Genomic DNA, 72089 nt, shown 5'->3' with positions numbered 1-72089 from the left:
TGGAAGGAGAAGGTAAACTTAGAGTGACTTCAAGAGACTAATGAATAATCATTCTCATCTGTGGACAAGATGAATTATTCAACCAATAGTGCTGGCACAACAGATAAAGCTTGGAAATACGTAGATTATTGCCTCATCATAAACTCAAGAAAGTTTCAAAAGGATATTTAAACATCAAAAAAGAGTAACGAACCAAGACAAATAAAAATAATATTCAAGCAAACATTTAAGATGGAAAATTCATTCTAAGAATATCTCTTATTAACAAATGAGGGAGGAAAAATAGTTGGCACTATCCAAAATATTCAGTCTTGCTATACTTAGATATAGGTGGATGTACAAAATTTTGTATAAATATCTACATATAGATATCTTATATGGATATATAAACACTATAAAATAAAAAACACACTCTGAAAAATAAGTTATAAAATATCAGACCAATGACTAATATTTCTATTATGAAATCAGTTCTTCTAGAAAGATAAAGGAAATGTGATATACAAATTTTAAAATGAGAAAAACATATAAGACAACCAACACATAAGAAGTCCCAATAGTTGATAGTCAAATGAAAGTAAAAGTCTCACTAGTAATCAAAGAAATGTAGATAAGATTGCTCTGGGTGCTATTCTGTACTAAAATTTCAAAGGTTCAAAAAATTGATGACATCATGGATGAGGCTGTGAGGAGAAAGTCATACTCATACACTGGTAAAAAGAATGAAAACTAATGCAGTTTCTTTAGAAGGCACATGAGAAATAGATACCCAAACTTCAAAATTTTCCTTTCATATGACTAAGAATCTCAATCAAGAAAAAATAACATATACATAATTAGTTCAGTTCAGTTCAGTTCAGTTCAGTTGCTCAGTCGTGTCCGACTCTTTGCAACCCCATGAATCGCAGCACGCCAGGCCTCCCTGTCCATCACCAACTCCCAGAGTTCACTCAGACTCACGTCCATCGAGTCAGTGATGCCATCCAGCCATCTCATCCTCTGTTGTCCCCTTCTCCTCCTGCCCCCAATACCTCCCACCATCAGAGTCTTCTCCAATGAGTCAACTTTTCGCATGAGGTGGCCAGAGTACTGGAGTTTTCAGCTTTAGCATCATTCCTTCCAAAGAAATCCCAGGGCTGATTTCCTTCAGAATGGACTGGTTGGATCTCCTTGCAGTCCAAGGGACTCTCAAGAGTCTTCTCCAACACCACAGTTCAAAAGCATCAATTCTTCGGCGCTCAGCCTTCTTCACAGTCCAACTCTCACATCCATACATGACCACAGGACACACCATAGCCTTGACTAGATGGACCATAGTCGGCAAAGTAATGTCTCTGCTTTTGAATATGCTATTTAGGTTGATCATAACTTTTCTTCCAAGGAGTAAGTGTCTTTTAATTTCATGGCTGCAATCACCATCTGCAGTGATTTTGGAGCCCCAAAAATACAGTCTGACACTGTTTCCACTGTTTCCCCATCTATTTCCCATGAAGTGATGGGACCAGATGCCATGATCTTTGTTAACATATGCATATTACTATATATAAAATAGATAAACAGCAAGGAACTAGTCTATAGCAAAGGCAACTATATTTAATATCTTGTAATAATTTTTAAAGCAAAATAATCTGAAAAAGAATATATATATAAATACGTATACATAGATATGTGCTTCCCTTGTGGCTCAGCTGGTAAAGAATATGCCTGCAATGCAGGAGACGTGGGTTGGGAGGATCCCCTGGAGAAGGGAAAGGCTACCCACTCCAGTATTCTTGCCTGGAGAATTCCATGGACTATATAGTCCATGGGATCACAAAGAATCAGACACAACTGAGCAACTTTCACTTACTTACTTATATACAGATATATACAAACATATATGAGTGAATCACTTTGCTGTATACCTAAAACTAACAAAACAGTGTAAATTAACTATACTTCAATAAAAGAAGAAAATTTGCCTAGTGTATTGAAACTAGATAAGTTAAAACAAACTACAAGGGGCACTCATGATAAAAATTACAGAAAGAAAAATAACATAATTATCAGCAGCAGAGAATATTCATAGTAAATGAATGTGAATTAAATATTCATAGTTCTTCCATCTGGAGAAAAGCATTATTACTCATATACAGAACAAAGTTCAATCTATGAACAGATGCATAACTGACATTTTAATAAATGAGGAATCTACAAGAAGGGTATATAGGAAACTTATTTTCCTACAAAGTCCAGGGAAAAATAGAAAAATGTTTATCTTTAGTTCTTATCAGTAAATTGTTCACCTCCAGGCTTATATGCATCTATCAGTTTGAGTCACAAGAAATTGTTCTTTCAGTTAGTTCACATTTGGTCAAATATCAGTTTCATAGAATTCAATCTAATATATAAGCTATTTATTCATACCTAATCTTTTAAACAACTTTAAACAAACAAAATTAGTGATGCTTGTTCCACATTTGAATTAAATACCAGGAGTCCCCCACTTGCACTGCCCCCACTAAACTTTCCTCCAGGCCCCACACCACTAACAACCACGCTTTCTCTTGGCACTCCTCTCTTGGCACTCCACACCATGCCTGGGCTCTCCTGTGGGCACAACTCTGCACTGCCTCAGAGAGAAAGCAGCATAAGCTGGTTGAAGCCCCTTGAAACTGTTATAGTCAAGAACAGACATGCAGGCAGCCAGGCCAGTCAGGAAGGACATTGTGAGGGTAATGGATATAAAGTGGGTCTTGTAGACAAAAGGAAATACTGCAGGGGTGCTGCCAGGATGCCCTGATACAGGGGCAGGAAATGGAGGATTTTATAGCCAATAACAGAAAAAAATAGAATTGGACTGAGCAAGAGAGAATGAATGGGACAATCATCAGAATTAACTGCAGTGGGTGTGACATTTCAAAGGAGCAGATATCTATCTGAAGGCTTTGATCATGCAATATGTAGATTTTAAAATATATGTTGTCTGGTATACAAAACAATGTACATTCACTTTGTTTCCAAATGTAAAAAATAAATTAAAATGTCTCAAAGACCAAAAGAAAGTTCAATTTAAAAAAAATACTGATAAATTTTATATTAGTATTAGGAAAACTAGATGATTATTTTTGTCCTGGTTTTCTCTTTTCTAAACTTTCTAAGCATTAAAAATCCATTAATAATACACTCCTCATTTGTTATAGTTCAGTAAGAAAGGCAAAATATTGGCAATGGCAACCCACTCCAGTACTCTTGCCTGGAAAATCCCATGGATGGATGGAGGAGCCTGGTAGGCTGCAGTCCATGGAGTCGCTAAGAGACACGACTGAGCAACTTCACTTTACTTTTCACTTTCATGCATTGGAGAAGGAAATGGCAACCCACTCCAGCATTCTTGCCTGGAGAATCTCAGGGACTGGGGAGCCTGGTGGGCTGCCGTCTATGAGGTTGCACAGAGTTGGACACGACTGAAGTGACTTAGCAGCAGCAAGAAAGGCAACATATTGGCATTAATCAGAGAAAGATTATATTTGATGCAAAGGTCAATATAGTAACTCTCAAGGAGATTAAACTTGAAAAAGTGGAGACACGTGCACAGGCACTGACGGTCGGAACAATAACAACAACAGGTACAAGTGACCAATGAGCATATTGATAGACGCCTAGCCTTATCTGCAGCAGTGAGTAGGAGACTCACAATTTTCTGTTTCACCAACTGACAGCAAAATAAGAAAAAGAGACAGATGAAAATGAAAAAGAATTTCCAATATTATGAAGCTATAAAAATTAAATAAATAGTTCTTTCTATATATATATACAGATCTGGAAAGATTTTCAATTTAGGGGACAACAAGAAAGTACATAAAAATAACACTATTCCTTCCATTTTGGAAAAAGGATTGAGGTTCTTAAAGCATTAAAATTAGAACTATCTTTTCATGTAACAATTTCACTTCTTATATATGCAAAGGAAATGGAATCAGTATCTTGAGAGATATTGACAGTTCTATGTTCATTGCAGCATTACTCACATTAACCAAATTATGGAAACAAACTAAATTTCTGGTGATGAATGACCAGTTAAAGCAAATGTGATACACATAACACAACAAAATACACACATACCAAAATACAATTCATTCTAAAAAAAAAGAAAATCCGGCCATTTGCAACAAGGTGATTAAAAGCGGAGAAAAGTGTAATAAGCCAGTCATAGAAAGCAAAACACTGCATCGTATCACATATGAGACATCTAAAAGAGTCAAATTAATGGAAGCAAAGAGTGAAATTGTGGTTTTGGGGGTCTGAGGGGAGGGTGCATGGGGAGATGGTCAAAAGAGACAAAATTTCACATATCAAGGTGAATAAGTTCTGGAGACCTAATGCACAAGCAAGCTGTGCTTTATACTTGAAATTTGCTGAGAGGTAAATCTGCAGTGTTTTCACACACGAAACAATGGTAATTGTGCCAAGTGGTGGATACATTCATTAGCTTGATTGTGGTGATCATTTGATAATTATTGGTAATTGTTTGTCATATATAATATAGACATATAACAAAAAGTATTTGATATACATAATGTATAATAGACCTATATCAAAGCATCAAGTTGTACACCTTAAATATACACAATATTTGTGACAATTATACCTCAATTTTTCTGAAAAAATAAAAACTTGTTATAAGCCACTTGCATTAAGGTTTGTTACTGCATAAAAACATTGTAAACTATCCGAAAAAGCCTATATTAATCATCATTTGTTGGGGCTTGTGTAGTCCTAGAAAAAAGAGCTTTCTACCCATAGCAATTCAGGAACTAATCTAGTTAAATTTGATGTTACATGAAAATTGAGGTCCTGTTCTTATGAGTAATAATATTACCATCACCTATGTGCAAAGTCAAAAGTATTAAATATATCTGTGTATGTATATTCATAGCTGGTATTGATTCCTGCAAAAATTGTTACATGATGACCCGTACTATGTCTTAAATTGATATAACATTGATATCAGTTTATTATATTTATTTAAGTACCTGGAAACAACCATCCAAATACTGAATTAAAGCGAGAACCTCTAATGGCAAAAAATTATTTTTATGAAAATATGTTTGTGCTCAAAAAAATGTTCTAGGACTGTACATTAAATATTACCAATAGTGAATCCTGAAAAATAGGACTACATATGGCTTTTATTTCCTGAGGCCTATATTTCTGTATTATTTAAATGCTCTAAAACAACCCGATATTGGCTTATGACTTAAAAATAAAATTTATTGGGAGAGGGAAAGATGGCGGAGGAATAGGACGGGAAGATCACTTTCTCCCTCACAAATTCCTCAAAAGAACATTTCAACGCCGAGAAAACTCCACAAAACAACTTCTGTAGGCTGACAGAGGACATCAGGCAACCAGAAAAGCAGACCATTGTCTTCAAAAACAGGTAGGGAAAAATATAAAAGACGAAAAAGGAGACAAAGGAGGTGGGGAGGGAGCTCCGTCCCGGGAAGGGAAGCCCGTCCCGGGAAGGGAATTTTAAGAAGAGAGGTTTCCAAACACCAGGAAACACTCTCCCTGCCAAGTCTGTGGCGAGCCTTGGAAACACAGAGGGCAACAGGAAGGAAAAATAGATAAATAATTAAAACCAACAGATTACAAGCCCAACAGTAACTCCCCCAGTGGAAAAGCAGCACAGACGCCTGCATCCGCCACTGGGAAGTGGGGGCAGGGCAGGGACGCGCGGGAGGCGCGGGCTGCAGAGCTTTGTAAGAATTGGGCAGGAACGCCCCACGCGCAACCAGAACGATCTAACTTGGGCTAGCAAACCAGACTGTGGGATAGCTACCACGCGAAAAACTCGAACATAAGACACCGCCAGGACCGAGCACAGAACAAAGGACAGAACGGAAAAAGCCGGCTGCAGACCATCCCCTGCCGGGGACAGGCAGCCAGAGCCGTAAGGACTGGAAAGGGGCAATTGCAGACCCGGAGAGACTTTACTTACTTAACTGCAAGCAGGCTCCTTTGCTAAGACTTCTGGGGGTGCTGGACAGTCACAGTCTGCCTCACGGGGTGCACCAGCGGTCCACCCAGAGAGCTGAGCGGCAGCGGCGGAAGAGGTGACAAGCCGCAGCGAGCGTTCTCGCCAAACTCCTGAGCTACTCGGACCTGGGAAGGGCACAAAGCGCAGTCCCAGCTGAATCTGTGCCTCTGAGGGCTGCCTGAGCGCCAAACCTGAGCGGCTTGGACCGGAGAAGAGCACGCAGCCTAGGGCCGGCCTCAGACGGTTCCCGGCTGAGCATCCTAGAGCCGGAGCGGTTTGTGCGCTGCGAGAAAGGACAGGTCAAGTGGGGCTGAGATGCGGTGTGCACACGACAGTGCTGTTTGTTTGCAGCATCCCCCCTCCCCACAGTGCGACTGAACTAGTGAGCCTAAAAAACCAGCAAACAGAAGAAGTTAAACAGAGGGAACCACCTTGGAAGTGAGCCCACACGGCCCATAACATCAGAGAAGGGCTAGATATATTTTTAATATTTTTATAATCATTCCTTTTTTTTTTTTTGCTTTTTGCTTTTTTGTTTTTTTTTCTTTTTTTTCTAGCTTTTTTTTAATTGTTAAGTCTTCTATTTCTCCTCTAATTTTTATTTCTATAACCTATTATTACTTTTTTTTTTTTTTTTAAGGCAAACACCATATATACTCTTTGGATGGTTGTTGGTGTGTTTTTTTTTTTTCTTTTGTTTGTTTGTTTGTTTTTTAATAATTTTTTTTCTTTCTTCCTTTTTCCTTCTGCTTTTCTTTAATATTGTATCTTTGATAATCCAACCTCTACTCTAGATTTTTAATCTTTGCTCTTAGGTTTTTGTGGTCAATTTTGTACGTTTTAAAAACCCAAACTTCACTACCCAAGTTTACCTGAGAGCGAGATTACTGGCTTGACCACTCTCTCCTCCTCTGGACTCTCCTTTTTCTCCACCAGGTGGCCTCTGTCTCTTTTCTCCCCCATCTCTTCTCTATCCAACTCTGTGAATCTCTGTGTGTTCCAGACGGTAGAGAACACCTAAGGAACTGGTTACTGGCAGGATTTGTCTCTCTCCTACTCATTCCTCTCTCTTATCCTCCTGGTCACCTCTGTCTACTTCCTCCCTCTCCTCTTCCCCGTATAACTCTGTAAATACCTCTGAGTGGTCCAGACTATAGAGCGCACATAAGGAAGTGACTACTGACTAGCTTGCTCTCTCCTCTCTTGATCTCACCGCATCTCATTCCAGTTACCTCTAACTACCCCCTCCATCTTCTCTTCTCCTTGTAACTCAGTGAACCTCTCTGAGTGTCCCTCAATGTGGAGAAACTTTTCATCTTTAACCTAGATGTTTTATCATCGGTGCTGTATAGATGGAGAAGTCTAGAGGCTACTGTAAAAATAAAACTGAAAACCAGAAGCAGGAAGCTTAAATCCAAAGCCTGAAAACATTAGAGAACTCTTGAATTCAGGGAACATTAAGCAATAGGAGCTCATCAAACGCCTTCATACCTACACCGAAACCAAGCTCCACCCAAGGGCCAACAAGTTCCAAAACAAGACATACCACGCAAATTCTCCAGCAACACAGGAACACTCCCCTGAGCTTCGATATACAGGCAGCTCAAAATTATCCCAAAACTTTTGATGTCTCATAACCCATTACGGGTCACTCCACTGCACTCCAGAGAGAAGAAACCCAGCTCCACCCACCAAAACTCCAACACAAGCCTCCCTAACCAGGAAACCTTGACAAGCCACTGATAGAACCCCACCCAAAGTGAGGAAGCTCCATAATAAAGAGAACTCCACAAATTACCAGAATATAAAAAGGCCACCCCAAACGCAGCAATATAACCAAGATGAAGAGACAGAGGAATACTCAGCAGGTAAAGGAACAGGAGAGTTGCCCACCAAACCAAACAAAAGAGGAAGAAGTAGGGAATCTACCGGAGAAGGAATTCCGAATATTGATAGTGAAAATGATCCAAAATCTTGAAATCAAAATGGAAACACAGATAAATAGCCTAGAGACAAGGATTGAGAAGATGAAAGAAAGGTTTAACAAGGACCTAGAAGAAATAAAAAAGAGTCAAAATATAATGAATAATGCAATAAATGAGATCAGAAACACTCTGGAGGCAACAAATAGTAGAATAACGGAGGCAGAAGATAGGATTAGTGAAATAGAACATAGAATGGTAGAAATAAATGAATCAGAGAGGAAACAAGAACAACGAATTAAAAGAAATGAGGACAATCTCAGAGACCTCCAGGACAATATGAAACGCTCCAACATTCGAATTATAGGAGTCCCAGAAGAAGAAGACAGAAAGAAAGATCATGAGAAAATCCTTGAGGAGATAATAGTTGAAAACTTCCCTAAAATGGGGAAGGAAATAATCACCCAAGTCCAAGAAACACAGAGAGTTCCAAATAGGATAAACCCGAGGCGAAACACCCCAAGACACATATTAATCAAATTAACAAAGATCAAACACAAAGAACAAATATTAAAAGCAGCAAGGGAAAAACAACAAATAACACACAAGGGGATTCCCATAAGGATAACAGCTGATCTTTCAATAGAAACTCTTCAGGCCAGGAGGGAATGGCAAGACATACTTAAAGTGATGAAAGACAATAACCTACAGCCCAGATTACTGTATCCAGCAAGGATCTCATTCAAATACGAAGGAGAAATCAAAAGCTTTACAGACAAGCAAAAGCTGAGAGAATTCAGCACCACCAAACCAGCTCTCCAACAAATTCTAAAGGATATCCTCTAGACAGGAAACATGAAAAGGGTGTATAAACCCGAACCCAAAACAATAAAGTAAATGGTAACGGGATCATACTTATCAATAATCACCTTAAACGTAAATGGGTTGAACGCCCCAACCAAAAGACAAAGACTGGCCGAATGGATACAAAAACAAGACCCCTCTATATGCTGCTTGCAAGAGATCCACCTCAAAACAAGGGACACATACAGACTGAAAGTGAAGGGCTGGAAAAAGATATACCACGCAAACAGAGACCAAAAGAAAGCAGGAGTGGCAATACTCATATCCGATAAAATAGACTTTAAAACAAAGGCTGTGAAAAGAGACAAAGAAGGCCACTACATAATGATCAAAGGAACAATCCAAGAAGAAGATATAACAATTATAAATATATATGCACCCAATATAGGAGCCCCGCAATATGTAAGAGAAATGCTAACAAGTATGAAAGGGGAAATCAACAATAACACAATAATAGTGGGAGACTTTAATACCCCACTCACACCTATGGACAGATCAACTAAACAGAAAATTAACAAAGAAACGCAAACTTTAAATGATACATTAGATCAGTTAGACCTAATTGATATCTATAGGACATTTCACCCCAAAACAATGAATTTCACCTTTTTTTCAAGTGCTCATGGAATCTTCTCCAGGATAGATCACATCCTGGGCCATAAATCTAAACTTGATAAATTCAAAAAAATCGAAATCATTCCAAGCATCTTTTCTGACCATAATGCATTAAGATTAGATCTCAATTACAGGAGAAAAACTATTAAAAATTCCAACATATGGAGGTTGAACAACACACTTCTGAATAACCAACAAATCACAGAAGAAATCAAAAAAGAAATCAAAATATGCATAGAAACTAATGAAAATGAAAACACAACAACCCAAAACCTGTGGGACACTATAAAAGCAGTGCTAAGAGGAAAGTTCATAGCAATACAGGCATACCTCAAGAAACAAGAAAAAAGTCAAATAAATAACCTAACTCTACAACTAAAGCAACTAGAAAAGGAAGAGTTGGAGAACCCCAGAGTTAGCAGAAGGAAAGAAATCTTAAAAATTAGGGCAGAAATAAATGCAAAAGAAACAAAAGAGACCATAGCAAAAATCAACAAAGCCAAAAGCTGGTTCTTTGAAAGGATAAATAAAATTGACAAACCATTAGCCAGACTCATCAAGAAGCAAAGAGAGAAAAATCAAATCAATAAAATTAGAAATGAAAATGGAGAGATCACAACAGACAACACAGAAATACAAAGGATCATAAGAGACTACTATCAGCAATTGTATGCCAATAAAATGGACAACGTAGAAGAAATGGACAAATTCTTAGAAAAGTACAATTTTCCAAAACTGAACCAGGAAGAAATAGAAAATCTTAACAGACCCATCACAAGCACGGAAATTGAAACTGTAATCAGAAATCTTCCAGCACACAACAGCCCAGGTCCAGACGGCTTCACAGCTGAATTCTACCAAAAATTTCGAGAGGAGCTAACACCTATCCTCCTCAAACTCTTCCAGAAAATTGCAGAGGAAGGTAAACTTCCAAACTCATTCTATGAGGCCACCATCACCCTAATACCAAAACATGACAAAGATGTCACAAAAAAAGAAAACTACAGGCCAATATCACTGATGAACATAGATGCAAAAATCCTCAATAAAATTCTAGCAATCAGAATCCAACAACACATTAAAAAGATCATACACCATGACCAAGTGGGCTTTATCCCAGGGATGCAAGGATTCTTCAATATCCGCAAATCAATCAATGTAATTCACCACATTAACAAACTGAAAAATAAAAACCATATGATTATCTCAAAAGATGCAGAGAAGGCCTTTGACAAAATTCAACATCCATTTATGATAAAAACTCTCCAGAAAGCAGGAATAGAAGGAACATACCTCAACATAATAAAAGCTATCTATGACAAACCCACAGCAAACATTATCCTCAATGGTGAAAAATTGAAAGCATTTCCGCTAAAGTCAGGAACAAGACAAGGGTGTCCACTTTCACCGCTACTATTCAACATAGTTCTGGAAGTTTTGGCCACAGCAATTAGAGCAGAAAAAGAAATAAAAGGAATCCAAATTGGAAAAGAAGAAGTAAAACTCTCACTGTTTGCAGATGACATGATCCTCTACATGGAAAACCCTAAAGACTCCACCAGAAAATTACTAGAGCTCATCAATGAATATAGTAAAGTTGCAGGATATAAAATCAACACACAGAAATCCCTTGCATTCCTATACACGAATAATGAGAAAATAGAAAAAGAAATTCAGGAAACAATTCCATTCACCATTGCAACGAAAAGAATAAAATACTTAGGAATATATCTACCTAAAGAAACTAAAGACCTATATATAGAAAACTATAAAACACTGATGAAAGAAATCAAAGAGGACACTAATAGATGGAGAAATATACCATGTTCATGGATCAGAAGAATCAATATAGTGAAAATGAGTATACTACCCAAAGCAATTTACAAATTCAATGCAATCCCTATCAAGCTACCAGCAACATTTTTCACAGAACTAGAACAAATAATTTCAAGATTTGTATGGAAATACAAAAAACCTCGAATAGCCAAAGCAATCTTGAGAAAGAAGAATGGAACTGGAGGAATCAACTTGCCTGACTTCAGGCTCTACTACAAAGCCACAGTCATCAAGACAGTATGGTACTGGCACAAAGACAGACATATAGATCAAAGGAACAAAATAGAAAGCCCAGAGATAAATCCACACACATATGGACACCTTATCTTTGACAAAGGAGGCAAGAATATACAATGGAGTAAAGACAATCTCTTTAACAAGTGGTGCTGGGAAAACTGGTCAACCACTTGTAAAAGAATGAAACTAGATCACTTTCTAACACCGCACACAAAAATAAACTCAAAATGGATTAAAGATCTAAATGTAAGACCAGAAACTATAAAACTCCTAGAGGAGAACATAGGCAAAACACTCTCAGACATAAATCACAGCAGGATCCTCTATGATCCACCTCCCAGAATTCTGGAAATAAAAGCAAAAATAAACAAATGGGATCTAATTAAACTTAAAAGCTTCTGCACAACAAAGGAAACTATAAGCAAGGTGAAAAGACAGCCTTCTGAATGGGAGAAAATAATAGCAAATGAAGCAACTGACAAACAACTAATCTCAAAAATATACAAACAACTTCTGCAGCTCAATTCCAGAAAAATAAACGACCCAATCAAAAAATGGGCCAAAGAACTAAATAGACATTTCTCCAAAGAAGACATACGGATGGCTAACAAACACATGAAAAGATGCTCAACATCACTCATTATTAGAGAAATGCAAATCAAAACCACAATGAGGTACCACTTCACACCAGTCAGAATGGCTGTGATCCAAAAATCTGCAAGCAATAAATGCTGGAGAGGGTGTGGAGAAAAGGGAACCCTCCTACACTGTTGGTGGGAATGCAAACTAGTACAGCCACTATGGAGAACAGTGTGGAGATTCCTTAAAAAATTGCAAATAGAACTACCTTATGACCCAGCAATCCCACTGGTGGGCATACACACCGAGGAAACCAGAATTGAAAGAGACACATGTACCCCAATGTTCATCGCAGCACTGTTGATAATAGCCAGGACATGGAAACAACCTAGATGTCCATCAGCAGATGAATGGATAAGAAAGCTGTGGTACATATACACAATGGAGTATTACTCAGCCGTTAAAAAGAATTCATTTGAATCAGTTCTGATGAGATGGATGAAACTGGAGCCGATTATACAGAATGAAGTAAGCCAGAAAGAAAAATACCAATACAGTATACTAACACATATATATGGAATTTAGGAAGATGGCAATGAAGACCCTGTATGCAAGACAGGGAAAGAGACATAGATGTGTATAATGGACTTTTGGACTCAGAGGGAGAGGGAGAGGGAGAGGGTGGGATGATTTGGGAGAATGACATTCTAACATGTATACTATCATGTAAGAATTGAATCGCCAGTCTATGTCTGATGCAGGATACAGCATGCTTGGAGCTGGTGCATGGGGATGACCCAGAGAGATGTTATGGGGAGGGAGGTGGGAGGGGGGGTTCATGTTTGGGAACGCATGTAGGAATTAAAGATTTTAAAATTTAAAAAAAATAAAAAATAAAAAAAAAAAAACAGAAAAAAAAATTAAAAAAAAATAAAATTTATTGATAAAGCACAGAATAAAAGGCTCAGATGAACATACAACCCTTCAAATTCAGACTGTAGTGATGGCAGTACCATTTGGTCAAACATTTAAAAATTAGTTTTCAAGTGTGTAAACGACTGCTTACTCATTAAAAAATCACAATAGCTCCTTAACAGAAAATGTTCTCTATAAGAAATTAATGACCGAGTTAAAACCTTCTATTTGTGACAGTATACCGTTAATTTCTTTTTTTTTTTAAACATGTTTCAATGCTATTCTCTCAAATCATCCCACCCTCACCTTTTCCCACAGAGTCCAACAGTCTGATCTTTACATGTGTGTCTCTTTTGCTGTCTCGCATATAGGGTCATCGTTACCATCTTTCTAAATTTCATATATATGTGTTAATATACTGTATTGGTATTTTTCTTTCTGACTTACTTCGCTCTGTATAATAGGCTCCAGTTTCATCCACCTCATTAGAACTGATTCAAATGCATTCTTTTTAATAGCTGAGTAAAGAAACTGCTAGGTTCTTTAAAGCATATCTATCGTTTAGCTGATTGATACTAATAAGGAAGAAGATGAAAGGAAAAGGAAAGGAAAAAGAGGAGACAGAAAAGACAAGGACAACCAGAGGAAAGAAATAGGAGAGAATAGAAGCAAGCAAGAAGGAATATCAGGACAGCTGAAAGGGAAGCAGCAGCTGGAACAACGCTCTAGGGAATCGTTCCCGAGTCTTTTTTGCCTGCTCACTGCTTACAGACCCTCAGTAACTGCCGTCTTCACAACGTCTCAGCAAGGCACATAATGGGACTGTCTACAGTTCATTTTCCCAGCCCCTTATCTCACCTCTCTGCCTCACAAACCTGAACTACAAGGACACTTGTTCTTTCATTAATATCAAGGTTACCCATATTTTTGTTCTGCACTCTAGCTTTCCTTTCTCACGTGGTGGATTACTTTTTGTTCTAGAAATTGTCGATTGTTACTCAGCAATGTCCCCCTCTCTCCTCCAGTCTCCCTGAGATATTCCTCCATTTCGCTATCACATTTTACTAGTGAGAGTCTCATATTCCTTTTCATGATGTTATAATTTACAATTGGCTAGTCGCTCTGTGGGCTTCCTGGATAGCTCAGCTGGTAAAGAATCTGCCTGCAAGGCAGGAGACCTCTGATCGATTCCTGGGTTGGGAAGTTCCCCTGGAGAAGGTATAGGCTCCCCACTCCAGTGCTCTTGCCTGGAGAATCCCCATGGACAGAGGAGACTGGTGGGCTTCAGTCCATGGGGTCGCAAAGAGTCAGTAACAACTGAGTGACTAACCACAGTTGCTCTGTCTTCACTGCTAGGAGTATGAGCTTCTTAAGAGCAGAAACTATGTCTTAAAGATAAATCCTGACCAGATGCAGTTTTGTGGATTTAGGAGAGAAGACAAGGGTTTGGATGGCTGTGGGTGTGTATATACATATGTCTCAAAAATTGACAATAATAGTTTCTCATTAAACACACTGATTTTTTTAATATTATTCCAAAGAAAACTAATGCTAGTAGAATTTTTTTAAAAAGCAATTGTCATTCTAGAAATTTCCATGAACAACAGGTCAAAGATGATTCACATCAAAATCAATTCCCAAGGCCCTTTCTAGTACTTGGTGAAATATAATCCATGTCCAAAAATTTCCCTGTAAATTAAAATACAATTTAGGTGTATGAAGAGCTGCACAACTTGACAATTTGAATTTACCCTTGGAAAGACTGGCACTTGTGTATACAACAAGGTTCAACAAATGAATATTGAATTGAAAAACAGAGATAAGAAAGAGCTAGAGGCAAGGTGGTACATGGGGAGAAGTTTTGTAATGTTGTAGTAGAGTTGCTGTATTTTGCCCATATAGGGGAAAGAGCTGGTAATTTTAACAGGTTATTCACTTAAATTATACTCTCTCCACTTACCTGACCTCCCCAAAAAACAAATCCCAAGAAACAATATTTTCACTATAATAGAATCTCTTAAGAACTGTTTCCCTCTTTGATCTCTGTGGTTAGTTCTCCCTACAGTTACTCCAGCTTTAACAATACCTTTGGATGACATTTTGATGACTCAGTGACCTGAATTCCCAGGCTGTTAACTATGAGATCTCTACTGAATTCCCATAGCATTAAGAGAAGAAAAAAAATATTAGAAGTTTGATTGAAAAAGTAAATGGGAAACAAAGGAAGCTATGATTAATAAATTATGACAACAGTATCTTCAAGGAAACTCAGCATCTCCTAACATTTGAATATCTATTGATAAATTAAATATCACTTAGACCAATACCTGGAGAAGGAAATGGCAACCCACTCCAGTATTCTTGCCTAGAGAATCTCATGGACAGAGGAGCCTGGTGGGCTACAGTCCACAGGGTCACAAAGAGCCAGACGTGACTGAGCAACTTCACTTCACTTCTTCACTTCAGACCAATACCAGTGAAAAAGGAATGCCTATTAAGACCCTCATTAGTAAAAATTATTTACTATTCTATTGTAAGCATATTCATGGAATATTCCTAGAAACCCTATACCTGCTTTTACCTCATTTATATAATTATCAAACACATTTTAGCCATAATAATATCTAAAAAATAGAAATTAAATATGTTGGCAGAGGTCAATATGCTACAGTCAAAACTAATATTCAAAAGAAATAATATTCTGAATCAGGAATGTAATCCCTATACTGATGCTGCCTCTTTTTTAAATCAATGCTATAACATACTAAAAAAAAAGAGCTCTTATGTCTATTAAGCTTTTTGCTTTTCTTAGTATTATACCTATACTATCTCATTTATTATTTCCAACAAAATGGTGAGATGGAAATATAATATTCTTCCCCATCAGATGAAGAAATAAGATTGTGATTTACCAGTTAATAGTAGAAAAGGGACAGAATGTATGTCTTGGCATTCAGCCCTGGGTATTCTTTATTCATGAACTAAATCTAGACATGCTGAATATATCTGACTCTATAACGCTGCTCAGAAAAGTAATGTGTACACACAGAAGACCAAATATCACAATTCTTATATCATTTAACATTATTATAAGAGCTCCATTTCAACAGATTGTTTTAAAAAAATTGATTTTTGCTAAACTATTATTCTCATTTTTAAAAATTTAGACTAATTTCTACATAACATCTAGCCTAGAGAGAAATAAGCAAAAACTTTGTGTTGGAACAGTAACATTCTCTTTTACATAAGTACACATTAGCCTAGCATGATTAAAAAAAATCATGATTAAAAAAAGGTGGATAACTAAAATCTTAATTCATAATTGGAAAATAATATTTACTCATTTATCTTTTTAGCATTGCATTTTATATATGGAGAAAAAAATGGCAACCCACTCCAATATTCTTACCTGGAAAATCCCATGGACAGAGGAGCCTGACAGGCTATAGTTCATGGGGTCGCAGAGTCGGACACAACTGAACAACTTCACTTCACTTCATTTTTATCTTATCAAGGTAAAATTAACATAAGGTAAAATCAATCATTTGAAAGCTACAAACCGATAGCATTTAAGCGTTCATTATATTGTGGAATCATCACTTCTACCCAGTTCCAAGATGTTTTCATACATAATGAAATGTGTATCCTTACATCAATCCTTTTTGTGGCTGAATATTATTGTTCTGTATGGATTAACACATCCATTCATCAGCAGATTAACATTTAGAATGTTCTGTAATATTCACGTACAAGATTTTGTTTTTGTACTTGTTTTTAATTCTTTGGGGTTATAGACTAGGAGAAGAATTGATGAGTTTTATGCGTCCACGGGATTCTCCAGCGCTCTTGGCCTGGAGAATCCCGTGGACGCAGGAGCCTGGTGGGCTGCAGTCCATGGGGTCGCTAAGGGTCGGACACGACTGAAGCAACTTCACTTTCACTTTTCACTTTCGTGCATTGGAGAAGGAAACGGCAACCCACTCCAGTGTTCTTGCCTGGAGAATCCCAGGGACGGGGGAGCCTGGTGGGCTGCCGTCTATGGGGTCGCACAGAGTCGGACACAACTGAAGCGACTTAGCAGCAGCAGCAGCATGGTAATTCAATTTTTTGAGCAACTGCAAATTAGGAAGGGTATCACCCCACTGAAATGTATTTGACATTTTTCTCATGAGAACACCAGAGTTATGGGTTCAGGGGAAGCACACCACAGGTGATCTGCCATTTGACACCTCCCATCAAGTGTCTATACCATCACCATGATTTATGTCTGTTGATGTTGACCTTGATCACTTGACTGAAATGTTTCTCAGGTTGCCTCATTGTAGATTTACTCTGCCTACTATCCACACCGTATTTTGAGGAAAGTCACTACACTCAGCCTATGCTTAAGGAATGAGTAGCTATGCTCCCCTTGATTAGGGTAGTGTGCTTCAAAATTTATCTCTAATTCTCCTGCATGGGTGATTACTCTTCTACCCCATGTACTAACTTATTCAATCATTTACATCAGTATGAAATCATGGATATTTATAATTTGGATTATAATCTAAAACTGCTATTGGGAGTTTTATTTTCATTAGGCTCTTAAGCTTCTTTGGTGTATACCTGCATCAAATTCTGTAAGTTTATGTATGTTTGAGCATTCCCTTATTGTCTGGGACCAAAAGATTCTCCTGACTTATCTTGTATCTTTATTTCCTATTCTTACAATAGCCATTTCTCGAAAGATCCCTGGTTCCTTTAACTGTATAACAGTATTAGAAACAAATACAAGCTCACGAGCTCACAAGCTCATGAGCTTGTTGCTAGACCGTCATTCCATTCAGGCACCCACAGAAGACACAGCAAATATCTTAGAAAATATATTCAAAATTACATTATCATAAAGAATAATTTCACTGTACTAAAATCTCCTGGGTGTAACTTATTCATTCATTCCCTTTAACCCATGAACCCTTGACAACCACCTAACCACCACCTAACCACCTAACACAGTATCCATAGTTTTGCATTTCATACAGATGGAATCACACAGCACATAGACTTTTCAGACTGGCTTCCTTTGTGTAGCAATAGACACTTAAGGATCCTGTACATCTTTTCATGACATGATAGATTATTTCTTTTCATTACCAAATAATATTCCATTGCACAAGTGTACCACACTTTATTTAACCATTAACAGATTGAAGGACATCTTGGATGGCTCTAGTTTTTGGTAATTATGGGTAAAGCTACCACAAATGTTCAAATGCAGGTTTTGTATAAACAGAATTTTTAACTCGGCTTGGTAAATGCCCAGCAGTACTATTACTTTATCATACGGCAATACTATCATTAGTTTTGTAAAGCTCTACCAAACTATCTTCCAAATCTTTGTCCTTATTTAAAGTTGTTTTAATCAGGCTAGAGGTTTCTTTAGATTACTCTTTCATTGGTTGTCCCCTTTGATTTCTTTAAAAGCCCCATGTCCTAGAAGTCACAGGAGTATAAGAATAACAATATCAACACCTTGATTAATGGAATAGAATGTCCACCTCCTCCAATTGTGTCTCCTAACATGGTGGAGCTGAAACACAAGATTCATTTACTCCCTAAAACACATGAATAGATATGCTAGATAGAGAGGAAGTAACCATAAAGTTTAGATAAACCCTGGGAACCTGTCCAGAGTCCCCAATCACTGAGAATAGGGTGAAATGTCTGTTTAGCAAAAGCTCTCTAACAATGAGAAGGGAAGAAAATGAACAGAAAGTCATCCTGTAGACGTGCTGCATTTTAGCCACCCATTCTTGATGAGCTGATGTGGAGCTGAGATAAAGGTATTTGACTCTGCCCTCTGCCAACTCCATGCTGCTGCTGCTAAGTCGCTTCAGTCATGTCCAACTCTGTGCGACCCCATAGACAGCAGCCCGCCAGGCTCCCCTGTCCCTGGGATTCTCCAGGCAAGAATACTGGAATGGGTCACCATTTGCTTTTCCTCCCAACCCCATATTCAAGGTTATTTTAATGTAGCTATCATCATTAAATGTTTGTATTCCCAGTATTTGAGATATTCATACAATGGAACCTAAATAAATGGTTTAAAGGGTTAACTCTGGTTTCCATTCCTAAACACAGTCAGCTAAAGTTTAATGTACAGATGTTTCTAAACTGTGTGTGAAGACAGAGGACTCTCCTATGCCTGATCATCAGCAAAACTGACCAGTGGTGGATTGACATCACTGACACCATCTACATAGTTAATGCCAAGTGTAATAATCCCACTCTTCTGCTTCATTCTTTTCATGTCTGCTTTCCAAACCCTAACCATTCATTCCCAAAATGTGAAAAGAACACTAAAAATGTGTAGTTACATAAATTTTCTCTTAATTTCTCTCTAAAAAATACATCAAATGAAATATATTTAAGTATATTATTTTAGAGTAACTGGAATTTAAAATATCCTTCAACACTGTATATTTTTCAAAGAAAAAGATTCTTCCATATATTTAAAAGTGCACATGTTAGTATGTAACTGCATAGAAAACAAACTGAAACCATAACCACCAATATGTGAACAATTTTATTTTTCTGATAAAAAAAATTAACAGCAATGGGCAGAGACACACTATCATATTTCCTTCTCAGAACACTAAAGTGTTGGATTCTTGTCCATAAGATTAAATCATATAATATTGTATAAATGAAAATAAGAGGTAAACTTCCCTTACTATTTTGTTATTTTGAATAATATTGTTAATATTGCCCTTTGGGTATGAGAGTTCTCAGCGGTATCCAACTCTTTGTGACCCCATGGACCATAGCTTCCCAGGTTCCTCTATCCAGAAGATTATGCCTGCAAGAATACTAGAGTTGGTTGTCATTTCTTATACCAGGGAATCTTCTCCAGCCATGGATCATACGCATACCTCTTGCATCTCCTGCATTGGCAGGAGATTCTTTACTGCTGAGCCACTTGGGAAGCCCCAATATTGCCTTGTACTCATTTTTCAATCATGATCATTGCTCAAATAATCAAAGAAACTTTTGACACTTTAAAATGTCTCTCTATTCTTCATTAAAACCCCATAAAACAAGCAGTTTAAGACTGACTGCTCTACAGTGGGCATACTTGGTGTACAGTACTGAGGGAGCAACTGAGCACAACTGACGAGTCATCTCCCTCTGCTCACCATCCCATGTCCACTCACCCAAGTCATCTGGGCCTAGAGATAGCAACTTAGTTCTGGGATAATGTTTTTCTTTTTTAAAAAGTTAATCAAAGAAATGTTTTATTTATTTTTTTCTATGCTTAACTCTACCATTAGAACTTTTATTATTGTCCTCACCAGTTCTCACTCTGATCTTGATAAAAGGCACACTTTCCAGATGATATTCTTAATTCAGAGAGACCAGAATGAAGTGGTCTCAGACGAACATCACATGAGTAGCTTGAAAAATTTCCTACTCCAGAGGCCTCTCTCTATACTAAATATATGCCTCACACTCCCCCATGAATGCTGGTCACAGCGGGAAGTGGATTCTTTGTTTTGATGCAATATGGTTCTATTTCAGAGTCTATTTAGAATATGGACAATGTTTTATTCTTGGGAAGAAATGTGGTCAAATATGGTGTCTCTCTGGTAAGGAAATACACTCTGCACTCTAAATTTTTTAACTTCTCCTTTAGTTCCCTTCCTTATATTGAAGACAATGTTTTAATGCCATATTTCCATGAACACTAATTAGAAAGATTTGGAATTGTTGCATAACTTTCAGAAACATCAAGAATTTCTTCTCCAAGGTATTGGTGGACCTTCTGGACTCTCTACATAATCAAAGTGAGTACACAGTCTCAGAGCTGTGTAGATGCCCTCTTTGAGGTAATATTCAGGTCCTCACAGACCCATAGTCATCAGGGCCTGCAGTTTTCTTGACTTGAGGAAAACTGTGTTCTAGGCACAGATATGTAACTGTAATTAACAGAAATTTCCAAATATTGAGAAAAGTGATAATAACTAATTTAACTCAGGAAGGAACTTAATAGAGCTTATGGAGAGAAATCTTTCAAAGCCTACAATAGTCAATAGTTACCCTGAAAATGGAATTATGCTCTTGGAACTGAACAGGAAGCACAGAATGACAGCACAGATGAAGGGCTGACATCAGAGAGTATCGGGACTGCACTCCAGTCATGCTATTTCCCAGCTCTGAGACCCTAACAGGTTACTGCTAAGTCACGTCAGTTGTGTTCGACTCAGTGTGACCCCCTAGACGGCAGCCCACCAAGCTCCCCCATCCCTGGGATTCTCCAGGCAAGAACACTGGAGTGGGTTGCCATTTCCTTCTCCAATGCATGAAAGTGGAAAGTGAAAGGGAAGTCACTCAGTCATGTCCAACTCCTAGCGACCCCATGGACTGCACCCTACTAGGCTCCTCCATCCATGGGATTTTCCAGGCAAGAGTACTGGAGTAGGGTGCCATTGCCTTTTCCACTAACAGGTTACACTGGGAGTCAAATTCAGAATAGTAACAAATATTTCATTTATTTTATTTGGTTATTGTGAAGATTACTTTAGACAATATGGGTGAAATTTTCTAGCATATGGGAGGTATTCAGAAAGAGAGTGACAAAGAAAGAGAAAGGTTTAGTTTTCCCATGACCTGAAATTAGCAACTCGAAGAAGAAAATAAATCGTCCCATTTATTCTTATTTTTAATTGTCCTAACATTTGATTTTTTGTGTATTAGTTCTGCTCTACTCATTTGATTTTCAACTATGCTCTTAGAATCTTTAGTCTCACTTCTCCTACTTAGGGTAGAGTTGAAAATTACCTACCTATTTCATATAATTAACTTTAACAGAATTATTAATATAGTTTTTATATAATTATCTTCACAGTAATACTTTGCAATTTACCTAAAATAATATTTACAACCTATTAAGCTACTATTAGGTGAAAAGGCATAACCTTTTATTCTTTGATAAATCATTCACCACCTGCAATCTATTTCTTTCTCACTGAAGTGCTCAAAAGTGATCACAGATCATAGTAAGAAAATATTCGATAAATTCCTGTTTACCACACTGGAAAAACTTGAAAGTCCCTCCTACATCTATTACTTTCCAATTTTCATTTTCATCCTTGGTACCTGATAAATCAATGGATTTAAACCAAACCAGTATCATCAAAAGCTTCAGTTACAGACAACAGGGAGATTATATTCATGTAAAACCTCAGAACCACAGCACTGAAGTGATCATAATTCTTGATTCATAGTACATTCACAAATTTCTCAATGTTTATTTTGAATTTTTTTGCTTGTTTATTTACAAACAAAACTATAACTATAAAAACATGACTAGTATAAGACCTAAATAGCTCATAATATCATACAGCTGATAATCTGTGCATACTTATCCTGATCCTTACCCCCCATGCTGGAGTTACTTACATCATTTTAAATACATAGTTTATACATAGAAGTCCCTACAAAATACATTATTTTCTATTGCTGTTCACTTTATAAAAATTATGATAACCTCTTTTTTCTTCATTATTATGCCTCAAAAAGATACATCTTTGTCATTTTATATAGTTATATTTTATATGTTATATTTCTGAATAATATTCCACTGTCCTGTTTATATGTATAATTATAAATATTTCCATATATACAGTTGTAAGAATCAATCTCAAGAATGCAAATGAGACTGAAATTGCTGGACCATAGGATGTATCAGTTTTGAGCTTTACATGAAAAGGACAATTTTTTTCCAAGGTGACTATGTAAGTAAATGTTTCCATCAGCAATAAGTAAGAAACCTGCTTAATTCAGAAAATATATTTTTATGTCTTTTCTTCAGATTAAATTAGAATAAATTGAACTAAATGGAAGAAGTAACCAGTCATGGGGTCTCAAAGAGTTGGACACGACTGAGCGACTGAACTGAACTGAACTGAACCAGTCTGTAGTGTCCCGATTTAATTTTCTTGGTCTGTGTGATTTATGGGAGCTCCAGGCCTTCCTCCTAGTGATATTTTACTCACTATATTTAATCCCCATATTAGGCAACATCTTCATTGTGCTGGTAATTATTGCTGACCTTTATCTCTACTCCCCTAAATACGTCATATTAATCTTTGATTCATTAACATGCCTTTCATCAGTAAACACTCCTAAACTGACCTCAGATTTTCCCAAGGCAAACAAGACCACTCCCTTAGAGCATGCATGTGTCAGATTTTTTTTGGACATTTTTTTGAGGGGATGAAGTGGTGCTGCTTGTGTCTATGGCCTATGACCTTTATGTGGCCATCTGCAAGCCACTCCATTACTCTAGCATCCTGAACACACAAATGTGCATTCAGCTAGTGATGACATCATGGATCACTGGCTTTGTACACTCAGTAAGCCAACTAACTATAATTATATAATTGCCTTTCTGTGGACCCAGAGAATTGGATAGTATTTTCTGTGATATTCCATTGGTGATCCAGCTAGCTTCCTTGGACACTTATGTTTTAGAAATGTTGATTCATGCTGACAGCAGGGTACTGGCCACCATCTGCTTCATTCTACTGCTGATCTCTTACTTTTATATTCTGCTTACTGTCTGCCATCAATCCAGGGGCAGGGCATCCAAGGCTCTCTCCACTTGTACTGCCCACAGTGGTCATGTTATTCTTTGGCCTTGTATCTTCATCTCTCTTTTTCCACTCAGCACCATTTGGGTAGGTAAGTTCCTTGCTGTAGTTTATGTGATCATCACACCACTACTAAATCCAGCCATTTATACTTTAAGAAACAAAGAAATGGGGAATGCCATTAAGTGGCTATGATGACAAACTGTGGATTTCTGTTGGTATTTCATCATCTCAAATTATCAGAATGTCTTCCGTGAGCACCCTAAATTATCCACACCTATCCTGTTACTTAAGACTGGGAAGAGTTCCCCAATTCACATATAGAAATCATGTATATCTCTTGAAGAAAGTTTTGTATCAATTCTTCAGTATTCTTGAATTGCAAAAATGAGTTCCTGTTTGGGAAACGTGGCCAGTTTTTATAAGTATGATTTTGATTGTTCTCAAGAATGACTTGAAATTAGTAAGAATTTTAATGTTAATTATTATGATTCTTACTATTACTTCAACAGTGACCACCATGTCAGGAAATTTTCTATTATTCTATGCATTTCTTAACAGAGCATTTCACATAGGCCTTCTCTAAAGTTTTCTTTAATAAGTTAGTGCATTATGTCGCTATATTTATCTTTATAAAATGATAAATTAGTCTATCAATTAGACAACATTCTATTATCTTCTATAAACATATATATATATAAGTAATCATTAAATATTTCTGATCCTATTCAGAAAGGAAATTGAATCATAATCCTAATTAGGAGAGTTTTTTTCTCTTAACATCATGTTTTAGTCATTTGTGAAACAGTGTAATATCTTTAAAAGATTTATCTTAAATACAATTGAAGTGAAGTGAAGTGAAATTCACTTCAGTTCAGTTCAGTTCAGTCACTCAGTCGTGTCTGACTCTTTGCGACCCCATGAATCACAGCACGCCAGGCCTCCCTGTCTATCACCAGCTCCCGGAGTTCACTCAGATTCATGTCCATCGAGTCAGTGATGCCATCCAGCCATCTCATCCTCTGTCATCCCCTTCTCTTCCTGCCCTGAATCCCTCCCAGCATCAGAGTCTTTTCCAATGAGTCAACTCTTCGCATGAGGTGGCCAAAGTACTGGAGTTTCAGCTTTACCATCATTCCTTCCAAAGAAATCCCAGGGCTGATATCCTTCAGAATGGACTGGTTGGATCTCCTTGCAATCCAAGGGACTCTCAAGAGTCTTTTCCAACACCACAGTTCAAAAGCATTAATTCTTCGGTGCTCAGCCTTCTTCACAGTCCAACTCTCACATCCATACATGACTACTGGAATGGACTATACAGTTCGTGGAATTCTCCAGGTCAGAATACTGGAGTGGCTTAGCCTTTCCCTTCTCCAGGTGATCTTCCCAAACCAGGGATTGATCCCAGGTCTTCCACATTGCAGGCAGATTCTTTACCACCTGTGCTATCAGGGAAGCCCATTAAATACAAAGATGGCTATATCAACAACCTTTGGAGATTTTTCTTTTTTCCTTCCTAGTAATAAATGTGTTAGGCCAAAAAATGTAGCTTTGGAATAAACTATCCACTTAATTCACTGAAGTGTTCAAATAGCCTGTAAGAACAAGATTATGTTCAGAGCTTGTGATTAATTTATCACTACATTAAACAAAACTTTTCTTCAGAAATCTTTCTCAAAATGTTATACAAGTTTACATCAATTTATATGAAATCTATGGATCTAGATATACTACCAATTTCATATTCCTTTCTAAAGATGACATGATCCTTTGTTTTTGTAAGTTTCCAATAGAGAATCTCAGGAATAAACCCTTAAGTAAAATAATTGCTATTTTCATATGTGTATGTATATATGCACATGAATTCTATTTTTATTTTTTTATATATTTGTACTTACTTTGGATAATATCTATTAACTTGTCTTGAATCTACTGATTTTTTTCTTCTGCTGTGTCCAATCTGTTTTTGTCTTCTTAAATTCATAATATTGCATATTTCCTTTTCGTTTCTAAAATCACTTGGTTCTTTCTCAGATATTCTGTTCCTCTGTGTAATTATTTTCAGTTTTTCAAATTCTTAATGTCTTTTAACTATATCAATTATTTTATGCTCTCTTCTGATTTCACAAATTGTGTCTTATGTGGTCTGCTTCACTTAACTCATTTCCCACTAATTATCAATCACATATCCCTGCTTCTTGAATATTCCACAATTATGTTTTACTATTTTACACATTGTATATAAAAGATCATGTAGTGCTGATACAATAAATTCCTTCAGAAATGATCTACTCCTTCCTCTCTGAGCCATAAAATGTTAAGGCGTGATCACTTCAATCCGATCAAATACTACCCTATTTGATTCTGCAGTGTAATTTTTATAATTTTGGTACATTTCAGGTTTGCTCCTGTTCCTTGGATATATCCCTTCCACATTTGGATTATGATTCTAATAGATCTTTTCCTCCTCAGTCTGACAGAGTTCAGGTGGTTCAGTATTGCCTTTCAGAACTTTTGAGCTTAGAACTTTAGTCTTTTCCATTCTGCTACTTTCAAAAGTAAGGCAAATTCCTCAATCAGAGTTCTGGCTTTATATTGTACTTTCTAATTTAATGTACCTAAAAAGAATCCACTAAAAATATAAATCAAAACAACAAAATAATTGTGAAGAGGAAAAATATGAAATACAAACTGATTACATAATCCTGAAAGAAGTGTGGATCACAAATACTCAGGACATAGGGTCCTTTCATAGCTTCACAATGAACCTGGCTCAGTCTTCTAGTTGTCAAAGCAAGCTATAAATTAAATAGGTTTTGTAATTTACACAGATCATACACACTAACACATATTTAAGACTCATGTATTGAGACACAGTAGAGTTATATGAGTTACTGGAGAAAACAGTCAGCAAAAAAATTGGATAGAGTAGTTGTTGGATAATAATAATACCATCCAGGCTATAGTCATATCAACACATTTTGATGTTTGAGGAATATTCATTGATGGATTAAGTCACAGTTTCAAAAATTGTGAAATACTGACATATACATAAATTTCCCTGTCCTAAGTCAACTGGAGATGATTTGAGTCCATTTGAAATGAAACAAGCAAGGGAAGCATATTTTCAAACTCATAAAACACACTGTCTATGAGGTTCTCCTTCTGTTTTCCTCCCCAGTATCTGTCAGTCTCTATTACAGCATCTGATCCGTTTTCTCTCCACTCCACTTCTCACACACTGTTTTTGTCCCCAGGTCATAAATACTCCCAGACACATATTTTTGTCTTTCAGAAAGAATGATAAATTTAATTATTCATATCCAGCATTTAAATTTTAGAGTTAGATATTTCATAATTTTCTGAAAATTTGCATCTATTAGTTCTCCATTAATTCATTGAATTAATAAAATTCAGTTGATTAATTGAATATAGGCAGTCTGATGCATAAGGCCATACTTTCAGTAGACACTAGTCTCTACACATTGCTTTTTCAAAACTGTCCAAATACTTATTGGGGCTTTAATTTGGCTGACATATCTTTATCTACAGAGTTAACTTGATAAATTCAATGTAACAACATAACCAATGGTCTAGTCTAAATATTATAAAATGGTAACTTCAGGAAAAAACAGCCCTAAATTTGCATATTTATTTAACCACTTGTATTTCATGAAGTTGTTTGAAATAAACTGTGCTCCCATGAGTTACTTAAGAGATCTTCCAGCTCAAGAACTGACTACACAGTCTCCTCATAGCCATCTTCATGTCCTTGTTTCTCAGCGTGTAAATGGCAGGATTCAGGATGGGTGTAACCAGAAAGTCTAAAATGGCAAGAAACTTGTCCACTGGCACCGTGGGAAATGGCCACATGTAAACAAAGATGCAGGGTCCAAGGAACAAGACCACCACAGTGATGCGCCGGCAGAGCAGAGAGGGCCTCGCGCAAACCACATGAGGAGCGTCTCCATACGGTGACCAGAATGAAAACACAGGAGATGATCGACAAGAAGAAACTGCCCATGGATGTGAACCCACTGTTGGCAGTGACCATGAATTCCATTCTGTAGGAATCTGTGCAGGCAAGTTTGATAAACCAAGGAAGGTCGCAGTAAAAGCTGTCGATTTCATTAGGACCACAGAAAGGCAAATGGACCACAAAAGCTAACTGGACCACTGAGTGAATGAGGCCAGTAGCCCAGGCACCACACAGAAGCAAAAGGCACACCCGAGGGCTCATGATGGTCAGGTAGTGCAGGGGCTTCCATATGGCCACATAGCGGTCTAAGGCCATGGCAGTGAGCAGCACCATCTCAGACCCACCCAGGGTGTGAAGGACAAATATCTGGGTGACACACCCCTGGAAGGATATGGTTTTGTGCCCAGAGTGCAGGTCAGAGATCATCTTAGGCACTGTTAAGGTAGAAAGACACAAATCAATGAATGAGAGGTTGGCTAAAAGGAAGTACATGGGGGAATGTAGATGAGGGTCAAAGGTCACTGCAAACACAACAAGGAGATTCCCTAGAACAATTGTTACATAAAACACTGTAGAGAAGGCAAGGAGGAAATGCTGCACTGGTCTAGAGGTAGAAAGTCCCAGGAAAACAAATTCAGACACCGAAGAGTCATTTCTTTCATACATTGGCTTTTTCTGATGATACCTAAAATCCAGAAACAAAATAACCAAAAAACTTATCAAATGTCAATATTTAAAGAAACAGATTTAAGCTTTTATCAAATTCAGTTTTATGAAGACAAAACATCTTCACTAACAGCCATTAATATGTTATGAAAATATCCTGAATTAATTTATTTCTTTAAGTAACGCAACTAATGAGTATAACTCATATCCTAATGAGTATCTATTATACCTAAGTCCAATGTCAAGTTCTGAGGTGAAACAGAAATTCTGACTTTTGAAGTTTTAAAGGTTCGATCTGGATGGGTAGATACAGGTAGATCAACATTAAATAACTTTAAATACAGATACATCTCTGACAACTAATTTGAAGGAAATATCAGAGGGCTATGATAATGTGACATATCACCATCATGATTAGTTAGGCTCTGTAAAATATGAGTTATCACTGAAAGTAAGTAGAGTAGTCCAGACTTTGGAAATGCCATGTGCAAAGGCCCTGAGACACAGGCCAGGGGGACAGGAATATGAATGACTAAAATCAGCCTGGAGAAATAAGTCAAATAGGATGAAATCTTGTATCCATGATAAGAATTTTCCCTTTTACCCTAAGAGCAGTAGGAAATCTTGGGGGATATTCAGCGGATCATATTTCTGTTTTCAGAGAGTTATAAAAATCTCAATGTAAAGAATGGAAGGAGAGGGCCAGAATAAACGAGTAACCTCAAGAGACTATTGAAGAATCCTATAACACCAATGTGGACAGGGTGAATTATTCAATCAATGGTGTTGGCACAACAGGTAAATTTGTAAATACATAGATTATTGCCTCTGATGATAAACTCGAGAGTTTCAAAATGATATTTAAACATCAAAAAGGGTAACAAACCAAAAGAAAGAAAAATAATATTTTAACAAATATTTAACATCTAAAATTCATTCTAAGAATATCTAGTTAACAAATGAGAGAGGAAAAATAGTTGGCACTATCCATAATATTCAGTTCTTACTATACTTAGATATAGGTATATGTACAAAGTTTGCATACATAGCTACATAGATATCTTATATAGATATATAAGCACTATAAAATAACAATTAAAAACACACTGAAAAACAAGTTATAAAATATCAGACAGATGACTAATATTTCTATGATGAAATCAGTTCCTTCGGATAGATAAAGATAGAAAGCGTGGTATACGAAATTTACAATGAGAAAAACATAAGACGACTGACACAGAAGAAGTCCTAATAGCTGATAGTCATATGAAAAGTAAAACTGTCACTAGTTATTCAAAGAAATGTAAATAAGATTGTGTTGGGTGCTATTCTGAATTAACAAATTTCAAAGGTTTAAAAAATTGATGAAATCATGCATGAGACTATGAGGAAAAAGTCACATTCATACACTGATAAAGATAAAAAAAATTTGATTTGTTTAGAAGGTACTTTAGAAATAGATACCTAAACTTCAAAATTTTCACTATTTATGACTAAGTAGAAACATATACACACTACTATATAAAAAATAGATAAGCAGCAATAACTGTTCCATAGCAAAGACAACTATATTTAATATCTTGCAATAATTTCTAATGGAAAAGAATCTTCCAAAGAATATATATGTGTGTATATATATATATATATGAATGAATCACTTTGCTGTATACCTAAAATATACAAAATGGTTAATCAACTATACTTCAATAAAAAAGAAAAAATTTTTAGTATATTAAAACTAGATAAACTAACAATTAAGCTACAAGAGGCATCAATGATAAAAAAATATAAAAAGAAAATTTACAAATAACATAAATGTCTGCAATGGAGCATGCTGCTGCTGCTGCTAAGTCACTTCAGTTGTGTCCGACTCTCTGAAACCCCATAGACATGCAGCCCACCAGGCTCCCCCATTCCTGGGATTCTCCAGGCAAGAACATTGGTGTGGGTTGCCATTTCCTTCTCCAATGCATGAAAGTGAAAAGTGAAAGTTGCTCAGTCGTGTCCGACTCTTAGCGACCCCATGGACTGCAGCCTACCAGGCTCCTCCGTCCATGGGATTCTCCAGGCAAGAGTACTGGAGTGGGGTGCCACTGCCTTCTCCGCAATGGAGTATATTCATAGTTAATTGAATATGAATTAAATATTCATAGTTCTTTCATCTTGGGAGAGTATTATTACTCATATATAGGAATAAAATTCATTGCTATGAAATATATGAATAACAGACATTTAAAAACTGAGACGTTCACAAGAAAGATATACAGGAAACCCATTTTTAAAACTTGCATGTCTAAGAAGAAAATAGAAAATGTATATCTTTAATTCTTATCACTAAGTTGTTCCTCTCCAGGCTTATATGCATTTATTAGTTTGAGTCATAAGAGACTATTCTTTCAGTCAGTTCATATTAGATCAAATATCAATTTTATAGAGTTCAACCTAATATACATGCTATTTTTTTAGATGTAATATTAAACTATTGTGTCTTGAAACAAACCAAATTACTGATGCTTATTCCACATTTGAATTGAATACCAGGAGTCCCCCACTTGCACTGCCCCCACTAAGCTTTCCTCCAGGCCCCACACCGCTAACACCCACGCTCTCTTGTCACTCCTCTCTTGGCACGCCACACCACCACGCCTGGGCTCTCCCATGGACACAACTCTCACTGCCTCGTGAGAAAGCAGCATAAGCTGGTTGGAGCCCTTTGAAATTGTTATAGCCAAGAAGAGACATGCAGGCAGCCAGGCCAGTGAGGAAAGACATTGTGAGGGTAATGGTTGTGCAGCAGGTCTTGTAGACAAAAGGAAACACTGCAGGGGTGGTGCCAGGAAGCCCTGATACAGGGGCAGTGACTGGAGGATTTTGTAGCCAATATCAGAAAAAAATAGAATTGGACTGAGCAAGAGAGAATGAATGGGATAATCATCAGAGTTAACTGCAGTGGGTGTGACATTTCAAAGGAGCTATAATCAAATCTCTATCTAAAGGCTTTGATCATGTAATATGTAGATTTGAAAATATACATTATCTGGTATACAAAACAATGTATATTCACTTTGTTTCCATATGTAAAAAAATATTTAAAGCTGTTTCAAAGACCAATAAAAGGTCAGTTTTTTTAAGTAGTAATTAAAATTTTTTATTGATAGTAAGAAAATTAGGTGATTATTTTTTCCTGTTTTTCTCTTTAATTATCAATGAACGGATAAAGCAAATGTGATACACACACACAACACACAAACACCAACATAATATTTAAATTAAAAAAACAAAAATTTCCTGCCATTTCCAACAAGCACAAGAGCAACTTGTGATTAAACATGGAGAAAGTGAAATAAGCCAGTCGCAGAAAGCAAAACACTGTCATACATGAGACATCATAGCAATTCAGAAATGGAGTTAAATTTAATGGTGCATGAAAATTCAGGTACTGTTCTCATGAGTAATCATAAGGTTATCATCATGTAGTTGCTGCTGCTGCTAAATTGCTTCAGTCGTGTCCGACTCTGTGCGACCGCGTAGACGGCAGCCCACCAGGCTCCCCTGTCCCTGGGATTCTCCAGGCAAGAACGCTGGAGTGGGTTGCCATTTCCTTCTCCAGTGCATGAAAGTGAAAAGTGAAAGTGAAGTCGCTCAGTCGTGTCCTACTCTTAGCGACCCCATGGACTGCAGCCCACCAGGCTCCTCTGTCCATGGGATTTTCCAGGCAAGAGTACTGGAGTGGATTGCCATTGCCTTCTCTGATCATCAACTAGATGTGCAGTCAAAAGTATTAGAGTAAGATATTTGGGTATGTATATTCATAGTCAAGTATTAATTCCTGAAAAAATTGTTACATGATGATCAGTACTATGTCTTAAATTGGTAAAATGCTGATGGCAGTTTTTCATACATATTTAAATAACTGGAAACAACTAAACAACCATCCAAATACTGGATTAAAGCAAGAGCCTCTAATGGCAAAAACAGAATTCTTTTATGAAACTAATGTTTGTACTTGAAAAAAAGTTCCAAAACTGCACACCAAATATTACCAACAGTGAATCCTCAAAATAGGCTACATGCGGCTTTCATCTCCTAAGTCCTACATTTCAGTATTATTCAAATGTTTCAAAACAACCTGGTACTGGCTTTTGACTTAAAAATGAAATTTATTGTGAAAATACAGAATAAGAGTCCCAGATGTACAACCCTTCAAATTCAGATTGTAGTGATGGTAGTACCACTTAATCAAGCATTTAAAATCTGAAATAAAGTTTTACAAGTGTGTCAACAACTGTTTACTCATAGAAAATCACAATAGCTCCCTAACAGAAAGTGTTGTCCATAAGAAATCCATGGCCAAGAAAAAGATCTTCTCTTTGTGGCAGTCTACTGCTAGGGGCTATAAAATATATCTATCATCTAGCTGATTGATACTAGTAAGGAAAGAGACTCTGATGAAAAGAAAAGAAAAGAGAGCAGACAGAAGAGACAGGGACAGTAGCGAAAAGAAAAAGGAGAGAATAGAAGCAGGCAAGAAGGAGTAGCATAACAATTAAAAAGGAAGCAGTCAGAACAGCATACCTTAGGAGTGGTTCCTGAGTCTTTTTTGCCTGCTCACCAATTACAAACTCTCAGTAACTTCTCTCTTCACAATGTCTCAGCAGGGCACATAATGCAACAATCTACAATGCATTTTCCCAGCCTCTGATCTCACGACTCCACCTCACTAATCTCTTGAACTACTAGGACAATTGTTCTTTCATTGATATGAGGGTTACTCATACTTTCGTTCTGCCCTATAGTTTTCCCTACATTTTCCCCTTGGCCGATTACATCTTGTTCTAAAATTTCTGTCAGCTATTCCACAGTGATACCCCCCAGTCTGCATGAGATATTCTTCCACCCTGCTATCACATCTTACGTGTGAGGTTCTCATGATAACTTTTTCATGACAGTATAATTTACAATTGACTAGTTTCTCTGTCTCCTCTGCAAAGGGTATGAGCTTCTTGAGAGCAGGGACTATGTCTTAGTCAGAGATTCTGACCATATGAAATCGTGTGAATTTGGAAGAGAGAGACAAGGGGCTGGATGGCTGTGGGCACACATGTGCATATACCTTGAAAACTGATAATAGTTTCTTGGTAAATACACTGGTTTTTATATTATTCTCATTGAAAACTGATGCCAGTGAAATTAAAAAGCAATTTTCATTCCAGAAATTGCCATGAAAAAAATGACTGGTCAAAGATGATTCACATCAAAACCAATTCCCAAGGTCCTTCCTAGATCTAAGTGAAATATAATCCATGTCCAAAAATTTCCCTGGTAATTAAGATACAGTGCAGGCATATGAAGAGCTTCAAGCCTCGAGAAAACTCAGACTTCCCCGTGGAAAGGCTAGCACTTGTATAGTTTCAACAAATGCATGCTGAATTGAAAAATAGAAATAGAGATGAGAAAGAGTGGAAGGCAAGGTGCAGGGGGCAGGGGGTAGAATTTTTGAAATGTTGTAGCAGAGTTGCTATACTTTGCCCATAGAGGGAAAGCAGCTGGTGATTTTAAAAAGCTATTCACTTAAATTATACTGTCCCCACTTACCTGACCTCACTCCCCAAAAAAGGCCCCAGAAAACAATATTTTCACTATAAATGAACCTCTTAAGAAGTGTTTCCCTCTTTGATCTCTGTGGTTAGTACTCCTTACAACTTCTCCAGCTCTAACAACACTTTCGGGTGGCCCTTTGATAACGCAGTGACCTGAGTCCCTAGGCCGTTTATTATGAGATTTCTACCTTGAATTCCCATGCCATTAAGAGATGAAGAAATATTAGAAGCTTGATTTTAAAAGTAAATGCGAATAAAAGGAAGCTATGATTAATAAACTGTGACAGCGATATATATTCAAGGAAACTCAGCATCTTCTAAAATTTTAATACCTACTGATCAATATCATTTAGACCAATACTAGTGAAAAAGGAATGCCTATTAACACACTCATTAGAAAAATTATTTCAAATTCTAATGGAAACATATTCATGCAATATTCCTAGAAACCCTATCCCTGCTTTTACCTCATTGATAAAATTACCAATCCCATTTTGGCCGTGATAATATCTTAAAAACAGAAATAAATATGTTGGAAAAGGTCAGAATACTAGTCAAAATGAATATTCAAGTGATATAATATTCTTATCTCAAAGTTTATGAATTCATTCCCTAGCTATGCTGCTTCTTTTTTAGATCAATGCCGTGATGTATTAAAAAGAAGTTCACAAGTCTATTAAGATTTTCACTTTTCTGAGTATAATACCTATATGATCTCATTGATTATGTCTAAACAAATAGTGAGATGGAAATCCCATATTCTTCCTCACCTGATGAGAAATAAGACTGTGACTTCTCAGTTAAGGGGAAAAAATTTGTGTACCTTGGCATTCAGCACTGTGATTTTTTTATTCATTAACTAACTCTGTACATACTTAATATCTATAACTCTATAATACTGCTCAGAAAAGCAATGTGTACACACAGAAGATCAAATATCGCCATTCTTATAAAATTTAACATTACTAAAAGAGCTACATTTCAACATATTGTACTAAAATTCTTTTTGTTAAACTGCTATTATTCTCATTTTACAAAAACTTAGACTAATTTCTACATAACATTCAGCCTAGAAAGAAATGAACAAAAAACTTAGTGTTAGAATGGTAGCATTCTTCTTTACATCAAACATGCACATTATCCAAGTATGTTTTTTAAAAAAAAGCTAAAAAAAGTCGATAACTAAAACCTTAATTCATAGTGGAAAATAATATTTACTAATTTATCTTTTTAGTGTTACATTTTATGTTATCAAGATAAATTAATATAATGTAAAATCAACCATTTGAGAGCTACAAACCAATGGCATTTAGGCATTCATTATATTGTGGGATCATCACTTCGACCTAGTTCAAAACTATTTTCATCCATATTGAAATATGTATCTGATACACATTTGAGTCTGAATGGTATTCCTTTGTATGGATTACCACATTTGTCAATCCATTCATCAACAGATGAACATTTAGATGAACACCTTGGCCCATTGTGAATAATTCTAGATATTCATGTACAAGATTTTAATACTTGTTTTTAATTCTTTGGGGTTAAAGACTAGGAGCAGAATTGATGAGTTTTATGATAATTCTGCTTAATTTTGTGAGAAATTGCAAAGTAGGAAGGATATCACCCCGCTGATATCTTTGGCATTTTCTCATGATTACACCAAAGTTCTGGGTTCAGGGGACACACAGCACAGGTGATCTGCCATTTTTGACACCTGACATCAGTGTCTATACCATCACCATGATTTATGTCTGCTGATGTTGACCTTGATCATTTAACTGAAATGTCAAGTTCCCTCACTGTAGATTTACTTTCCGTACTATCCACACTGTATTTTGAGAAAAGTCACTATACTCAGCCTACATTTAAGGAATGGGTAGCTATGCTCCCCTTCATTAGGGTAGCGTGCTACACAATTTATCTCTAATTCTCCTGCATGAGTGATTACTTTGCTACCCCATGCACTAATTTATTCAGTCATTTATATTAGTATGAAATCATGGATATTTATTTTACAATCTAGATTATAATCAAATACTGCTATTGGGAGCATTTTCATTTGGCTCTTAAGCCTCTTTGATGTATAGCTGCATCAAATTTTGTGAGTTTATGTATATTTGAGCATTCCCTTATTCTCTAGGACTAAAAGATGCTCCCAGATTATCTTGTATCTTAATTTCCTATTCCAACAATAGCCCTATTTCCAAAGATCCCTGACTCTGTTTATAGATAATGAAATTAGAAATAAACATGTGCTCATTGTTTCTAGAGTGCCATTGTATTTAGGCCCTCACAGAAGACCCAGCAAATGCCTAAGACAATATATTCGAAATTACAGTTATCATAAAGAATTTCATTACACTAAAATCTCCTGTGCTTCACATATTCATTCATTTCCATGAATTCATGATCCTCTGACAAACACCTAACTTTTCACTGTCTCCAGTGTGTCTAGACAAAAGACTCTCCTGTGCCTGATCATCAGCCGAGTTGACTAGTGGTGGATTGACATCACTGACACTATCTACATAGTTAATGTCAAGTGTAATAATCCCCCTCTTCTGCTTCATTCTTTTCATGCCTGCGTTCCAAACCCTGCCATTCATTCCCAAAGTGCAAAAAGAACACTAAAAATGTGCAGTTGAATAAATTGTCTCTAATTTCTCTTTATTTCTCTAAAACAACCATTTACATTGAATGAAATATATTTAAGCATAATATTATTTTAAATTAATTGAATTTAAAATATTCTTCCATACTCTATATCTCAAAGGAAAAACTCCACCATACGTGTGTGTGTGTGTGTATATATATATATATATGAGTGCACATGCGCACATGTAAGTATGTAACTGCATATAAAATAAACTGAAACCATAACCACCAATATCTGAATAATTGTATTCTTCTGATGAAAAAAAGTAACAGCCATGGGCAGACAGACACATGTTATCATATTTCCTTCTCAGATCACTAAAGTGTTGGATTCTTGTCCTTAAGACTAAATCATATAATATTGTATACATGCAAATAAAAGGTAAGCTTCCCTTACAATATTCTGAAGAATATTGATAATATTGCCTTTGCGTACATGTACGCTCACTTGTGCCCGACTCTTTGTGACCCCATGGTTTCTATCTGGTAAGAAGATACACTCTACACTACACTTTGCAAACTTCTTAATTTATCCCTTGGTTCTCTTTCTCTGTCATATTTAAGACAATCTTTTAATGCCATAATTCCATGCACATTAATTAGAATGGTTTGGAATTTTTGCATAGCTTTCAGAAATATCAAGGGTTTCTTCTCCAACGTACATTTTGAAAGTTCGGACTCCCCATAGCATCAAAATGAGTAACTGCTACAGGGTCTTACAGCTACAGAAGTGCCCTCTTTGAGGCAATATTCAGGTAGTCACAGATCCACAATCATCAGGGTCTACAGTTTTCTTTGAGTTAAGGAAAACTGTGTTTTGGACACAGATATGTAACTGTAATTAATAGAAATTTCCAAATATTGAGAAAAGTGATGGTTATTAATTTAACTCTGGTAAGAATATGATAGAGATTATAGAGAGAAATCTCTCAAAGCCTACAATAAATAATAGTTACCCTGGAAATGGAATTATACTCTTGGAACTGAACAGGAGAGAAAGAATGACAACACAGATGAAGGCCTGGCATCAGAAAATATTGGGATTACACTAGAGTCATGCTATTTCTCACTCTGAAACTCCAACAGATTGCACTGACAGCCAGGCTCAGATTAGTAAGAATATTTAACTTATTTTATTTGGTTATTGTGAAGATTATTTTAGACAATGTGGGTGAAAATTTCTATCATATGAGAGGTATTCAGAGACTGACAGGGAGATACAAAGAAACAGGGAGGTTTAGTTTTCCCATGGCCCTAAAATTAGCAGTTCAAAGAATAAAATGAAATTATTTTTTCAATTCTTATTTTAAATTTTCCTAACTTTTGATTATTTTGTGAATTCTGCTCTAACTCATTTGGTTTTACAACTATCAGTTCAGTTGAGTCGCTCAGTTGTGTCCAACTCTGCGATCCCATGAATGGCAGCACGCCAGGCCTCCCTGTCCATCACCAACTCTGGGGTTCACTCAGATTCATGTCCATCGAGTCAGTGATGCCATCCAGCCATCTCATCCTCTGTTGTCCCCTTTTCCTCCTGCCCCCAATCCCTCCAAGCATCAGAGTCTTTTACAATGAGTCAACTCTTCACATGAGGTGGCCAAAGTATTGGGGTTTCGGCCTCAGTCAGCATCAGTCCTTCCAATGAACACCCAGGACTGATCTCCTTTAGGATGGACTGGTTGGATCTCCTTGCAGTCCAAGGGACTCTCAAGAGTCTTCTCCAACACCACAGTTCAAAAGCATCAATTCTTTGGCACTCAGCCTTCTTCACAGTCCAACTCTCACATCCATACATGACCACAGGAAAAACCATAGCCTTGACTAAACAGACCTTAGTCGGCAAAGTAATGTCTCTGCTTTTGAATATGCTATCTAGGTTGGTCATAACTTTCCTTCCAAGGAGTAAGCGTCTTTTAATTTCATGGCTGCAGTCACCATCTGCAGTGATTTTGGAGCCCAAAATAATGAAGTTTGACACTGTTTCCACTGTTTCCCCATCTATTTCCCATGACGTGATGGGACCAGATGCCATGATCTTTGTTTTCTGAATGTTGAGCTTTAAGCCAACTTTTTCGCTCTCCTCTTTTACTTTCATCAAGAGGCTTTTTAGTTCCTCTTCACTTTTCGCCATAAGGGTGGTGTCATCCGCATACCTGAGGTTATTGATATTTCTCCTGGCAATCTTGATTCCAGCTTGTGTTTCTTCCAGTCCAGCGTTTCTCATAATGTACTCTGCATATAAGTTAAATAAGCAGGGTGACAATATACAGCCTTGACGTACCCCTTTTCCTAGTTGGAACCAGTCTGTTGTTCCATGTCCAGTTCTAACTGTTGCTTCCTGACCTGCATACAGATTTCTCAAGAGGCAGGTCAGGTGGTCTGATATTCCCATCTCTTTCAGAATTTTCAACAGTTTATTGTGATACATACAGTCAAAGGCTTTGGCATAGTCAATAAAGCAGAAATAGATGTTTTTCTGGAACTCTTTTGCTTTTTCCATGATCCAGCGGATGTTGGCAATTTGACCTCTGGTTCCTCTGCCTTTTCTAAAACCAGCTTGAACGTCTGGAAGTTCATGATTCACATATTGCTGAAGCCTGGCTTGGAGAATTTTAAGCATTACTTTACTAGCATGTGAGATGAGTGCAATTGTGTGGTAGTCTGAGCATTCTTTGGCATTGCCTTTCTTTGGGATTGGAATGAAAACTGACCTTTTCCAGTCCTGTGGCCACTGCTGAGTTCTCCAAATTTGCTGGCATATTGAGTGCAGCACTTTCACAGCATCATCTTTTAGGATTTGAAATAGCTCAACTGGAATTCCATCACCCCCACTAGCTTTGTTCATAGTGATGCTTTCTAAGGCCCACTTGACTTCACATTCCAGGATGTTTGTCTCTAGATGAGTGATCACACCATCGTGATTATCCAGGAAGTGAAGATCTTTTTTGTACAGTTCTTCTGTGTATTCTTGCCACCTCTTCTTAGTATCTTCTGCTTCTGTTAGGTCCATACCATTTCTGTCCTTTATCGAGCCCATCTTTGCATGAAATGTTCCCTTGGTACCTCTAATTTTCTTGAAGAGATATCTAGTCTTTCCCATTCTGTTCTTTTCCTCTATTTCTTTGCATTGATCACTGAAGAAGGCTTTCTTATCTCTTCTTGCTATTCTTTCGAACTCTGCATTCAGATGCTTATATATTTCCTTTTCTCCTTTCCTTTTCACTTCTCTTCTTTTCACAGCTATTTGTAAGGCCTCCCCAGACAGCCATTTTGCTTTTTTGCATTTCTTTCCCATGGGGATGATCTTGATCCCTGTCTCCTGTACAATGTCACGAACCTCATTCCATAGTTCATCAGGCACTCTATCTATCAGTTCTAGGCCCTTAAATCTATTTCTCCCTTCCACTGTATAATCATAAGGGATTTGATTTCAGCCATACCTGAATGGTCCAGTGGTTTTCCCTGCTTTCTTCAATTTAAATCTGAATTTGTTAATAAGGAGTTCATGATCTGAGCCACAGTCAGCTCCTGGTCTTGTTTTTGTTGACTGTATAGAGCTTCTCCATTTTTGGCTGCAAAGAATATAATCAATCTGATTTCGTTGTTGACCATCTGGTGATGTCCATGTGTAGAGTCTTCTCTTGTGTTGTTGGAAGAGGGTGTTTGCTATGACCAGTGCATTTTCCTGGCAAAACTCTGTTAGTCTTTGCCCCTGCTTCATTCCACATTCCAAGGCCAAATTTGCCTGTTACTCCAGGTGTTTCTTGACTTCCTACTTTTGCATTCCAGGGCCCTATAATGGGTGAATTTAACTCAGATGACCATTATATCTACTACTGCGGGCAGGAATCCCTCAGAAGAAATGGAGTAGCCATCATGGTCAACAAGAGAGTCTGAAATGCAGTACTTGGATGCAATCTCAAAAACGACAATAATCTCTGTTCGTCTCCAAGGCAAAACATTCAATATCACAGTAATCCAAGTCTGTAATTATTTTAACAGTATTATTAATATAGTTTTATATAGCAGCAATATTTTGCCATTTCTAATTTTTCTAAAATAACATCGACAGCCTATTAAGCTAATATTAGGTGAAAAGTCAGGCATACGCTTTTATTCTGTGATATAACATACACCACCTACAATCTATTTCTTTTTCACTGAAGTGTGCAAAAGTGATTACAGTTCTCAGTAAGAAAATATTCAATAAATTTCTGTTCACCATACTGGAGAAAATTAAAAGCCCCTCCTACATCTATAGCTTTCTAATTCTATTTTTATTTTTATCCTTGGTATTTGATAACTCTGTGGACTTAAACAAAAACTGTATCATCAATAGCTTCCATTACAGACAACAGGGAGGGTAAACCCAGACTAAACCTCAGGCCCACAGCATTGAATTGATCATAACTCTTGATTCATAGTATATTCAACATCTTTTTCAATGGTCATTTTGAATTTTTATGCTTGTTTATTCAATGATAAAACTATACCTATAAAAACATGACTAATATATGACCTAAACAGTTAATAATATCATATAGCTAATAATGTGTGCATACCCTTGCTGATCCTTAGCCTCCTACAGTTGGAGTTACTTATATCATTTTTAATAGATAGTTATATATAGAAGTTCCTACAGAATACAGCATCTTTATATTGTTGTTTACAAAAATTATGCTAACCTCTTTTTTCTTCATTATGGTGTCTCAAAAAGCTATATATCTGTCATTTTATATAGTTGTACTTTATATGCTATGATTCTGAATAATATTCCATTTTCCTGTTTATATGCATAATTATAAATATCTCCATATGTACAGTTGTAAGAATTTATCTCGAGCATACACATAAGACTGAAATTGCTGGACCATAGGATGTGTGAGTATTGAGCTTTATAAGAAAAGCACAACTTTTTTTCCAAAGTGATTATGTAAGGATATGCTTCCATCACCAATAAATAAGAAATTTTCTTGATTCAGAAAAAATATTTTCATGTCTTTTCTTCAGATAAAATTAGAATAAAGTGAATAAATGGAAGAAATAACCAATTTGTGGTGTCTGAATTTATTTTTTCCCAGATGTGTGACTCACGACAACTCTAGGCCTTCCTCCTAGTGATATTTTCTTCACTTTATTTAATCACCGTTTTGGGCAGTATCTTCTTTGTTTTCCTAATTACTGCTGACCTTCTCTCTACTCCTCAATGTACTTCCTGTTAGCCAATCTTTTTTTCATTGACTTATGTCTTTCAACAGTAACTACTCCTAAACTGATCTCAAACTTTCTCAAAGCAGACAAGACCATCTCCTTTAAGGCATGCATGTGTCAGATTGCTTTTGTTCCTTTTTTCTTTTGTGGGGGGGGGGGGTGGTGAGATGGTGCTGCTTGTGTCTATGGCCTATAACCATTATGAGGCCATCTGCAAGCCACTCCATTACTCTAGCGTCATGAACACACAAATGTGCATTCAGCTAGTGATGACACCATGGATCATTGGCTTTGGGCATTCAATAAGCCAACTACTATAATTATACAATTGCCTTTCTGTGGACCCAGAGAATTGGATAGTTTTTTCTGTGATATTTGGTGATCAAGCTAGCTTGCATGGACACTGATATTCTCAAAATGTTGATAAATGGGGGTACTTGGTGGGTACCCCAAGTGGGGTACTTGGTCACCATCTGCTTCATTCTTTGCTGATCTTTTACTTTTATATTCTGCTTACTGTCTGCCATCAGTCGATGGACAGGGCATCCGAGGCTCTCTCCACTTGTACTACCCACATCACAGTGGTCGTGTTATTCTTTGGGCCTGCATCTTAATCTATCTGTTTCCACTCAGCACCACTTGGGTGGGCAAGTTCCTTGCTATATTTTATGTGATTGTCACACCACTACTAAATCCAGTCATTTATACTTTCAGAAATAAAGAGATTAGAAATGCCATTAAGAGAGTATGATGACAGAGTGTGGATTTCTGTTGGTATTTCATCATCTCAAATTATCAGAAAGTCTTCTGTGAGCTCCTTAAATTAGCCACACCTATTCTGTTACTTAAGACAGGGAAGAGCTTCCCAATTCACATATGGAAATCATGTATATATCTTGATGAAAGTTTTGTGTCAATTCTTTAGTATTCCAGAATTGTCAAAATGAGTTTTTGTTTGGGAAATTTGGCCAGTCTTTATAAGTATTATTTTTATTGTTCTCAATAATGACTTTAAATTAATAAGAATTTTAACATTAATTATTACTCTTCTTTTGTTACTTCAGCACTGACACCATATCTGGAAATTTTTTGTCATTCTATGCATTTCTTTTAGAAGAGCATTTCACATAGAACTTCTTTAAAGTTTAATAAGTTAGTGCATTATATTGCTATATTTATCTTTAAAAATGATAAATTATTCTATTAATTAGTTAACATTCTATTACCTTCTGTAGTCATATCTATAAAAGTAATCATTAAGTATTCCTAATCATATTCAGAAAGAAAGTTGAATCATAATCATAATCTGGAGAGAGATTTGTTCCCTCAATATCATGTTTTAGTCATTTGTGATAATGTAAATTCTTTAAAAGATACATATTAAACACAAAGATGTCTATATTAACAACCTTTGGAGAATTTGCTTTTCCCTTCTTATTCATAAATGGGTTAGGCAGTTCATCATACAGGTAGGTCAAAAACTAACTTTGGAATCAGCAATCCTTTAATTCCCTGAAGTATTCAAATAGCTTTTAAGAACTATATTATGCTCAAAGTTTGCAAATTATTCATTACTACATTAAACAAAACAAAACTTTTCTTCAGAAATCGTCCTCAAAATGTTATACAAGTTTACATCCATTTATATGAAATCCATGGATCTAGATATACTACCAATTCCATATTACTTTCTAAAGATGACATGGTCCTGTGTAGTTTGTAACATTTCCAATAGAGAATCTCAGGGATAAATCTTAAATAAAATAACTGCTATTTTCATATGTGTATGTATATATGCACATATATTCTGATATTCTTATTCTTTTATATATTTGTACTCACTTTGGATAATATCTATGGATTTGTCTTGAATCGACTGATTTTTTCTTCTGCTGTGTCCAGTCCATTTTTAAGCCTTCTTAAATTCATAATATTATACATTTCTTTTTCATTTCTAAAATCAATTGGTTCTTTCTTAGATATTCTGTTTCTCTGTATATTTTTTTTTCAGTTTTTCAGCTCCTTAATGTCTCTCTCTTTAACTATATCAATTATTTTATGCTTTTTTCTGATTTCACAAATTGAGCCATATTTGGTCTGCTTCTCTTTACTCACTTCCTTCTAATTATCAATCACATGTTCCCACTTCTTGCATATTCCATAGTTACTTTTTTCTATTTTACACATTGTATATAAAAGATCATGCACCTCTGATGTAATAAATTCCTTCAGAAATAATCTACTCTTTCCTCTATGAGATATAAAATGTTAAGGCATGATCCCTTCAATCTGATCAAGTACTGACCTTATTCAAATCTGCATTGTAGTTTTTAGAAGACTTGGTACACTTCAGATTTGATCCTGTGCCATGGATATAACCCTTCCATGTTTGGCTTATGATTCTAATAGACCTTTAGCTCCTCAGCCTGACAGATTCAGGTAATTCAGTATTGCCTTTCAGAACTTTTGAGCTTAGAACTTCAGTCTTCTCCATTCTCCCTCTACTTTCAAATACTGTTGGCAAATTCCTCAGAGTTCTGGCTTTATATTGTTCTTCCTAATTTAATGTAGCTAACAAGAATCCACTAAAAGTATAAATCAAAGCAATGAAATAATTGTGAACAGGAAAAATATAAAATTACAAACTGATTGCATAATCCTGAAAGAACTGCGGATCACAAATACTCAGGACATAGTATCCTTTCATAGCTTCACAGTGAACTGGCTCAGTCTTCTAGTTGTCAAAGCCAGCTATAAATTAAATAAGCTTTATAATTTACACAGACCATACACACCAACACATATTGACACCCATGTTTTGAGACACGGTAGAGTTTGATAAGATGAGTTACTATAGAAAATAGTCAGCAACAATTTGGGAAGAATAGTTGTTGTATATTAATAATAACATCTAGGCCATGATCATACCAACACATTCTGATGTTTGAGGAATATTCATTGATAAATTAAGTCACAGTTTCAGAAACTGTGAAATACCAACACATACATAAATTTCCCTGTCCTAAGTCAATTGGAGAATGATTTGAGTCCACTGGAATTGAGACAAACAAAGTGTATTTCAGACTCATAAAATATACTGTTTATGAGGCTATCCTTTTTGTTTTCCTTCCTACTGTCAATCTCTATTATAGTATCTGTTCTGTTTTCCTTCTACTCCACTTCTCACAGTCTGTTTTTATTTCCAGGCCAAAAATACTCCTTCATACATATTTTTGTCTTTCAGAAAGATAAATGTAGTTATTCATATCTAGCACTTTAAAGAGAGTTAGATATTTCATAGTTTTCTGAAAAGTTTGCATATATTAGTTCTATATTAATTAATTCATTGAATTAATAAAATTCAGTTGATTAATTGAATACAGGCAGTCTGATGCATAAGGCCATACTTTCAATAGACACTAAGTCTATAATCACTGCTTTTCCAAAACTGTCCAAATATTTCCTGGGACTTCAATTTGGCTGACAAACAAATCATTATCTAGAGATTTAACAAGATAATTGAACGTAACCTCATAACCAACGGTCTAGTCTAAATATTATAAAATGGTCATTTCAGTTAAGTTCAGTCGCTCTGTCATGGCTGACTCTGTGACCACATGGACTGCAGCATACCAGGCTTCCCTGTCCATCACTAGCTCCCAGAGAATGCTCAAACTCATGCCCATAGAGTTAGTGTTGCCTTCCAACCATCTCATCCTCTGTCATCCCCTTCTCCTCCTGTCTTCAATCTTTTCCAGCATTAGGGTCTTTTTCAGTTAGTCAGTTCTTCTCATCAGGTAGCCAAAGTATTGTAACTTCAGCTTCAGCATCAATCCTTCAAATGAATATTCAGGAGACTGATTTACTTTAGGACCGGCTGGTTTGATCTCCTTGCAGTTCAAGGGACTCTCAAGGGTCTTCTCCAACATCACAGTTCAAAAGCATCGATTCTTTAGCATTCAGCTTTCTTTATGGTCTAATTCATGACATATCCATACATGACTACTGGAACAACCATAGCTTTGACTAGGTGGACCGCTGTCGGCAAAGTAATGGCTCTGCTTTTATATGTTGTCTTGGTTGGATATTGGTTTTCTTCCAAGGCGCAAATGTCTTTCATGGCTGCAGTCACCATCCACAGTAATTTTGGGGCCCAAGAAAATAAAGTCTGTCACTGTTTGCGTTGTTTCATCTTTTCACCATGAAGTGATGGGACCAGACGTCATGATCATAATCTTTTGAATGCTGAGTTTTAATCCAGCTTAACTTCAGAAAAAAAGAGACCCAAATTTTGTATATTTATTTAACCATTTGTATTACATGAAGCTGTCTGAAGTAACTTGTGCACCCATGAGTTACTTAAGAGATCTTCAAACTCAAGAGCTGACAACTTAGTCTCTTCATAGCCACCTTCATGTCTTTGTTCCTCAGCGTGTAAATGGCAGGATTCAGGATGGGTGTAACCAGAAAGTCTAAAATGGCAAGAAACTTGTCCACTGGCTCCGTGGGAAATGGCCACATGTAAACAAAGATGCAGGGTCCAAGGAACAAGACCACCACAGTGATGCGCGCCGGCAGAGCAGAGAGGGCCTCGCGCAAACCACATGAGGAGCGTCTCCATGCGGTGACCAGAATGAAAACATAGGAGATGATCAACAAGAAGAAAGTGCCCATGGATATGAACCCACTGTTGGCAGCGACCATGAATTCCATTCTGTAGGAATCTGTGCAGGCAAGTTTGATAAACCAAGGAAGGTCGCAGTAAAAGCTGTCGATTTCATTAGGACCACAGAAAGGCAAATGGACCACAAAAGCTAACTGGACCACTGAGTGAATGAGGCCAGTAGCCCAGGCACCACACAGAAGCAAAAGGCACACCCGAGGGCTCATGATGGTCAGGTAGTGCAGGGGCTTCCATACGGCCACATAGCGGTCTAAGGCCATGGCAGTGAGCAGCACCATCTCAGACCCACCCAGGGTGTGAAGGACAAATATCTGGGTGACACACCCCTGGAAGGATATGGTTTTGTGCCCAGAGTACAGGTCAGAGATCATCTTAGGCACTGTTAAGGTAGAAAGACACAAATCAATGAATGAGAGGTTGGCTAAAAGGAAGTACATGGGGGAATGTAGATGAGGGTCAAAGGTCACTGCAAACACAACAAGGAGATTCCCTAGAACAATTGTTACATAAAACACTGTAGAGAAGGCAAGGAGGAAATGCTGCACTGGCCTAGAGGTAGAAAGTCCCAGGAAAACAAATTCAGACACCGAAGAGTCATTTCTTTCATACATTGGCTTTTTCTGATGATATCTAAAATCCAGAAACAAAATAACCAAAGAATTTATCAAATGTCAATATTTGAAGAAACAGATTTATGCTTTTATCAAATTCAGTTTTATGAAGAAAAAAAACTTCACTAACAGCCATTAATATGTTATGAAAATATCATGCATTTATTTTTTCAAGTAACACAACTAATGAGTGTAACTGATATCCTAATGAGTATCCACTATATTCTAAGTCCAATGTCAAGTTCTGAGGTGAAACAGTAATTCTGACTTTTCAAACTTTACAGGCTAGATCTAGATGGGTAGATACAGGTAGATATTGGTATTAAATAACTTTAATTATAGGTACATCTCTGGCAACTAATTTGAAGGAAATATCAGAGGGCTATGATAACAATATGACACATCACCATCATGCTTATTCAGACTCTGCAAAATAGGAGTTACCGCTTTGGAAAGGCCATATGCAAAGGCCCTGAGACGCAAAAGCAAGACTGTGAATGACTGAGATCAGGCTGGAGAAATAGGCCAAACAGGATGAAATCTTGGATCCATGATAAGAATTTTGCTTTTTACCCTAAGAGCAGTAGAAAATCTGGGGGAATATTCAGCTCCAGCTTATAAAAGCCTTAAGGTAAAGAATGGAAGGAGAGGGCCAGAGTAAACTTAGAGTGACCTCAAGAGACTATTGAGAATCAAATCACATCAATGTGGAGAGGGTGAATTAGTCAGTCAATGGTGTTGGTACAACAGATAAACTTGTAAATACATAGATTATTGCCTCTCATCATAAACTCAAGAAAGTTTCAAAACGATATTTAAACATCTAAAAGGGCAACAAACCAAAAGAGTGGAAAACAATATTCAAGCAAACATTTAAGATAGAAAATTCATTCAAAGAATATCTCTAATTAACAAATGAGGAAGGAAATATATATTCACAATATTCAGTTCTTATATACTTAGATACAGATATATACCTAGTTTTGTATAAATATCTACATGTAGATGGAGATTCCCTGGTGGCTCAGATGGTAAAGAGTAGGCCTGCAAATCGGAAGACCCAAGTTCCATCCCTGAGTCAGGAAGATCCCCTGGAGAATGAAATGGCAACAGACTCCAATATTCTTGCCTGGAAAATCCCACGGATGGAGGAACCTGGTGGCTACAGTCCACAGGGTTGCAAAGAGTCAGACACAACTATGCGACTTCACTTTCACTTTCTACATAGAGATCTCTTATATTGAAATAAAAGCACAATAAAATAAAAACTGAAAGCACACTGAAAAATACGTTATAAAATATCAGACAGATGACTAATATTTCTATTATGAAATTAGTTCCTCCAGATAGATAAAGAAGTGTGGTATACCAATTTTAAAATGAGAAAAAAATATAAGACTACTGACACAGAAGATGTCCTAACAGCTGATAGTCCTAAAAAAGTAAAATTCTCACTAGTAATCAAAGAAATGTTACTAAGATTGCGTTGAGTGCTATTCTGTACTAACTAATTTCAAAAGTTTAAAAATTGATGAAATCATGAATGAGGCTATGAAGAAAAAGTTATATTCATACACTGATAAAGAGAAAAGAAATTCAATTTGTTTCAGTTCAGTCACTCAGTCATGTCCGACTCTGCGACCCCATGAATCGCAGCACGCCGGGCCTCCCTGTCCATCACCAACTCCTGGAGTTCACTAAGATTCACGTCCATCAAGTCAGTGATGCCATCCAGCCATCACATCGTCTGTCATCCCCTTTTTCTGCCCCCAATTCCTCCCAGCATTAAAGTCTTTTCCAATGAGTCAACTCTTTGCATGAGGTGGCTTAGAAGATACTTTAGAGATAGATACTAAACTTCAAAATTTTCCCTACTTATGACTAAGAATCTCAAGTCAAGTAAAAACATATACATGCAACTATATATAAAATAGACAAATAGCAAGGAACTATTCTATAGAAAAGCCAACTATACTTAATATCTTTTAATAATTTCTAATGGAAAAGAATCTGAAAAAGAATATATATATAGAAAGAGAGCATTACATATATATATATACACGAATTAACCACTTTGCTTCCCTGCTGGCTCAAACGGTAAAGCGTCTGCCTGCAACGTGGGAGACCCAGGTTCAATCCCTGGGTCGGGAAGATCCCCTGGAGAAGGAAATAGCAACCCACTCCAGTACTCTTGCCTGGAAAATTCCATGGACCTAGGATCCTGGTGGACTACAGTCCATGGGGTCACAAAGAGTCGGACACAACTGAGTGACTTCACTTTCACTTTTAACCACTTTGCTGTATACCTAAAACACAAAAAACTATCAACTATGCTTCAATAAAAAAAAGAAAATTTGCTTAGGATATTGGAACTAGATAAGTTCACAATTAAGTTACAAGGGGCATTAATGAAAAAAATTTCCTAAAGAAAAATTAGAAATAACATAAAGGTCTGCAATGGAGAATCAGTTCAATTCAGTTCAGTCACTCAGTCATGTCCAACTCTTTGTGACCCCATGAAATGCAGCACATCAGGCCTCCCTGTCCATCACCAACTACTGGAGCCTGCCCAAATTCATGTCCATTGAGTTGGTGACGCCACCCAACTATCTCATCCTCTGCAGTCCCCTTCTCCTCCTGCCCTCAATCTTTCCCAGCATCAGGGTCTTTCCAAATGAGTCAGCTCTTCGCATCAGATAGCCAAAGTATTGGAGTTTCAGCTTCAACATCAGTCCTTCCAATGAATATTCAGGACTGATCTCCTTTAGGATGGACTGGTTGGATCTCTTTGCAGTCCAAGGGACTCTCAAGAGTCTTCTCCAACACCACAGTTAAAAAGCATCAATTTTTTGGTGCTCAGCTTTCTTTATAGTCCAGCTCTCACATCCATACATGACTACTGGAAAAACCATAGCCTTGACTATATTCATAGTTAAATGATATGAATTAAATATTCATAGTTCTTTTATCTTGGAAGAGCATTATTACTCATAGGAAAAGTGGAAGTGAAAGTCGCTCAATCATGTCCAACCCTTTGTGACCCCATGGACTATACAGGCCATGGAATTCTCCAGGCCAGAATACTGGAGTGGGTAGCCTTTCTCTTCTCCAGATCTTCCCAATCCAGGTATTGAACCCAGGTCTCCCATATTTCAGGTGTATTCTTTACCAGCAGAGCCACCAGAGAAGCCCTATTACTCATATATAGGAACATAATTCACTGATATGAAATATATGAATAATAGACATTTTAAAAATGAGAAGTTTACAAGAAAGATATATAGGGAATCCATTTTTAAAACTTGTATGCCTAGAGAAAAAATAGAAAATCTTTAATTCTTATCACTAAATTGTTCCTCTCCAGGCTTATATGCATTTATTAGTTTGAGTCATAAGAAATTGTTCTTTCAGTCAGTTCACTTTTGGTCAAATGTCAGTTTTATAGAGTTCAACCTAATACATGTTATTTTTTTAGACATACTGTTAAACTACTGTATCTTGAAACAAACAAACCAAATTGCTGATGCTTGTTCCACATCTGAATTAAATATCAGGAGTCCCCCACTTGCACTGCCACCACTAAGCTTTCCTCCCGGCCCCATACCACTAACACCCACGCTCTCTCTTGTCACTCCTCCCTTGGCACTCCAAACCACGCCTGGGCCCTCCTGTGGGCACAATCCTCATTGCCTCGGAGAAAAAGCAATTTAAGTCTATTGGAGCCCCTTGAAGCTTTTATAGCCAAGAATAGACATGCAGGCAGCCAGGCCAGTGAGGAAGGACATTGTGAGGGTAATTAATTGATGTGAAGCGGGTCTTGTAGCCAAAAGAGAACATTGCAGGGGTGGTGCCAGGAGGCCCTGATACAGGGGCAATGAATGGAGAATTTTGTAGCCAATAACTGGGAAAAAAGTAGACTTGGACAGAACAAGGGAGAATGAATAGGACAATCATCAGAGTTAACTGCAGTGGGTGTGACATTTCAAAGAAGCTATAGTCAAGTCTCTTATCTAAAAGCTTTGATCATGCAATATGCAGATTTTAAAATATACATAGTCTGGTATACAAAACAATGTTTATTCACTTTGTTTCCAAATGTAACAGAATACATAAAAAATTTTTCAAATTTGGTTTCAAAAATCAAAAGAAAGTTCAGTTTTTAAAAAAGTACTAATTAAAATTTTTACTAGTAGTAGGAAATTAGGTGATTATTTTTTCCTGTTTTTCTCTTTTCTAAACTTCTAATATTAAAAATGCATTATTGATACACGTCTCTTCATTTGATATAGTTCAATAAGAAGAGGAAATATTGGCATTAGTCAAATAAAATGTTGCTTTTGATAGAAAGGTCAATATAGTATCTGCACAAGGAGGAGATCAAACTTTAAAAAGTGGGGATGCACCCACAGGCACCCACAATAGAAACAATTACAACATGTACAAGTGACCAGTGAACCTAATGGCAGATGCCCAGCCTTATCATGAGCAGTGACTAGGAAACACAGTTTTCTGCTTCACCGACTGACAGGGAAAAAGGAAGAGAAAGAGTAGAGACAGGTGAGAATGAAAAATATTACCAATATTACGAGGATTTCAATATAAAAGCTACATTATACATTGTTGATGGAATTACCAGTTGACAATGTTTATTAGAGTTTAAAACACACAAATCTACTTCTTGACATAGCTGTACAAGAGCAACTATTATGCTTATGTACCACTTATATTTATATAAAATGTATATATGTTTATATATACATTTACACACATATATATATAATAGAATGCTATTGATACATGACAATCAATGCATTAATCACACTGCAGAATATATATATATATATATAATGTGTAATACTATGAAGCTATAAAATTAAACAGTTTTATATATACAGATTTAGAAAGATTTTCAATTTAAGGGACAAAAAAAAGCACATAAAAATAATATTCTGCCTGTCATTGTGGAAAAAGTGTTGAGGTTCTCAAAAAATTAAATTAGAACTACCTTTTCATGTAGAATTTTCAGTACTTTCATATGCAAAGGAAATGAAATCAGTATCTTGAAGAGATATTGACAATGCTGTGTTCATTGCAGCACTACTCACATTAATCAAATCTGGAAACAAACGAATTTTCTGATGATTAATAAATGGATAAAGCAAATGTGATACACATACACACCACACACACACACCAAAATAATATTTGGCCTAAAAAAATATTCCTGCCATTTGCAACAAGCACAAGAGTAACTTGTGATTAAACATGGAAAAAGTGAGATAAGCCAGTCACAGAAAGCAAAACACTGCATGCTATTATACATGAGATATCATTGCAATTCAGAAACCTAGTTAAATTTGATGGTACATGAAAATTCAGGATCTGTTCTCATGAGTAATCATAAAGTTGTCATCATTTAGATGTGAAGTCAAAAGTATTAGAGTAAGATATTTGTGTATGTATTTCCATAGCCAAGTATTAATTCCTGAAAAAATTGTTACATGATGATCAATACTATGTCTTAAATTGGTAAAATGCTGATGGCAGTTTCTTATATGTATTTAAATAACTGGAAACAACTAAAGCAACCATCCAAATACTGGATTAAAGCAAGAGCCTCTAATGGCAAAAACAGAATTCTTTTTATGAAACTATGTTTGTACTTGAAAAAAATTTCCAAAACTGCACATCGACTATTACAAATAGTGGACCCTCAAAATAGGATACATGTGGCTTTAATCTCCTAAGGACTATCTTTCTGTATTATTCAAATGGTTCAAAAACAACCTGGTATTGGCTTTTGACTTAAAAATGAAATTTAGTGTGAAAATATAGAATAAGAGTCCCAGATGTATAACCCTTCAAATTCAGATTGTAGCGATGGTAGTACTATTTAATCAAGCATTAAAAAACTGAAATAAAGTTTTACAAGTGTGTCAACAACCGTTTACTCATAGAAAATCACAATAGCTCCTTAACAGTAAGTGTTGTCCATAAGAAATCCATGGCCAAGAAAAAAATCTCTTTGTGGCAGTCTACTGCTAGGGATTATAAAATATATCTATCACTTGGCTGATTGATACTAGGAAAAAAGAAGATGAAAAGGAAGGAGAGAGAGAAGACAGAAGAGACAGGGACAATAGAGAAAAGAAATAGGAAAGAATAGAAGCAAACAAGAAGGAATAGCAAACAGTTAAAAAGGGAGCAGTTAGAACAGCATATCTTAGGAGTGGTTCCTGAGTCTTTTTTGCCTGCTCACCAATTACAAACTCTCAGTAACTTCTCTCTTCATAATGCCTCAGCAAGGCACATAATGCAACAGTCTACAACCTATTTCCCTCTGATCTCACCTCTCCATTCACAAATCTCTTTAACTAGGAGGACTATGCTCTTTCATTAATATCAGGGTTATCCATACTTTTGTTCTGCCCTATAGTTTTCCCTGGCCTTTTCTACTTGGCCGATTACTTCTTCTAAAAATTCGGTCAATTATTACTCAGTGATGGCTCCCTCTCTCCTCCAGTCTGCATGAGATATTCTTCCACCCTGCTATCACATCTTACTTGTGAGGTTCTCATGATAACTTTTTCATGACAGTATAATTTACAATTAACTAGTTTCTCTGTCTCCTCTGCAAAGGTATGAGCTTCTTGAAAGCAGGGACTATGTCTTAGTCAGAAATGCTGACCATACGAAATCATGTGAATGTGGGAGAGAAGACAAGGGGTTGGATGGCTGTGGGCACGCATGTGCATATACCTTGAAAACTGATAATAGTTTCTTGGTAAACACACTGGTTTTTTATATTATTCTCATTGAAAACTAATGCCAGTAGAATTTAAAAGCAATTTTCATTCCAGAAATTGCCATGAAAAAAATGACAGGTCAAAGATGATTCACATCAAAACCAATTCCAAAGGTCCTGCTGCTGCTGCTGCTGCCAAGTCGCTTCAGTAGTGTCCGACTCTTTGCGACCCCATGGACTGCAGCCTACTAGGCTCCTCCATCCATGGGATTTTCCAGACAAGAGTACTGGAGTAGGGTGTCATCCTCAAGGTCTTTCCTAGTTTAAGTCAAATATAATCCAGATCTTAAAATTTCCCTGTAAATTCAGATACAATCCAGGCACATGAAGAGCTTCTTGCCATCTGAAAAGTAAAACTTCCCCTTGGAAACACTGGCACTTGTACAGGTTCAACAAGATTCAACAAATGTATGTTGAATTGAAAAACAGAAATAGAGATAAGAAAAGAGTGGGAGGCAAAGAGGTGGGATGGAGGGGGGAGAATTTTTGAAATGTAGCAGAGTTGCTATACTTTGCCCATAGAGGGAAAACAGCTGGTAATTTTAACAGGCTATTCTCTTAAATTATACTGTCCCCACTTACCTGACCTCACTCCCAAAAAAAGCCCCAGAAAACAATATTTTCACTATAAATGAACCTCTTAAGAAGTGTTTCCCTCTTTGATCTCTGTGGTTAGTACTCCTTACAACTTCTCCAGCTCTAACAACACTTTTGGGTGGCCCTTTGATGACTCAGTGACCAGAGTCCCCAGGCCGTTTATTATGAGATCTCTACCTTGAATTCCCATGCCATTAAGAGAAGAAAAAAATATTAGAAGCTTGATTTAAAAAGTAAAGGTGAAACAAAGCTGTGATTAATAAACTATGACAGCGTTATCTTCAAGGAAAGTCAGGATGCCCTAACATTTTAATACATATTGATAAATATCATTTAGACCAATACTAGTGAAAAAGGAATGCCTATTAACACAATTAGTAAAAACTATTTTAGAATTCTATTAGAAGCATATTCATGCAATGTATTCCTAGCATCCCTATCCCTGCTTTTTTTTACCTCATTTATATAATTACCAAACCCATTTTGGTCATGATAATATCTTAGAACAGATATTAAATATGTTGGCAAAAGTCAGAAGGCTAAAGTTAAAACCTTCAAGTGAAATTATTTTCTGATTTCAAAGTCCATGAATTTAATCTCTGTGCTATGCAGCCTCTTTTCAGATCAATGCCATGACGTATTAAAAAGGAGCTCACGTGCCTATTAAGCTTTTCACTTTTCTGAGTATGATACCTATGTGATCTCATTTATTATGTCTAATCAAATGGTGAGATGGAAATCCAATATTCTTCTACACCTGATGAGAAATAAGACTGTGACTTCTCAGTTAATACTAGAAAAGGGGAAATAATTTGTGTACCCTGGCATTCAGGGTGATTTTTTTTATTTGTTAACAAAGTCTGGACATACTTAGTATCTCTAACTCTATAATACTGCTCTGAAAAGCAATGTGTACACACAGAAGATCAAATATCACCATTCATATAAAATTTGGCATTTTTATAAGAGCTACATTTCAACACATATTACTAAAATTCCTTTTGTTAAATGCTATTATTCTCATTTTACAAAAATTTAGACTGATTTCTGTGTAACATTCAGCCTAGAAAGAAATGAGCAAAACTTAGTCCATTCTCTTTTACATCAAAAGTACATACTAGCCAAGAATGGTTATGAACAAAAAATGAGCTAAGGAAAAGTTAATAACCAAAGTCTTAATAGTAATGGAAGATAATACTTGCTCATTTATCTTTTTAGTGTTATATTTTATGTTATCAAGATAAATTAACATTATGTAAAATCAACCATTTGAGAGCTACAAACCAATGGAATTTAAGCATTCATTATATTGTGGGATCATCACTTCGACCTAGTTCCAAACTATTTCCACCCATATTGAAATGTGTATTTTAAACACATTTGAGGCTGAATGATATTCCTCTGTATGGATTACCACATTTATCAATCCATTCATCAGCAGATGAACATTTGGATGAACACTTTTGCCCATATATATAGTTCTATATATTCATGTACAAGATTTTTTTTTAATACCTGTTTTTAATTCTTTGGGGTTAAAGACTAGGAGCAGAATTGATGAGTTTTATGATAATTCTGTTTAACTTTTTGAGGAACTGTGAAGTATGAAGGGTATCACTGCACTGAAATTTATTTGATATTTTTCTCATGATTTCACAAGAGTTATGGGTTCAGGTTCTTAAAGAGGTGGGAATACCAAACCACCTGACCTGCCTCTTGAGAAACCTGTGTGCAGGACAGGAAGCAACAGTTAGAACTGGACATGGAACAACAGACTGGTTCCAAATAGGAAAAGGAGTACATCAAGGCTGTATAGTGTCACCCTGCTTATTTAACTTCTATGCAGAGCACATCACGAGAAACACTGGCTGGAGGAAGCACAAGCTGGAATCAAGATTGCCCGGAGAAATACCAATAACCTTAGATATGCTGATGACACCATCCTTATGGCAGAAAATGAAGAGGAACTAAAGAGCCTCTTGATGAAAATAAAGAGGAGAGTGAAAAAGTTGGCTTAAAGCTCAACATACAAAAACTAAGATCATGGCATCCGGTCCCATCACTTCATGGCAAATAGATGGGGAAACAGTGGAAACAGTGGGTGACTTTATTTTGGGGGGCTCCAAAATCATTGCAGTTGGTGACAGCAGCTATGAAATTGAAAGATGTTTGCTCCTTGGAAGAACAGTTATGACCAACCTAGACAGCATTAAAAAGCAGAGACATTACTTTGCCAACAAAGGTCCATTTGGTCAAAACTATGGTTTTTCCAGTAGTCATGTATGTGTGTCTGAGTTGGACTATAAAGAAAGCTGAATGCCAAAGAACTGATGCTTTTGAACTGTGGTGTTGAAGAAGACTCTTGAGAGTCCCTTGGACTGCAAGGAGATCCAACCAGTCCATCCTACAGGAAATCAGTCCTGAATATTCATTGGAAGGACTGATGCTGAAGCTGAAACTTCAATACTTTGGCTACCTGAAGCAAAGAGCTGACTCATTTGAAAAGACCCTGATGCTGAGAAAGATTGAGGGCAGGAGAAGAAGGGGAACGCAGAGGATGAGATGGTTGCATGGCATCACTGACTCAATGGACATGAGTTTGGGTAAACTCCAGGAGTTGGTGATGAACAGGGAGGCCTGGCATGCTGCAGTCCATGGCGTTGCAAAGAGTCAGACAAGGCTGAGTGACTGAAGTTAACTGATCAGTTCAGGGGAAGCACACCACAGGTGATCTGCCATTTTTGACATCTCCCATCAAGTGTCTATACCATTACCATGATTTATGTCTGTGATTTTGACTTTGATCAATGACTGAAATTTCAGGTTGCCTCAGTGTAGATTTACTTTCCCTGCTATTCACACTGTGCTTTGAGAAATGTCACTACACTCAGCCCATGCTTAAGTAATGAGGAGTTATTTTCTCCTTGATCAGGGTAGAGTGCTACACAATTTATCTCTAATTCTCCTGAATGGGTGATTACTCTTCTATTCCATGTACTAATTTATTCAATCATTTATATTAGTATGAAATCATGGATATTTATTTTATAATCTGGATGATAGTCAAATACTGCTATTGGGAACATTTTCATTTGGCTCGTAAGCCTCTTTGATATATATCCACATCAAATTTTCTAAGTTTATGTATGTTTGAGCTTTTCCTTATTTCCTAGGACTAAAAGATGCTCCTGGTTTATCTTGTATCTTAATTTCCTATTCCCATAATAGCCATATCTCCAAAAATCCCTGGTTCCTTTTACTGGATAATGGTATTAGAAATATACACATGCTTATTGTTTCTATGGTTTCATTGTATTTAGTCCCTCACAGATAACATGGCAAAAGCCTAAGACAATATAGTCAAAAATACAGTATCATAAAAAATTTTGCTGTACTAAAACCTCCTGTGCCTCTTGTATTCATTCATTCCAATGAACTCATGAGCCCCTGACAAGCACCTAACTTTTCACTGTCTCCATAGTTTTGCATCTTCCAGAATATCATAAAAGTGGGATCATACTATATACAGTTTTTTGAGATTGGCTTCCTTCATGTAGCAATAGACACTTAAGTATCCTCTATATCTTTTCATGACTTGATAGATCATTTCTTTTTATTATGGGTAATATCCCATTGCTGGAGAAGGCAATGGCAATCCACCCATTACTCTTGCCTAGAAAATCCCATGGATGGAGGAACCTGTAAGCTGCAGTCCATGGGGTCACCAGGAGTCAGACACAACTGAGCGACTTCACTTTCACTTTTCACTTTCACACATTGGAGAAAGAAATGGCAACCCACTCCAGCGTTCTTGCCTGGAGAATCCCAGGGAAGGGGAAGCCTGGTGGGCTGCCATCTATGGGGTCGCACAGAATCAGACATGACTGAAGCGACTTAGCAGCAGCAGCAGCATCCCATTGTACAAGTACTTTATTTAACCATTAACAGATTGAAGGACATCTTGGATGTCTCTAGTTTTTTATAATTATGAATAAAGCTGTCACAAACATTCAAACACAGCATTTGTATGAACAGAATTTTTAACTAAGTTTGGTAAATACCTAGCAGTACTATTACTTTAGCATATTTATTTCTCTAAAAACAAACATTTACTTTGAAACAATCAGTACAATGGAATATATTTATGTGTAATATTATTTTAAATAAATAGAATTTAAAATGTCCTTCCATACTCTATATATCTTCCAAAGAAAAAGACTCCTCCATATGTATATACTGACATGTCCACATGTAAGTATGTAACAGCATCAAAAAAAAGTGAAATATAACCATCAAAATGTGAACAAACTTATGCTTCTGATGAAAAGCAATTAGCAGCAATGGGCAGATAGAGACATATTTCCTTCTCAGATCTCTAAAGTGTTGGATTCTTGTCCATAAGGCTAAAATTATATAATATTTTTTAAAACTAAATAAAGGTAGGCTTCCCTTATGTTTTGTTATTTTGAAGAATATTGATAATATTGCTTTTTGCATAAGTGCGTGCAAAGTTGTGTCTGACTTTTTGTTACCCGATGGACTATAGCCCACCAGGTTCCTCTGCCCAAAAGACTGTGCCAGCAAGAATTCTGGAGTAGGTTGTCATTTCCTATTCTAGGGGATCTTCTCCTTCCAGGGATTGCACCTGTGTCTTTTGCATCTCCTACATTGGCCAGAGAAATCTTTACTACTGAGCCACCTGGGAAGTCCCAATATTGCCTTGTACTCAATCTTAAATCAGGGTCATTGCTCAAATAATCAAAGAAATTTTGACACTTTAACTTGTCTCTCTATTCTTCATTGTGTGTGTGCTCTATTCTTCATTAAAACCCCGTAAAACAAGCAGTCCAAGGCTGAGTGCTCTACAGTGGGCATTCTTGGTGTACGTTACTGAGTGAGCAACTGAGCACGCACACACACACTAACTAGTTCATCTCCCTCTGCTAGTCAGCCCATGTCCACTCACCCAAGTCATCCGGGACTAGAAATGGCAACTTAGTTCTGGAATACTGCTTTTCTTTTTTAAAAAGTTAATCAAAGAAATGTTTTAAAACTGTGCTTAACTCCACCATTAGAACTTTATTATTGTCCTCACCCTGACCTTGACAAAAGGCAAGATGACATTCTCAATTCAGAGAGACAGGAATAAAGTGGTCTCAAAGGAACATAGCATGGGTAGTTTGAGAGTTTCCTACTCCAGAGGCCACTCTCTACACTAAATATATGCCTCACACTCCCCCATAAATGCTGGTCACAACAGAAGGTGGATACTTTGCTTTGATGCAATATCATTCTATTTCAGATTCTATTTAGAATATGGAGAATGCTTTATCCTGGGGAAAAAATGTGGTCAAATATGGTGTCTCTCTGGTAAGAAGATATACTCTACACTCTGTCAATTTCTTAACTTCTCCCTTAGTTCCCTTCCTCTGTCCTATTTAAGAAAATGTTTTAATGCCATATTTCCATGCACACTAATTAGAATGGTTTGGAATTATGCATAGCTTTCAGAAATATCAAGGGTTTCTTCTCCAAGGTACATTTTGGAACTTCTGGACTCTCTACATCATCAAAACGAGTAACTTCTACACAGTCTTACAGCTCCATAGGTGCCCTCTTTGAGGTAGTATTCAGGTCTTCACAGATCCACAATCATCAGGGTCTACAGTTTTCTTGAGTTAAGAAAAACTGTGTTCTAGGCACAGATACATAATTATAATTAACAGAAATTTCCAAATATTAAGAAAAGTGGCGGTTACTAGTTTAAATCAGGAAGGAACCTGATAGAGATTATGGAAAGAAATCTCTCAAAGCCTACAATAGTCAATAGTTACCATGGAAATGAAATAATGCTCTTGGAACTGAACAGGAGATTCAGAAAGACAGCACAGATGCAGGACTGTTATCAGAAAGCATCGGGACTGCATTCCAGTCATGCTATTTCCCAGCTCTGAAACTGTAACAGGTTACACTAAGACCCAGACTCAGAACAGTACGATATATTTCGTTCATTTTATTTTATTTGGTTAATGTGATGATTACTTTATAGACAATGTGGGTGAAAATTTCTAGCATAATGAAAGGTATTCAGAGAGAGTAACAGGGAGATAGAAAGAAACAGAAAGGTTTAATTTTCCCATGACCCTGAAATTACCAGCTCAAAAATGACAATTAAAGTTGTCCATTTTTTAAATTTTTACTTTTTAATTTTTCTTGAGTTTTTTTGTGAGTTCTGCCCTAACTCATTTGATTTTATAATTATACTCTTAGAATCTTTACAGTTACTTCTACTTAAGGTAAAGTTGAAAATCACATGCTAATTTATATAAGTAATTTTAACATGTTGTTAATATAGTTTTTAATATAATTATCCTAGTAGCAATATTTTGCCCTTTCTAATTTAACTAAAGTAATGTTAAAAGCCCATTAAGTTAATATTAAGTGAAAAAGCTGGCATAAGCTTTTATTCTTTGATATAACATACACCACCTACAATCTATTTCTTTTTCACTGAAGTGTGTAAAAGTGATCACAGTTCATAGTAAGAAAATATTCAATAAATTCCTGTTTACCACACTGGAAAAAATTAAAAGCCCCTCCTACATCTATAGCTTTCTAATTCTATTTTTATTTTCATACTGGTACCTGATAACTCCATGGAGTCAAACAAAAACAGTATCATCAATAGCTTCAGTTACAGACAACAGGGAGCGTAAACCCAGATTAAACCTCAGGTCCACGGCATTGAATTGATCATAATTCTTGATTCATAGTATATTCACACCATTTCTAATGGCAATCTTAGATTTGCTTGTTTATTTAATAATAAAACTATAACTATGCTGCTGCTGCTGCTCTAAGTCGCTTCAGTCGTGTCCGACTCTGTGCGACCCCATAGAGGGCAGCCCCAGGCTCCCCCGTCCCTGGGATTCTCCAGGCAAGAACACTGGAGTGGGTTGCCATTTCCTTCTCCAGTGCATGAAAGTGAAAAGTGAAAGTAAAGTCATTCAGTCATGTCCGACTCTTAGCGACCCCGGACTGCAGCACCAGGCTCCTCCGTCCATGGGATTTTCTAGGCAAGAGTACTGGAGTGGGTTGATATTATAACTATTATATTAAATAATTATAATATCATATAGCTGATAATATGTGCATCCTCATCCTGATCCTTAGCTGCCCAGAGTTGGAGTTACTTACATCATTTTTTAATACATAGTTATATATAGAAGTTCCTACAAAATACAGCATTTTCTATTGCTATTCATTTTATTAAAATTATGCTAATCTCTTTTTTCTTCATTATGGTGTCTCAAAAAGCTATATATCTGTCATTTTATATAGTTGTACCTTATTTGTTATGTTTCTGAATATTCCATTGTCCTGTTTATGTACATAATTATAAATATCTCCATATATAGTTGTAAGAATTTATCTCGAGCATGAAAATGAGACTGAAATTGCTGGACCATAGCATGTGTTAGTATTGAGCTTTATAAGAAAAGCACAATTTTTTTTCCAAAGTACCTATGTAAGGACATGCTTTCATCAGCAATAAATAAAAAACCTGCTTTATTCAGAAAATATATTTTCATTTCTTTCCTTCAGATAAAATTAGAAGAAACTGAACTAAATGGAAGAAGTAACCAGTCTGTAGTGTCTGAATTTATTTTTCTTGGGCTGTGTGACTCATGGGAGCTCCAGGCCTTCCTCCTAGTAATATTTTCTTCACTTTATTTAATCACCATTTTAGGCAACATCTTCATTGTTCTCCTAATTACTGCTGATCTTCATCTCCACTGCCCTATGTACTTCCTGTTAGCCAATCTTTCGTGCATTGACTTATGCCTTTCATCAGTAACCACTCCTAAAATGATTACAGACTTTCTCAAGGCAAACAAGACCATCTCTTTTGGAAGCTGTATGTGTCAGATTTTTTTTGGACATTTTTTTGGAGGGGGTGAGATGGTGTTGCTTGTGTCAATGGCCTATGACCGTTACGTGGCCATCTGCAAGCCACTCCATTACTCTAGCATTATGAACACACAAACGTGCATTCGGCTAGTAATGACATCATGGATCATTGGCTTTGTGCATTCAATAAGCCAGCTAGCTATAATTATACAATTGCCTTTCTGTGGACCCAGAGAATTGGATAGCTTTTTCTGTGATATTCCACTGGTGATCAAGCTAGCTTGCATGGACACTTATGTTTTAGAAATGTTGATAAATGCTGACAGTGGGGTACTGGCCACCATCTGCTTCATTCTGCTGCTGATCTCTTACTCTTATATTCTGCTTACTCTCTGCCATCAGTCGAAGGATGGGGCATCGAAGGCGCTCTCCACTTGCACTGCCCACATCACAGTAGTCGTGTTATTCTTTGGGCCCTGTATCTTCATCTACCTGTTTCCACTCAACATCACTTGGGTGGACAAGTTTCTTGCTGTATTTTATGCAGCCATCACACCACTACTAAATCCAGTCATTTACACTTTAAGAAACAAAGAGATTAAAATTGCCATTAAGAGACTATGATGATAACTTATGGATTTCTGTTGGTATTTCATGATCTCGCATTATAAGAATGTGATAATTCCCAGTTCACATATGGAAACCATGTGTATCTCTTGGCTAAAGTTTTGTGTCAGTTCTATAGCATTCCAGAATTATCGAAATGAGTCCCTGTTTGGGAAATTTGGCCAGTCTTTAGAGCACTGATTTTGGCTGTTCTCAAGAATGATTTGGAATTAACAACAATGTTAATGTTAATTTTACTATCTGTACTGCTACTTCAACACAGACCACCACACCTGGAAATTTTCTAATCTGTTATGCATTTCTTTTAGCAAAGCATTTCATTTGGATCTTCTCTCTCTCTTTTTTTTAATAAGTTTATACACTGAACGCAGGGGTTTGTGCATGCTCAGTCATGTCTGACTCTGTGATGCCGCAGACTGTAGCCCACCAGGCTCCTCTGGACAAGAATACTGGAGTGGGTTGCCGTTTCCTACAACAGAAGATTTTGCCTACTCAGGGATCAAACCCACGTCTCCTGCATCTCCTGCATTGGCAAGAAGATTCTGTACCACTGAGCCAGTGCACTGAATACTGCTATCTTTATTTTACAAATTGATAAGTTAGTCTATTGATTAGTTAATATTCTAGTTACCTTCTGGAGAGGTAGCTAAGAGGGAATCATTAAGTATTCCTAATCATATTTAGAAAGAAATTTGAGTCATAATCATAATCTGGAGAGAGTGGTGTGCCCCCAATATCATGCCTCAGTCATTTCTGAAACAGTGTCTTTAAGAGATACATATTCAATACAAAGATGGCTGTATTAACAACTTAGAGATTTTGCTTTTTCCCTTCCTATACATAATTGGGCTAGGCAGTTCATTATACAGGTGAGTCAAAATATCTAGTTTTGGAATAAACTATCCATTTAATTCACTGAAGTGTTCACATAATCTTTAAGAACTAGATTATGTACAGAGTTTGTGAATTATTCATTACTACCTATAACAAAACAAAACTTTCTTCAGAAATCTTCCTACTCTGGGCCTCAAAATTTTATATAAATTTATATCCATTTATCTGAAATCAATGGATCTAGATATACTTCAAATTTTACATTACTTTTTAAAGATGACATGGTCTTGTATATTTTGTAACATTTCCAATAGAGAATCTCAGGAATAAACCCTTAAATAAAATAATTGCCATTTTCATATGTGTAGGTATATATGATATGATATGTATTCTGATTTTTCTAAATTTTTCTACATCTGCATACTCAGTTTGTATACTATCTATTAACTTGTCTTCAATAACATTGATTTTTTTTCTTATGCTTTGAACATTCTGTTTTAAAGCCACTCCAGTATTTTTGCCTGAGAAATCCCATGGACAGAGTTGCCTAATGGGCTACAGACCATGGGATCACAAAGAGTCGGACATGACTGTATGACTTAAAAACAAACAAACAAACAAACAAATTCATAATTTCACATTTCTTCTCATTTTCTTTTTATTGAAGGATAATTACTTTACAGAATTTTTTTGTTTTCTGTCATATCTCAACAGGAATGCGCCATAGGTGTATATATCTCCCCTTCCTTTTGAAACTCCCTCCCATCTCCTGCCCCATCTTACCCCTCTAGGTTGATACAGAGCCTCTGTCTGAGTTTCCGAGGCATACAACAAATTCCCTTTGGCTATCTATTTTACATATAGTAATGTAAGTTTCCACGTTACTCTTTCCATACATCTCACCCTCTCCTCCTCTCTCCCCATGTCCATAAGTCTATTCTCTATATCTGTTTCTCCACTGCTGCCCTGTAAATAAATTCTTCAGTACCATTTTTCTAGATTCTGTTTATATGTGTTAGAATACAATATTTATCTTTCTCTTTATGACTCACTTTACTCTGTACAATAGGTTCTAGGTTCATCCACCTCATCAGAACTGACTCAAAGGCATTCCTTTTTATGGAATATTAGTAATATTCCATTGAGTATATGTACCACTACTTCTTTATCCATTCATCTGTCAATGGACATCTAGGTGACTTCCATGTTCTAGCTATTGTGAATAGCTGCAATGAACAATGAGTTACATGTGTCTTTTTCAACTTTGGTTTCTTCAGGGTATATGCCTAGGAGTGAGATCGCTGGGACATATGGTGGTTTTATTCCTAGTTTTTTAAGGAATCTCCATACTGTCTTCCATAGTGGCTGTATCAACATTCCCATCAACAGTGCAAGAGTGCTCCCTTTTCTCCACACCCTCTCCAGCATTTATTGTTTGTTTGTAGACTTTTTGATGATGGCCATTTTGACTGTTATGAGGTGATATCTCCTTGTAGTTTTGATTTGCATTTCTCTAATAATGAACGACATTGAGCATCTTTTCACATTTGTTAGCCATCTGTATGTCTTCTTTGGAGAAATGTCTGTTTAGGTGTTTTTCCCACTTTTTGATTGGGTTGTTTGTTTTTCTGGCATTGAGTTGTATGAGCTGCTTGTATATTTTGGAAATTAATCCTTTGTCAGTTGTTTCATTTGCTATTATTTTCTCCCATTTGAGGGATGTCTTTTCACCTTGCTTATAGTTTCCTTGGCTGTGCAAAAGCTTTTAAATTCAATCAGGTCCCACTTATTAACTTTTGTTTTTATTTCCATCACTCAAAGAGGTGGGTCATAGAGGATCCTGCTTATGTCATCAAGGGTTCTACCTATGTTTTCCTCTAAGAACTTTATAGTTTCTGGTCTTACATTTAGCCCTCTAATCCATTTTGAGTTTATCTCTGTGTATGGTGTTAGGAAGTGTACTAATTTCATTCTTTTGCATGTAGCTGTCCAGTTTTCCCAGCACCATTTATTGAAGAGGCTGTCTTTGCCCCATTGTATATTCTTGCCTCCTTTGTCAAAAATAAGGTACCTATAGGTACATGGGTTTATTTCTTGGCTTTCCATCTTGTTCCACTGATGTATATTTCTGTTTTTGTGCCAGTGCCATACTGTCTTGATGATTGTAGCTTTGTAATATAACCTGAAGTCAGGAAGGTTGATTCCTCCAGCTCCATTCTTCTTTCTCAAGACTGCTTTGGCTATTCAGGGTCTTTTGTGTTTCCATATAAATTGTGAATTTTTTTGTTCTAGTTCTGTGAAAAATGCCATTGGTAATTTGATAGGGATTGCATTGAATCTGTAAATTACATTTGGTAGTAGTCATTTTCACAATATTGATTGTTCCCATCCAGGAACATGGAATATCTTTCTATCTGTTTATGTCCTCTTTGATTTCTTTCATCAGTGTCTTATAATTTTTTGTGTACAGTTCTTTTGTCTCCTTAGGTAAGTTTATTCCTAGATATTTAATTCTTTTTGTTGCAGTGGTGAATGGGATTGATTCCTTAATTTCTTTTTCTGATTGTTCATTGTTAATATATAGAAATGCAACTGTGTATTGATTTTGTATCTTGCAGCTTTGCTAAATTCACTGATTAGCTCTAGCAATTTTTCCATACTATCTTAAGGTTTTCTATGTACAGTATCATGTCATCTGCAGACAGTGAGAGCTTTACTTCTTCTTTTCCGATCTGGATACCTTTTATTTCTTTTTCTTCTCTGCTGTAGCTAGGACTTTCAGAACTATGTTGACTAACACTGATGAAACATTAATTTTGTTCCTGATCTTAGGGGGAATGTTTTCAGTTTTTCACCATTGAGAATAATGTTTGCTGTAGGCTTTTCAAATATGTCCTTTACTGTGTGGAAGTATGCCCATTTTTTGAAGAGTTTTAATCATAAATGGGTGCTGAATTTTGTCAAAGGCTTTTTCTGCATCTATTGAGATTATCATGTGGTTTTTATCTTTCAATTTGTGAATATGGAGTATCACATTGATTGATTTGTGCATATTGAAGACTCCTTACATTCCTAGAATAAACCCAACTTGATCATGATGTATGAACTTGTTAATATGCTGCTGAATTCTGTTTGCTAAAATTTTTTTTGAGGATTATTTAGTCTATGTTCATCTGTGATACTGGCCTGTAGTTTTCTTTTTTTGTGTTGTCTTTGTCTGGTTTTGGTATCAGGGTGATGGTGGCCTTGAAGAATGAGTTTGGAAGTGGTCCTTCCTCTGCAATTTTTTGAAAGAGTTTTAGAAGGATAGGAGTTAGCTCTTCTCTAAATATTTGATAGAATTATCCTGTGACGCCATCTGGTCCTGGGCTTTTGTTTTTGGGAGATTTTTGATCACAGTTTCAATTTCAGTGCTTGTAATTGGGTTGTTCATAATTTCTATTTCTTCCTGGTTTAGTATTTAAAGATTGAACTTTTCTAAGAATCTGTCCATTTCTTCCAGGTTATCCATTTTATTGCCATATAGTTGTTCATAATAGTCTCTTATAATCCTTTGTATTCTGCATTGTTTGTTGTAACCTCTCCTTTTTCATTTCTAATTTTGTTGATTTGATTTGCTTTCTTTTTCTTGATGAGTCTGGTTAAAGGCTTGTCAATTTTGTTTATCTTCTCAAAGAACCAGCTTTTAGTTTCATTAATCTTTACTATTGTTTCTTTCATTTCTTTTTTATGTATTTCTGCTTAGATCTTTATGATTTCTTTCCTTCTACTAATTTTGGGGGGTTTTGGTTCTTGTTTTTCCAGTTGTTTTATATGCAACATTAGGTTGTCTATTTGATCTTTTTCTTGTTTCTTAAGGTAGGATTGTATTGCTATAAACTTCCCTCTTAGGACTGCTTTCACTGCCTCCCATAGGTTTTGAGTTGTCATGTTTTCATTTCCATTTGTTTCTAGAAATTTTTTGATTTCTTCACTAACTTGTTGGTATTTAGAAATATGTTGCTTAATCTTCATGTGTCTGTGTTTCTTACAGTTGTTTTCTTGTAATTGATATCTAGTCTCATAGCATTGTGTTCGGAGAAGATGCTTGATGCAATTTCAATTTTCTTAAATTTACTGAGGTTTGATTTGTGACCTGAGATGTAGTCTATCCTGGAGAATGTTCCATGTGCCCTTGAGAAGAAGGTGCATTCTTCTGCATTTGGATGGAATGTCCTAAAGATATCAATGAGATCCACCTCTTCTAATGTAACATTTAAGATTTGTGTTTATTAATTTTCTGTTTTGATGATCTGTTCATTAGTGTGAGTGGGGTGTTAAAGTCCCCTGCTATTATTGTGTTACTGTCAATTTCTCCTTTTATGCCTGTTAGTGTTTGTCTTATGTTGGTTGCATAGATATTTACAATTGTTATGTCTTCTTCTTGGACTGATTCCTTGATTACTGTGTAGGGTCCTTCTTTTTTTAAATTTAAATTTATTTATTTTAATTGGAGGCTAATTACCTTACAATATTGTATTGGTTTTGTCATACATCAACATGAGTCTGCCACGGGTGTGTACACGTGTTCCCCATCCTGAACCCCCCTCCCACCTCCCTCTCTGTACCATCCCTCTGGGTCATCCCAGTGCCTCAGCCCCAAACATCCTGTATCATGCATCAAACCTGGACTGGCAATTCATCTCTTATATGATATTATACATGTTTCAATGCCATTCTCCCAAATCATCCCACCCTCTCCCTCTCCCACAGAGTCCAAAATACTGTTCTATACATCTGTGTCTCTTTTGCTGTCTCACATACAGGGTTATCATTACCATCTTTCTAAATCCCATATATATGCATTAGTACACTGTATTGGTGCCCTTCTTTATTTCTTGTAATCTTCTTTATTTTAAGGTCTATTTTGTCTGATATGAGGATTGCTACTCCAGCTTTCTTTTGCTTCCCATTTGCATGGAATATATTTGTCCATCCTCTCACTTTCAGTCTACGTGTGTCTTGAGGTCTGAAGTGAGTTTCTTGTAGACAGCATATATATGGGACTTGTTTTTGAATCCATTCAGCCAGTCTGTGTCTTTTTGTTGGAGCATTTAATCCATTTACATTTAATTATTGATATTATGTTCTTATTGCCACTTTCTTAATTGCTTGAGGGTGATTTTGTAGATCTTTTTTTTCTTTCCTTCTCTGTTATCTCTTAACTATTCAAGTCCGTTTAACATTTGTTGTGAACCTGGTTTAATGGTACTGAATTCTCTTAGCTTTTGCTTGTCTGGAAAGATTTTTTTCCTCCATCAATTTGAATGAGATCCTTGCCAGGTACAGTAATCTTGGCTGTAGATTTTTCCCTTTCAGTACTTTAAATATATCCTGTCATTCCCTTCTGGCCTGCAGAGTTTCTGCTGAAAGATCAGCTGTTAAGTGAATAGGGTTTCCCTTGTATGGTACTTGTTGCTTCTCCCTTGTTGCTATTTATATTCTTTCTTTGTGTTTAGTCTTCGTTAGTTTGATTAGTATGTGTCTTGATGTGTTTTGCCTTGGGTTTGTCCTGTATGGGACACTTTGTGCCTCTTGGACTTGATTGACAATTTCCTTTTCCATGTTGGGGAAATTTTCAACTATAATCTCTTCAAAAATTTTCTCATAACCTTTCTTTTTCTCTTCTTTTTCTCGGACCCCTGTAATTCAAATGTTGGTGCATTTGATATTGTCCCAGAGGTCTCTGAGACTATCCTCAGTTTTTTGCATTATTTTTACTTTATTCTGCTCTTCAAAAGTTATAACCAACATTTTATCTTCCAACTCACTGATTCGTTCTTCTACTTCAGATATTTTGCTTGTTGGGACCTAACAAATGCCATGATAGGCTTCAGGGACTAAGGTAGGACTCACAGGAAAGGCTGAGTCATTGCCCAGTGAGGTCATCCCTGTGGATGCCAGGACTTGTCTAATCAGCATACTCCCCATAACCTGGTTTGAGTTTATCAGGACGTAAAAGACATCCCCCTGCAGCCAATAGCCAATTAGTAAATACCAGGAAACCCCTGCAGCCAATAAAGATTAGCCAATTAGTAAATACTAGGAAACTCCTGCAGCCAATCAGCCCTTGCCAACTCTCTGTTCTAAAACCTATAAATACTGCTGTAAATCTGGGCTCAGGGCTCCTTGCTCCACTCCACTGCGTTGGATGTGGTCAGAGCCCTAGCTCGAGCTGGAAATAAAACCTCTTCATGCTTTTGCATTGCTGTGGACATCTTAGTCTCTCAGTTTTGGGGACTCGGACTCTGGGTATAACATTGCTATTGATTATTTCTAGAGTATTTTTAATTTCAGTTATTGTTTTGTTTGTCTCTGTATGTTTATTCTTTAATTCTTCTAGGTATTTGTTAATTTATTCTTCCATTTTCTCCATTTGTTTTCAAGGTTTTTCATCATTTTTACTATCATTATTCTGAATTCTTTTTCAGGTAGTTTGCCTATTTCATTTTAATTTATTTGGACTTCTGTGTTTCTAGTTTGTCCCTTCATTTGTGTAGTATTTCTCTGCCTTTTCATTATTATTATTTTTTTTTAACTTACTGTGCTTGAGGTCTCGTTTTCCCAGGATTCAAGGTTGAATTCTTTCTTCCTTTTGGTTTCTGTCCCCCTAAGGTTGGTCCAGGGGTGTGTGTAAGCTTCCTATAGGGTGAGATTTGTGCTGAGTTTTGTTTGTTTATTTTTCCTCTGATGGGCAAGGCTGAGTGAGCTGGTAATCTTGTCTGCTGATGATTGGGTTTTTATTTTTGTTTTGTTTGTTGTTTAGATGAGGCATCCTGCACAGGGTGCTACTGGTGGTTGGGTGATACCAGGTCTTCTTTTCAAGTGGTTTCCTTTGTGTGAGTTCTCACTTTTGGTGGCTCTGAGAGTAAAGCATCTGTCTACAGTGCAGGAGACCCGGGTTCAATCCCTGGGTTGGGAAGATCTCCTGGAGAAGGAAATGGCAACTCATTCTACTACTCTTGCCTGGGAAATCCCATGGATGGAGGAGCCTGGTAGGCTACAGTCCATGGGGTCATGAAGAGTCAGACACAACTGAGTGACTTCACTTTCACTTTCAGGGTTAGTTCTCTGATAGTCCAGGGTCTTGGAGTCAGTGCTCCCACTCTAAAGATGCGGGGCTTTATCTCTGGTCAGAAATGAAGATTCCATAAGTGTTTTGTTATGGCATTAAGTGAGATTAAAACAAATATCCAAAAGCAAGAAACCAAAGATGAACCTCAGACAAATGGCAGTAAGAAAATCAGGCAAATAATAATTAAAATAATGGAATATACACATATACATATGCACCCATGAGCAAAGTCAAAACAGTCCAAAAAAATAAAGTACAGTAGATTGACCAGGTGAACAAAGTAAATCAATATTTATACTTACCAGTTAAGAACAAAACTAACTAAAGCACAAACTGGAAAACAAAACTAAAACAAGGTACAAAGTGGGGAATAAAGCAATGAAAACAAAATTAACAAATATGTTGAGAGGAAAGGAAAGAAAGAATAGATATGCAAATTTAAATATAGGTAGATGAAGAAGATTTGTATACATTAAAGATTAACTGCAAGGGGGAAAGAACAGTAGTAAAGGTAAAGGAATAAATGCCAAAAAAATAGGTTTTTAAAAATTAAAATTATAAAAAAAAGAGAAAAAAATGGAAGAAGAAACAAAAAAGGAAAACTCCACAGAACTGCAAAAGCCCAACATAGAGGCTGAGGTTTATAACAACAATAAAAAGTGTGACTGAATATATACATATATATATATACACCCATAAACAAAATCAAAACAGTCCAACAAAAGTAAAGTACAATAGATTGACCCAGTGAGCAAAGGAAACCAAAAATTATATCTACCAGAACAAAACTAACTAAAGCACAAACTGGAAAACAAAACTAAAGCAAAGTGCCAAGTTGGGAATAAAGCAATGAAAATAAAACTAACAAATATGTTGAGGGGAAAGCAAAGAAAGAAAAGAAAGAAAGACCAGATATGCAAAGTTAAATACAGGTAGACTAAGAAGATTTATATGCATTAAAGATTAACTGCAAGGGGAAAGGAACAGTAGAAAAAGCAAACAAAGGAATAAATTTAGGAAAAATATTAGGCTTAAAAAATTAAAATTAAAAAAGGAGAAAAGAAAAGAAAGGAAAAAAAAAAGGAAAACTCCACAGAACTGCAAAAGCCCAAGCAGAAGCAGAGGTTTATATCAACAGTAAAAAATTTGACAGAGAAAAAAAAAGCTC

At 36.5% G+C, this 72089-nt stretch overlaps 2 protein-coding genes and 3 pseudogenes across 2 annotated transcripts; 3 read left to right on the top strand and 2 right to left on the bottom strand.

Moving 5' to 3' along the window:
* Positions 22928 to 24542, top strand: LOC102184727 (annotated as a pseudogene).
* Positions 25609 to 32921, bottom strand: LOC102185004 (annotated as a pseudogene).
* On the top strand, positions 30374 to 42489 carry LOC102185277 (annotated as a pseudogene).
* On the bottom strand, positions 46098 to 47033 carry LOC102185572 (olfactory receptor 4F15-like). The gene has a single exon (XM_005685584.2). The coding sequence runs from the start codon at positions 47031 to 47033 to the stop codon at positions 46098 to 46100; it is 936 nt and encodes a 311-aa protein (XP_005685641.2).
* Positions 59752 to 62970, top strand: LOC102185841 (olfactory receptor 4F4-like). The gene is made up of 2 exons (XM_005685585.2): positions 59752 to 59805; positions 62041 to 62970. The coding sequence occupies exons 1-2, from the start codon at positions 59752 to 59754 to the stop codon at positions 62968 to 62970; spliced, it is 984 nt and encodes a 327-aa protein (XP_005685642.2).

This window comes from Capra hircus, chromosome 10, assembly GCF_001704415.2.
Source record: "Capra hircus breed San Clemente chromosome 10, ASM170441v1, whole genome shotgun sequence".
Taxonomy (NCBI): domain Eukaryota; kingdom Metazoa; phylum Chordata; class Mammalia; order Artiodactyla; family Bovidae; genus Capra; species Capra hircus.
Note: the sequence above shows the minus strand (reverse complement) of the source record. Positions and strands in the feature narration are given on the sequence as shown.

Coding starts and splice junctions, on each gene's coding strand:
- LOC102185841 (XM_005685585.2), top strand. CDS start 59,752: ATGGAGAATGCTTTATCCTGGGGAAAAAATGTGGTCAAATATGGTGTC. Junction 59,806..62,040: donor TCAAATATGGTGTCTCTCTG/GTAAGAAGATAT, acceptor TCTTTCCTTCAG/ATAAAATTAGAAGAAACTGA.
- LOC102185572 (XM_005685584.2), bottom strand. CDS start 47,033: ATGTATGAAAGAAATGACTCTTCGGTGTCTGAATTTGTTTTCCTGGGA.